This window comes from Nicotiana sylvestris, chromosome 7, assembly GCF_000393655.2.
Source record: "Nicotiana sylvestris chromosome 7, ASM39365v2, whole genome shotgun sequence".
Lineage (NCBI taxonomy): Eukaryota > Viridiplantae > Streptophyta > Magnoliopsida > Solanales > Solanaceae > Nicotiana > Nicotiana sylvestris.
Window position 1 is genome coordinate 80,010,276 of NC_091063.1, and position 72,089 is coordinate 80,082,364.

The 72,089-nt window shown below is 38.4% G+C and overlaps 2 protein-coding genes across 2 annotated transcripts; both read left to right on the plus strand.

Annotated features, from left to right (window-relative positions):
• Positions 1-11,016: 11,016 nt before the first annotated feature.
• LOC104218115 (glycine-rich cell wall structural protein-like) lies at positions 11,017-12,529 on the plus strand. The gene is made up of 4 exons (XM_009768519.2): positions 11,017-11,040; positions 11,131-11,210; positions 11,823-12,019; positions 12,267-12,529. The coding sequence occupies exons 1-4, from the start codon at positions 11,017-11,019 to the stop codon at positions 12,527-12,529; spliced, it is 564 nt and encodes a 187-aa protein (XP_009766821.2).
• A 20,460-nt stretch (positions 12,530-32,989) lies between these two features.
• LOC104218123 (dihydrolipoyllysine-residue succinyltransferase component of 2-oxoglutarate dehydrogenase complex 2, mitochondrial-like) lies at positions 32,990-40,742 on the plus strand. Its single transcript, XM_009768525.2, has 15 exons — positions 32,990-33,133; positions 33,284-33,356; positions 33,460-33,534; positions 34,481-34,541; positions 34,627-34,654; positions 36,052-36,122; positions 38,188-38,262; positions 38,359-38,414; positions 38,516-38,560; positions 38,671-38,946; positions 39,053-39,147; positions 39,513-39,603; positions 39,685-39,795; positions 39,932-40,126; positions 40,214-40,742. The coding sequence occupies exons 2-15, from the start codon at positions 33,306-33,308 to the stop codon at positions 40,403-40,405; spliced, it is 1,422 nt and encodes a 473-aa protein (XP_009766827.1). The 5' UTR covers positions 32,990-33,133; positions 33,284-33,305; the 3' UTR covers positions 40,406-40,742.
• Positions 40,743-72,089: the final 31,347 nt, after the last annotated feature.

Consider the following 72,089-nt stretch of genomic DNA (forward strand, 5'->3'; position numbering starts at 1 on the left):
GGCCATTTTTATCACTTTTTGAGTTAGAGGCCCCGAATTTGAGCGATTTTTGAGGGGTTCTTCACGTGCTGGATTGGGCTGAGCGTTTTTTATTCGGAATTGATTATATTTCATGATTTTATAATTTTATCATTATATTAGTCAATTGAATGAAAAACAAAAATGGGAATTTTTGTAAAGTCTTTCAAAAATGTAAAATGAGGATTTGAAGGACAATTTGATATCGGAATTTGATTATTTTTGTATGGTTGGACTCGTATTGGAATGGGTGTTCGGATTTTGTGAATTATGTCAGTTTCCGAGGTGCGGCCCAAGATTGATTTTTTGGGTTGACTTTTTAGTTTTCATTAAAGATCGAAGCTTTATTATCCGAATTTTTTTCCTATGGGTTTTATTTATGATATGAAGTTATTTTGGATAGATTTGAGTCGTTCAGAGGTTGTTTCACATGAGAAGGTCATTTTAGAGTATCGGTTTAGCTTCTTTGAGATAAGTATCTTGCCTAACTTTGTATGGGAGAACTACCTCTCAGGATTTGAGTCGTTTGTGCTATTTGTGTCATGTGAAGGCCATATACATGAGGTGACGAGTACGTACTCGAGTTTATATGTGGAAATTTATCGGTTTAGACCCTTAGGCATCTTTTATGTACTTATTTGGAATTGTGAGCACATGTTATATCTTTTATTAGTCATGTCTACTGTCACATGCTTTATTTGAAGTTGTCGTTACATGTCACATTCTTTACTGGTTGAGTTTGCTCTTATATGCTTTACTTGGAGTTATTACCACCTTTACTATTACGTGATTTCTTTTATTGTTGAGTTGCTCTTCTTTGTGATTATTATTACATGATATCCCTTGTTGCCGGTTTATTCTCATGCCTTTAGACGTAGTACTAGCTCGTGTCATCTCTTTCATTGTTATCTTAATTCGTACACTAGAATCCGGAGTTGCCATTTCATGGAGACACTTTCATATTGAGTTTATCCTTAAACAGCTAATTGGAATTAAAGTTATCGAGGGTAATTAATCTATTTTAATTGAAGTTGTGTTTAAAGGAGGTGGTGTTCCTTATTGAGTTACTTTTCCATTCATTTTGTTGTTATTGAGATTCTATATATGTTATGCTGAGTCGTGGGCTATTTGTTGTGAAATTATTGATATCGTTGAATTTTTGGAAAGGTTGTGGCTTATGGGCACTTGTGATACGAGTGATATGTTGTGATGTTGTGATGATAGCATGTGTGAATTGTTGTGTGGTTTGGTTGTTGTTATGCGGAGTATAAGGGTGGCACTTCACCATTATTGTTATACGGGGCATAAGGGTGGCATCTCACAGTTGTTGAATGTACGGAGTGATACGGGTGGCTATTATGATATTGTCCTGGTGGAGTGATAAGAGTGTCTATTACACGGAGTGATACGGGTGGCTATTATATGGAGTGATACAGGTGGCTATTAGAGAGATAAGGTTGGCAATGCCAGGGATGATGTGTGATATCTTGGGGATATTATGTTGGTGATTTTCGTGTGATGGTATGTTTTTCCTTGTGTATGACCTACACCTTGCATGACTTGTTTTATTGCTTCGTTGAACTACTTGATGTCTTGATGTTATTTGTTGACTTGGGCTGCAGTAGAACACCCGCACAAGCATGCCACTTGTACTAGCTCAAGAGTATGAAACTTAGCATTTATTGATCATGCCCATGTGTTCTTGTATTATTAGTTTTCATGTTGCTATTGAGCATATGATCATGCTGGGGGGTTGTGATTGTAAGCTTGTGACCTTGCTAGGCGGATTGTGATTGTGAATCTGTGACCATGCCGGGGTAATTGTGATTGTGAGCCTATGACCTTGCCGAGCGGATTGTGATTGTGAGCCTGTGACTATGCCGGGAGGATTGTGATTGTGAGCCTGTGACTATGCCATGTGGAATGTGATTTTTTGGCACGTGAGTTGTCTGTGCGGTTGTGATTCGAGATGTGGGCACGAGGTGTCATTAGTATGTGATTGTGCGTTGAGACCCGTGACTTGTGACTATGAGATGAGGTATCACATAGTGATTTTGTTGTGAAACTTGTGAAGAACAGCCTGATTAATTGGTTGTCCTTTGTTTTACTTATTTGGTTTGAACGATACTTTACGATGTTCTTATTGCTTTACTGTTTATACCACTTATTGATTCTTGTTTCCATTTACTGATTTCTACTTTCCATTATTAGCTTTATACTTCTATACTGCACAGGTTATTTTGTCTAGTGAGTGTCTTGACTGTACTTTGTCACTAATCCACCGAAGTTAGTCTTGATACTTACTGGGTACTGACCGTGGTGTACTCATACTACACTTCTACACATTTTTGTGCAGAGCCAGGTATTAGAGATATCGGATCCGGTAGAGTTAGCTTGTTAACCGCGAGGATTCAAAATAGAGCTTTTTGGTCGTCGCAGTCCCTTGGAGTCTCTTCTTTACATTATACTGTCAGTTTGCCCTTTGAACAGTATTGTATTTCGATCCTTGAGATCATTCCATGTATTCAGCATTTCGATTAGATTTCATGACTCTGTACTACCAGTCTTGGGAAGTTATTATGATTATTCCTGCATAGGCTTATTTTGCTTTTGTCTCGGCACTTATATTAAACTATGTTTCAAATTATCATTGTTAAGAACTAGCTTAATTGTTGGTAGTAATCGGCTTACCTAGTCTTAGAGATTATGTGCCATCACGACATCTTACGGAGGGAAATTGGGGTCGTGATAACAATACTTAAACGAAAAAGTACTTATATTCACCGCAAACGAGCCAAGTAGCACAAATAAAAAAGTATGAAAATAAAAGAAAGAAAAAACTAGGCTACTGCATCTCCGGAACCCGGAGGAAGAGAAGCATCTGCACCCCCGGGAGAAGTGGGTGGATCAGCCGTCGGTATTATATCTTGGCTTTCATCATTTTGGCCTTTTATATCATCACCTTCCAGTTCTTCTTCAATTCCCGAGAACTCAGAACTGGAACCAGAAGAGTCGGTAGTATCAGGCCGAATTGGAAGGCCCCTTCGGGAAGTTATATCCAGCTCACAGGCCTTAGCGATTTCGGCATCAAAGTCAATGACATCCGTTTTGGCCTCTTCCAAGGTTTTTCTCCTCATGCTATACATAGCATATGTTTTTCAACAACGCGGGAAGCCGCTTGTTGCTGTAGTTCTTCTTTAAGTTGGTTGACCTGGGCAAAAAGTTTATCCTACGCGGATCTGGTGGACCGGAAGCTGATATCAAGCTCGCGAATAGTGGATCTGAAAACTCTATTATGCTCGATGGTCCTCTTATGTTTCTCCTCTAACTGGGCATACTTCGCCTCGATAGTATTAACCTTGTTAGTTTTGGAGTTTAAGGTTGCCTCACAATTATTCAATCTATCTGCAATTACAGCCTCACGATCGGATGGAACAAGAATGGCATTATGGATCTCAACTGATTTGGCCTTAGTTTCTTCAAATTTTGCCCTTAACGGGGCAACCTCCTGGCTAAGAGTCATACTTCTTGCTCACTATTGCTACAACCGAGCCTCCGGCTCAACGGCCTTAGCAGCTTGTGCTTCCAATTCTAAGAGGCGAGTAGTAGTTTAGTCTCGAGGCGGCTAAAAGTCAATCTCGCTTGGAGGTAAGTTCCTCCTTATCACAAATTGGCCTTTGAAGGCCCTCGGAAGCAAGGAAGTTGGCATGCAAAACAAAAATATAAATTCAAAGCCATGCCATAACAAAGATAGAAGAAATGACAAAAAAACAAAGAATGTACTGCCGCTGCATTGTGTATGGCATTGTTCAACAAACACTCTCCCGAGAGGGTTTGTATCTTATCTCTATCTTTTTTTGAAGCCAAAGGCTTCAAATAGTTAGCAAGCTCCACCTGCCGAGATAACATATGGCATCCGGTAGAGACCGAGAGGGTGACACTCCTCTTCCTTTGGGGATCTTCGGAGGGGGCATCATAACTTTGCCTCAAATTCACATGAACTGGGGACTGGGGAATAAGGACATCCACCTCTCGGGCAACTGCCGCCGGTGGAGATGATGTGGCAGTTGCTGGTGGCGAAGGCAAAGTTTGAGAAGAGGAAGATAAAGCATATGGCGTTGTAGGATGAGAAAAAGCTGCGGCAAATGCGGTGCTGGTTGTTGGTTGCTCTTCAACCGAAGATGAAAGAGACCCGGTACTCAACTTCACTGTACCGGGCGAGGCAACTGGGACTCGGAAGTGCGAGTTAGCATCTTCCACCAAATTGAACTCCCCCTAGAGTGTCGAGGCATCGTCCTCGGTTGTTGTAACTAGCTCAACAAATTGAACATTCTGTTGAGCTGATAAAGGTCGGCGTCTTCTATGTAGAGAAGCCTCTTCATCACTGGCTCCTCCATCATCATCGATCACCATAGTTTTTGGGACCGGCTCGGGCGCGGCTCTCATCTCCATGACATTCGCGGATGGCTCAGGCACTGCATTCATTGCCTTTTTATTTTTTCCTCTGTTCATGGAGGAACATCTCCTTTTTGGTTGCTTGTTGTCCTGTCAGGAACTCCAAGAAGAAGCACTTGCACCAGAAGCAGGCCCAGAGACACCTATTCGGGAAAAAGCCTCCTGCAAAAACCTCGTTGCGTTAGGAGGATTAGCCAAAACGTCTTCCTCGAGGATGACAACTAAGCCCTGGGATAGACCTGAATTCAACAGAAGAGAGAGGTTAATCAACTTCCTAATATGAAAGGTAAAAATAATACGAGTTTGACTTACCATAATTTTTGGCCTTCCATCCATATTTAAGGGCCAAATCTTTCCAAGTGCGGGTCTCGGGCTTAGTGACATCCAAAATTTCTGGACCCACTGATCCAAGCCTTCAACCCTAGGTGGTGTCCATTGAGTTGCTGAAATAAGTGAAAGAAGAGCAATCAGTAATAGCATGGGGTGATCTTTAACTAGAAGAAGAGATAAATGATGAACTTATGAATACGGTTCCCCAATTCCGAAAAGGATGGAGTTGTGGCCGGAGTGATGTCCTTGGTGGAAACTACAACAAACCATTCGATCCACCCATGGTTGTTGTCATCATCCATGTTGGTTAGTAGATCATGGTAGCCACGTTTGCTAAATTTATCATTCCGCTGCGGAAAATCTTGGGGGAATAAATATTCATTAATCGAGCTAGGGTTAGCTCCTCTCCTACCTCCTAGCATAGACACCAAAGACAAACAACAGTCCTCTACACAGAAGGACTTACTTGTGCCAGGCATACCTGTTAACGGATGCATAACTCTACGATAACGGAGTCAAGCTCTACGCTCAAAGAAAATGGCCCCAAAGTGAAGGGATACGTATAAAAATACATGAAACCCTTCTTTGGTAAGGTTATTCGCTCCGCCAGATCAGGAGAGATAATGTCTAAATCTTGGTAATGCCAATTTTCCTTCACAACAAGAATACTGGAAGGACAGATAGAATAAGGGTACACGCCAACGGCCCACATACAAGGGTTGGCGGAAGGATACTTCACTTTGAAGTCTTTAGTTATGACAAGACTTCTTGGGATGATGGTACTCATTGTAGGAGGAGGAGCATCATCAACTTTACCTTTATTTTTTGAAGAACTAGGGTTTCTGAAAGAAGAAGCCATTTTTATCAGAAAGGAAGGAAGGGTTTCTCTGGAAAAAAAGGTTAAAGAAAGATTGAAGACAGAGTATGAGTTGAGTAAAGAGAGTTTGAGAAAGTTTGGAGAATTATAAAGTATAAATGAAGAAGTTTGATGTGTATAAGTAAAGGAATATGCGGCTAAAATTGTGGCCATAATTACCTCGATAACCGACAAAAGTGATGCTAAATCGTGGGATAACGCGTGTTCAGGGTATTAAATACGGAGAGACGTGCATATAATCAGCCGTCAAAAACTTCTCAGATGGGGTCAAAGAATTTCTCGTCAAAAAAGGTATCTTTACTAACTTTCCGGTGACAAAGTTATACCATCGGAAAGCAGGGGAACTATCTGTGTAGGGTAAAATATGTTCATATTGTATGATCATATGAGAAAGCGACACGTGGAGCCAAAGACAGAAGATAGTCGGGTCCGAAAGCAACGATCTCGTTTGTTGGAGAAAATGACATTCTTAACGACGAAATAAATGTCTGTTACCCGGTAGCATTTAATGAAAAATATTCTATAGCATTAAGTGCATGGTCCGTTACAAAGAATATGGCTTTCACTGCCTACTATTACACATTCTTCAATGGCTCTCATAAATGTTATTTAAGAGGGGCTTGATCCTAGGACCTTGTTCCCTAGATGCAAATATAAATAATGAGCTCTACCATCATTATAAGGGGACGAATTTTCTGACAAGCATATACCAGACTTTGTTCAAAGCTCAATAACATTTTGCTTTCTTGCTCATTTATATTATTTTTACTGCCTCCGGAAGCCCTGTTCCCAGGCTCAATATCTCTATCTTCTTATCTCGATTTTAACGTTAAGCCTTACATTTTTGTCTAATTCATTTATCATGTAGGATCAAATTGATTCACTTATCTATAAAACACGTATAAATTTAATTGTACCGTTTTACGAATAAATATACATATGCTTTCATCTGGCGAATCCTTATCATAAAATCTAATTTATTATATAAAGAACATAGAAATGGTCAGGGGCAGCTCGACATAAGTGGGGACCTAAAGCGTAACTACAATTAGAGGCTTAAATTTTTTATAATCGATTTTTTTAGTAATTATTTTTAATTGATAGTATAGCTAACTGATTTAATCAGTCTTGAGACGTTGATCGTATGTATTTTTATTTTGAAAAGCTTTTTTCCGTTGCAACAATTGTTAGGTATTTGGAAAAAAGTCAAGTCTTTTTATGTAATTAAGTATATCGATTAGAGTACTATATTCAATTTGTATTATTTTCCTTAACACTAACTCAATATAAGTCTAAGTCATCAATATTAGAGTGACTATTATGCTTTAAGGATCATCAAAGATTAATACAATATTTGTTTTCCCTTTAAATTATCATCATTTAGCAATCTCAATTTATTAAAATAATACTTATAGGTTTTAGTGGTTAGAATGTAAAAAATGCAAAATAAAAGTTACATCAAGTATAAGAAAATTATAAAGATGTGTTTACTTTACCTAAGAGGACTTTTTCATCCATCAACAGTCAAATAACTTCATAACGGCAAACCTCTAATATAAGCTTAAATTTTTCTAAGAAAAAATTAACATATAACCTATTCCTTTTAAAACTAGGGCCCCTTGAAAATTGGGGGCCTAAGGCATATGCCTAGCTTACTTGCCAAGCGTGTGCGTCGGCTCTGGAAATGGCTAATTGGTTATATTTACATGAAATTATATACATGATTAGCTTACCTGGTCACTTTATTATGTTTTTAGCTTAATTACGATTAAGAGTATGTACAGTCAAATCTCTCTATAACAGCCTCGTTTGTTTTGATATTTTTTGGCTGCTATAGTGAAATGTTATTATAGAGAACATATATCGGTTTCGAAAAAACTTGGCTCCTTGTTTGTTCTGATATTTTTTGGTTACTATAGTGAAGTATTGTTATAAAAAACATATATTATAACATAACGTTAAAATCGATTTCGAAAGAACTTGACTTTTGTAGTAAATAATTATTATATAGGAATGTTGTTATACAGAGGTCTGACTGTACGTCAAACTTGGTGAAGTCAGAAACTTAAAATTGACAATATCAATTGTAATTTGGAAGTGTACTTAAAATAAATTGCCAATTTCCTCGACATCTTCAGTGTCTACATGTGTTAAAACGTTAAAAGTTAGATTTTATGTAGTTAGCTTTATTATTCTAGTTGTTCTAGATTAAGTTAAAAGGATAGGAAAATTCAGAACAATTATAACGAATACTCTATGTTATACTAATATGCTAAGTGAACCGAAAAGTAATTTTGAAATTCAGGTCATCATTTGCATGTAGTAGATAAATATTTTTAAAACCGAATTAAGAAATTATTGTTCAAGCCATTATTCTTGATGTGTATTTTTATATTATAAAAATACAATATAGATTATTCTAGAATTCTAGCAATTATGTTCGTCTCAGAGTTTACATCAAGTATTAACGTAAAATGCGTAAAGAAATATTAAAAGGCAAATTTAGTCATTATAGAGTTGTAGGTTTGGTCAACTGTTAGATATTTAATTAGTCAAGAGGAAAAAGAATGTACGTTATTCAAATTTTAGGAAGTTTAAATATTAAGCAGGGCTCATGGGTGCATAATTTTCACCCATTAATTAAATATTACTGTTACAAAAGCGAGTCATAACCTTTGTTTAAGATTTTCAGTTTTTTGTTCTCGCATTAATTAGCGAGAATTTAACTTATGACATATCTTAAGCTATCTCTAGCTAGTATTTAAACTACTGGCGATGTGTATAATTCTATCTTGCATAACCAACTATCTCTTCCACAGAAGAATTACAGACACGAAGAATGAAAAGTAAGGAATTCCTAAACCCTTTTTTTCATATATTAATTAATGACGCTTATGTCTATATTGAAATTGTAGTATTTGATTTATTGTATTTCTCTTTATTTTTTGTTTTCTAAACCATATAACATGAGTTCCTCATATTTCTCTAAAATTGATTTTTTAAAATAGTTTGTTTTTACTCTTGTGTTTCAGATTGGTACTGTATACTACTGGTGAATAGTTAAATTTGCGATGACGGTGTCCTATTTGGCATATTATCTTAGAACACAAAAGTGTCATGTGTATTTGTACACCTATAGAAAAGAATAATTAACCCAAATAGTCGTTCACCCAACTGCTTAAATTAAAAATAACTGGTAGAGATATAATATATGCATAGTTTATATATTATATGTGTATAATTATGTATAATTTATATATATAGCTAGAAAAAGTAATAATGAATATGACGGAGCAATTTTCATATTGTAGCACATAATTTATATTATTTTACATGTTACTAATCTCATTATTTTTAAAAGCTTCGAAAACAAAAACTTATGATGGATGTTATTTGCGTGCAGTGACACTACATTCAAAGGCATTCATTATTCTCATTGTTGTGGGAGTATTTGCACGTGACACCTCAGCAAGGAAGCTCCTGGGAGATGCAGTAGCTACAATCTTTGACTACAAGATCCCTGCAGCAGATGGCTTCGGACTAGGTGCTCAAATTATAGGAGGATCTGGTGGAGGAGGAAGCGGTGGTGGCGGTGGAGGAGGTGGAGGTTTTAGTAGCGGATTTGGTTCAGGATTTGGATTTGGCTTCGGTAGCGGTCAGGGTTCAGGTTTAGATGGTAGCGGCGGTGGCGGAGGAGGCGGCGGTGGTGGTGGTGGCGGCGGTTATGGGTTTGGAATAGGAGAAGGTTTCGGTGGAGGTGGTATCTGATCCAATAAATTTGCCATATTGAAGAATAATTGGAAGTCAGAAAACAAAACAAAAAAAAAATAACAATTTGAAGTTGGCCGAGGCTTTAATTTTATGTTTTATGCTTATTATGTGAGAATATTCACCATTTGAAGCTAGACACTGTCCCATCTGATTAATGTAGAAAGTGAAGATTGAAGAATAAAGGCATGGTTATGTTGACAATTCATGAACTTTTTTGTTTTAATTGATCGTTGTTTCCTTCCTGTAATTCACATTTCTTGGCGTTGAACAATTTGCTCAATGAAAAAAAAAAATCAAAATGAGAGATTTAATGCACACGAAAATATAAAAGAAAGAAGGAAGAATCTATCAAATTTTTAATGTGAATTTAAACATCAATTTTTTATCTTTTGAAATAAATTACTCCACTTATGTTAAAATTGCATAAAGTGTAATCACAATTTTTATAGTTACTTTTGTTTAAAAATTCAAATAGTAATATTGTTTAAGAAAGAGGAAACAAAAAGAAATAGGAGTACAAATTAAGGGAGAGTAATTTATTTTTAAACCTCACTATCTCATATTTTCCTTTAGAATTTTTACTTATCTATACTAATTTTCAAACTTATTTACCCTCATTATTGAGGTTTTAACTTAATTACAAATTTATAGATAAATTACCAATTGTATACATTTTTAATATTAATTAAGTGTTCCCCAATTAATTCTTGCTTACATTCCTCAGATATCTTCTCCAAATCGAATCTTTGTACAATTAATTCAGTAGATTTTTCAAGTTAATCCAATAGTAGTCGTTGTTTGGATGATAAAGGAGGGAGTCTAACTTAAACATTGGGGTCCAAGAAGAAACTAAATTCCGAGAAAAGTTTTCATTTTTGCTTCTCCAGTTAAAGAAATGCCAATTTCATATCTTTGTGCGAAGCTTAAAAAATTCTTGAACAATAAGGTGGCAGTTATTAGGCGAATCTGTTGGGTTAGGTATTTTGAAACAGTGAAAAAAGTACATATATTTAAACGTTGACGGTTTTGAAACTTTGAATTCAAAAATCTATTTTTGTGAAATTGTTATTTGTTTGGATTGGTATATTGTTGCAAATGAACAAAAATATATATCAATTTTGAGAGATTTTCGTGAATATTCAAGGTGGTTTAGGTTAGAGTTTCATATTGAAACTCAAAGAAGACATACAAAAATTGTATATATATTTAATATATCGGGTGTAGAAACGCCATACACAAAATATACAATTAACATAATTGTATAAAAATTATATGTAAATTGTAGTTTTTGACCGAATTTTGTGCAAAAAAAAAATTATATTTAAGTTATAGATAAATTGTAGACTTTGACCGAATTGTATATATTTTGTAAAAGGAATTTCAGTTACTTTCCGTAAATAAAAACTTAAATAAACTGGGTAAATAAGTTTTAATTTTCGTATACATAAAATTCCTTTTCGACAAAGAATACGTTTAATCTCAACTAAATCTTGCATTTCCTAGTTTTCATGACCCGAGGCCCCAGCCCAGTAAAAATTGAACTCAACGCATTGACAACGAGAAACATGAATGGCGTAAATGTTACTCCTGTATCCTAGTTTTCATATCCCAATTCATTCGTTTAAGAGACTGAATGTCTGTTTGGTTTAGTGACTTCTGAATTGTTATATGATTTTCAGCTACTTATAGAATTCAAGAAATTCATTGCCAGTATTTCGTCGGAACTTGGATTAGACAGTGGACGCACTTGGTTTAAGAGGTTATAAATTATATTACACTGATAGTAGCAGAATATATTTATAATTTTCAATGTGTATATATAATACATTATCTGAAATATAATGATTTTTTATACTATTAGTGTATACATACACTTTATTTGAAGTTAACAATTAATCTAATTATTGTAATATACAATTTATTATCTTTTAAATGACAAAATTATGTAAATATATTCTGTACCGTCAATGGATTTGATCATAAAGAAATTTGGGATTCTAGCTGTAGGTTATTAGCATACGAAAATCATCCAAAACCTTTTGTCTGTACTATTGGCTGATGTGTCAAAATCCTTATCCTGTCCGAATTAAGTAGTGTTCATCATGTTTATGAGGAGCCTATTCTCTTTTTCATGTAATACAGTTGCAGAGTTCTTTAAGTTGTAATCATAACACTGTATTTCTACGTGCATGGTTTCCAGATGTCCACATAAAATTCATGCACTTATTTACAATGAATGGTAATAATTATACAGAAAACGGTTGGTGTTTGGATTTTCTTCGGGCCCAAACTTCCTATAAAATCCCTTTTACAATCCTTCACTTGTCACAAAACTCTCGTATAATTAATATTATCCCTTTTGAATTTTAAGCCTCTTGCTCGTGAAAATGTTCATTAAATTTCTACCACTTGTATCTGTCCTCTTACTAGGAGCTTTTGTTGGTGCCAGGAAATTGTCAAACGAAAATGTTTCTCTTGTTGCGGCAAATGTGACTACGTCTGATTATCAAGGCGGGATAGATGACACTGGTAATATTGGAGGATTTGCTGCAGATAATGGAACTACAGGTGGTGTTTAAGCAATTCGAAGGCTTTTCAAAAATAAAAATAAAAAGTTTAAAGGCTTTATATATAAATGCACTTCAGTTTCTAAATAGAAAAAGTGGTTTGTGGCAATATATTTTGTTGCATCTTGAAGGAACTTGTCTGTATTTTTCTCGAACATTACATGGAAATATATATCTAAAGAAAAGTTATTTTCACGCTTCGAATTGAGCTTTTGTTTTTACTTACTAATATTCTGTTTATATAACAGGTGGCACTGGGCTTGGTATAGGAGGATCCATTAGTGGGGGAGCTGGAGCTGGAATAGGAGGGAGGTTAGGTATTGGGGTGGGGCCCATTGGTGCCGGAGTTGAAGGTGGTGTTGGGGTTGGGATTGGTGCTGGTATTAGAGCAGGTGTTGGTGCTGGCGGCATGGGTGGGGCCGGCGGCAGTGGCGGCGGCCTTAGCGGAGGAGTAGGCACCGGCCTTGGTGGTGGATCAACTGGTGGAGGATTTGGCGGCGGATGGCCATGATTCTTGATGGAAAATTAGTAAACCAGTTAATTAGCAGTGGCGTTAAAGCTATTGTACTTGCGTTTTGATTTCATGTTATGCTGCTAAGGTTTAGGAGATCTATGAGTACGTAGAATGTAATGTCGTGTTGGTTAATAAATTGAAGGGAAAAAAAGTTTGGTTCGAAGTTGTTTGTGACCATATAAAGTTCAAGCTAAAAGAATGCATTTAAAGTTCGAATATAAGTTTTGTGCACTGCAGAGTTTTTTATCCAATTATACCATTTTTAAGGTAATATATATATATATAGAGTAAATATCATAATCGATAACCTGATAAAAACAATAACTAACCTATTATATATTACATGTTAAATTATACTGATAGCGTGTATAACATCCTCAAATTACTGAATCTTTTTACTTTAAGTGCAAGCTAAAAAACAATACTTTCAATTATTTAATTTTATTGAGTTTCAATAAATAAATACTTTTTGATTTTTGAGGATGACAATGATATTGGAACACTGAACCTCTGTTTACACTAATTTCATGATGAATTGAATTAGTGTCTCGTAAAGAAAAGACTATCTATTTTTTTTAATAATAGAAATATATATTTTAGAACTTTAAATTAAGATACTCAAATTTTCATATTGATAAATAATGGTTTTTTATAATAAGATCCAAGGTAACGAATTGTAAATACGTGGCTAACATCTTATTAACTTGAATTTCTTACCAATGTGAATATTAATATTATATTTTATAAGATAACTACACTATAGACAAAAAGAAAGAAAGAAAGAAATAAATAAATAAAGAAAGAAAGAAAGAAAGAAAGAAAGAAAGAAAGGAAAAAAAGGAACCAATGTAATATTAATACTATATTTTACAAGATAACTATACTATAGACAAAATAAAATAAAATTTAAGCCCCTTATTAAAATTTGGTTGTAGACTATGATTTTTATTGAGCCACCTTTGCTAATACAATATATATTTTTTATTTAATACATATTCAATTACTTAATTACTTTATATCTCGATTTTATTAATTGAAATTCTAGCATGGAGTTATCTCGAGATGCCAAAGAATAGAAACGATAGACAACAATACTCAATTAATTTTGGTAATGAGAATAAAAAACTATCCTTATGTTGAACAGTAAATACAACTAAATAATGTAGCAGTCAGCAATATGCTAGTGTATAAAATAAAACACCCACTTCAAACTATTTTTTCTTTTGGTGCAAAGGATAACATTTTATTAAAACAAAGTAGTAGTAGTAGTACAAGTAGGTGTAGTCAACCTATTCATTGTCCTAAGGAGGCGACCTCACGATGAGTCGTAACAAAAAGGGGCATCTGGGGAAAAACTACTTCTAGTAGGGCCTATATTAGTAATATTACATAAAAGGTGTACAAGAAGTTGCAAACGACCTAAAGGTGGAAGAGTTGGTAGAGCAACTCTTCTGACAAAAAGTTTGCCTATGCGATCATCTTCCAGTGTTGTTGTAAAAAAACATGGTGGTTGTGTATATACAATGATTCCTGCGTTGCTCTCCATTTGGCTACCAGATTTTACAAGTCGATCATCAACTTGGTTTTGTTCCATGTAGGTATAAAGTATAGCCGGATTATCCAATTGTATTTGCTCGAAGCAGTGACCATTTGGCTACATGCCTCTATCACATCTTCTATATTGGCTGATTCAAAATTAGTAAAGTAAGATATTGAATTTAGTCATGGAGAAAAAATTAAATTTAAGATTAGCTAATCAGAGGCAATAATAAATTTTTGAAAGCTTCGCTTTGTTTTAAATTTCGATCTTATTAAATTTTAGAAGCTACCAATTTATGTCAAGTGTTATACATTTCTCAAGTAATCAAACATAAAATTACAAAAAAAAAAATGCTTCTATATATTTTGTTTTATAATACCATTTATTCGTATTGTTTGTGATATATGTGATTATTATTTTGGGAAAAGTTGTGTTTAGAACCAACAACAATAACAAATCCAGTATATTCTCACAAGTGGAGTATGAGAAGGGTAGTGTGTGCGCAAACCTTACCCCTACCTAGTGAAGGTAGAGAGGATGTTTCTAATAGATCCTCGACTGAGAAGAAGAAGAAGAAGAAAGAAGAAGAAAGAAGAAGAAGAAGAAGAAGAAGAAGAAGAAGAAGAAGAAGAAGAAAGATAGAAAGAAAGAAGAAGAAGAAGTAGTACCAAACAGTAATAATAGGGAAATAAGATAACTAAGGGGAACTGGTATGGTATAGATATAAGAATATGAAGGTACATGAGTGCTATTAATACTACTAGTAAGAAAAGAGGAAACTTTCAACTGCCTACTAACTTTCTACCCCAATTCTCGACCTCATCACCATTCTATCAAGGGTCATGTACTCAGTAAGCTGAAGCAGCACCATGTGATACCTAATCACCTCTCCCCAGTACTTCTTTGGCCTACCTCGATCTCTTCTCATACCCACCATGTCCAACTTCTCACACCTCCTAACAGTCACATCAATATTTTCCTCTTAATGTGTCCCAACCATCTCAACCTCAACCCTCGCATCTTGTCCTCCACGGAGGTCACTCCTATTTTGTTCTGAATAACTTCATTCCTAATCTTATCTCTCCTGGTACACTCACTCATCCATCTTAACATCCTCATTTTTACTACTTTCATCTTCTAAATATTGGGAGTTCTGGACTAACCCACATTCGGCCCTATGTCCGCTTTATGAGTCCTGTTACTGAATTTGCACTTCAAGTATTATGTATTTGTCCTACTCAACTTGAAACCTTTAGACTCTAAGGTCTGTCTCCAAACCTCCATACTTGTATTAACCCCGCTTCGCATTTCGTCAATCAATATTATGTCATTGGCAAATAACACCATGGCACCTCCTTTTGCATATGCCACATCAACACATCAATCGCTAAGGCAAATAAAAACGGGCTAAGAGTGAAAGTACAATAGGGGTGTGAATATTTTTATATTTTAATCACTACAAGTTGACTAGTTTTCTAATTAGTCGACTAGATGTAATATCGAGATAATAGTAAGAGAAGAATTTAAGGTGCAGAAATAAAGTGTAGGAATTAAAGACACCGAAAATTTTATACTGGTTCGGATTCAATGTGAATCCTAGTCCAGCCCTCTTAGTTGCAAGGGAGTTCTCTTTCAGTGAATGAGTTTCTCGAGTACAATGTGAATGGTGTGGTTTACACCAATGGCTCAGTTTCTATGTCAGTCGTTTCTTTTTTATACAATGCTCACCAGTATTTTTCTCTCTTTTTTCTGTAACTTGTTACACAGCAGATCTAATAGAGCTACAATGTTTGTTTGCATTAGAACAAAGAGAGGGTATTTGTTTCGATAAAAGTATGTTTGTCTAATGCTTAGGGAAGTGTATAAATACTATGTAGGAGGTCGTTGTTGAAGAGATTTGACAACCCAAGAATAAGGTTATATGTCGTTGCTCTTCCTTGTTGAGAGGACTTTAATAGCTTTCCTTCTACAGGTCTTGATAGCACCGGGTTTACTCCTTATTTTTGGTCCTTCCAAAAATAGCAGCTTGATTGATCATCTTGCAAGATCTTCGATGCTTCTTTCTGCTTCAATCAATCTCTGATTGATTTCCTTGTCGGATCTTTAGTTGGTTGATTAATTCCTTCCTTTTGGTTTCTTTGATCTTGGATGCTTTCCTTGAGTCCCTATACCAAAAGCAACTATATTATTTTTTATCATTAAAACTAAAACCTAACAATCTCCTCCTTTTTGGTGATGACAAAATAGTATATGTAAACATCAGTTGACTTCCCTGTATTTTGCTCCCCTCAATGAGTGCAGTTGACTCCCCCTCAATAGGTGTTTCCTTTAGTTGACTGCTTCTGCAGGATCCTTGACTCCCCCTCAATAGGTGTCATTGGGACTTCTTTTAGTCACCTTCTCCTGTAGTATCAACTTCCCCTGCAATGGATGTACCTGCACGAATATACATATCCTTTCTCTCCCTTTTTGGCATCAGCAAAGAGGGGATAATATAACCACACACTATATACTAAAACACGATTTATAGCACGATATGCTTGCATAGTTATGGTAAAACAAAACATATTGTCTAAGCAACACAAACAAAAGCAAACAAAATAAATTACTCAACGACGGGTTATCTAGTCCAAAACAGCACCGCAAAAAATATTGTCTTAAACATCCACATTAACGACACAAGAAATAGGTAAGAGTGTTGCAAATAGCCTCTTTTAGTTGATCAAAGCTGGCATTGGATGAGATAGTCACTCCATCAAGCCTATCGTGTACCTCCTTGAATGTCTTGACTGTGTTTTCCCTAACTCTAAGAACTGCAACTCTTATCTTTGAAACATCATACCCTGTCTCTTTTGAGATTGCATAAATATCTCCAACAGTGGACTGAGTAGCAGTAAGAAGATCTTTGATGGCGGACAACTGATTGTCAATGGCAACTAGTTTCTCAGCAAGATTAGAAACACTAGGACTATTATGGGAAACATAGGGTTTGGATATTAGATCAGGTTGAGCATGTTTGACCTCACTTGTTTCTTAACCCATGATCCCTTCACACACATATACCCCATACTTGCAAACGCTCTAGAATTGTAAGATTTTGAAACAGAGATGAAGGGATATTCAGAGATGAAAATATTATGAGCTTCTAGAATGTGAGTGATGGACATGCCATAAGGCAGACTGATGGGATCATCAGCACTCTCAATCATAAAAATAATGACCCAGGAGGACAATTTGATATTGAGTTTTGTCACAAGGCAATAGACAAGAAAGGTATCTCTTTGAGAGAAGATGGAGAAAGAGCCAGTACGAGGAAGCAGAGTAGTTACAACAATGTGGGCTAGAACACGAGTTTCAAAGCTAACATCACTTGGACCTAACTGGTTTGGGAGAGATTCAGATGGACACTCAGCAATACACCGTCTTTCTTGATCAAAAGTGATTTCAAATTCATCAGGCCAGGAATTTTTGAAAAGCATGGAAAAACTAGAACACTTACACTGGAAAATTGAATCAAACATGGCACAATTAAGAACAATGCGATTTTCTAACACTAAGGATTCCAACTTATCAGGCTTACTGGAGCGAAAATTTGCTTAAAACATTTTTCACTAGGGGTTCATAGACTTTAGGAGGGGGAATAGAAAAGAATTTAGACCAGCCCTAATGAACAAACATATCTTTTACCTTACAATTTAGGGCTTCCACGTCATCAAGGTCGACTACCCTCTCATGAGCAATTGGCTTGTCTTTCACAGCAATGAAAAACTCCCTATTTGAAGAATCCCAGAAATTTAGGTCAGACTCTAAAGTACTAAAGAGATCTATTTTTGACTTCTTTGGAGTAAAGGATTCAGGGGGTTCTTCCATAGGTCTTTTCCCCAGGGCTTTTTCTCCTAAAGTATGAGAATGATTTGAGAGGTTCGCCTGAGAGGAGGAAATACCTTCTGAATGGTCGGACCCTAGGTCTACTTGTTCTGGAGTTTGAGATGGGGGTTTTGCTCTGGAGCGAGTACTCTTCCTGGTGGAAGTAGAAGGATTTTTTGAGTGTTTGGCCATGGAAGAGCTTTTGGTGAGAGAAAGTTTCGGAGAGGGTTTCTAGGCGATGGGGACGATGGAGACTGAAAAGGGTTTTCAAGTATTAAAGGTGGGGTTTCTGACGGTTGAGTACAAAAAAGGAAGGGGTGTCAGTTGAATAGACGTGATGATTGGTTTTCCTTCTTTGAACTCTGCAACTGATGTGAAAAGAGAGGAAAAGAGAGGGAATTCGGAGGCGCAACTAATGATCAGAAAAAAAAAATAAAGTTTGAACATAGGCATACAAAAAGTAATAGTAACACATGGGTCCTAATATTAATGATTAATGCAAACAATACCAAGTAATTCTCTTAAAAAGCAAAATATGTCCTCTAGTAATGCCTTAGTAAAGATATCCGCTAATTGATTCATAGTTCCAACAAAATAGTTCTATATTTCCCTTAAAAACATGGTCTCTAATAAAATGATGCTTGATGTCTATATGTTTTGCCCTAGAATGATGCACGGGATTTTTAGAGAGACATATAGCACTAGATTTATCACCGAAAATTGGAATGGGTTTAAAGAATAATTCATAGTCACCCAATTAATGAGACATCCATAGTAATTGTGCAAAACATTGTCCAATGGCGATATACTCAACCTCAATTGTGGATAGTGCGACTGATCCTTGTTTTTTACTATTCCAAGATATTAGTGCCTTTTCAAGTAATTGGCATGTTCCACTGGTGCTTTTTCTATCTTTCTTATCACCTGCAAGATCAGCATCTCAAAACCCTTCTAATTTAAAATTGTTAGATCGTGGAGATCATAATCTGTAATAGATAGTTCTAGTGAGATATCGAATAATTCTTTTTACTGTAGTCAGATGCGATTCCTTAGGAGTTGACTGAAACTTGGCATATTTATAAACAGTAAACATAATATTCGGTCGACTAGCAGTTAGATAAATAAGTGATCCAATCATTCCATGATACTTAATTTCATCAACAAGAATTCCCTATTCATCTTTGTCGAGACTTGTGGAGGGACTCATTAGTGTGCCAATAGCTTTAGCATTGCTCATACCGAAATTTTGAATCAACTCCTTTTTATATTTTGTCTGACATATGAACGTTCCTTCTTCAGATTGTTGAATTTGAAGTTCAAGAAAGAACATTAGCTCTCCCATCATACTCATTTCGAACTCACATTGCATAAGATTTAAAAATTCCTTGCACAAAAGAGGATTAGCACTACCAAAAACAATATCATCAACGTAAATTTGAATAATGAGATTACCTTCTGATGATCTTTTAATAAACAGGGTAGTGTCTACTTTACCTCTTGTAAATCCGTGATCAATAAGAAATGAGCTAAGTCTTTTGTACTATGCCTGTGGAGCTTGTTTCAGTCCATACAGCGCTTTGGTCAGTTTATACACATGGTAGGGAAACTTTGAATCTACAAATCCAGGAGGTTGTTTTATGTATATTTCCTCTTCAATGAAACCATTCAAAAAGACACTCTTAACATCTATATGGAATAGCCTGAATCTTTTAAAGGATGCATATGCAAGAAGAATTCTTATAGATTCCAGTCGAGCTACTGGAGCAAAGGTTTCGTTATAGTTGACTCCTTCTTGTTGTGAGTATCCTTGAGCAAATAATCTGGCCTTATTTCTCAGCACTTTTCCATTCTCATTCAGCTTATTTTTGAAGACCCATTTTGTTCCAATTACAGGAGCATTTTCAGGCTTGGGCATCAGTTTTCGTACTTAATTTTTTTCGAATTGGTCTAGCTCTTCTTGCATTGCTTGCAACCAGCTTGAGTCTTTCAGAGCTTCCTCTATTTTCTTTGGCTCAATCTAAGAGATCAGTGCTATGTTTGCTTTCTTCTTAAGAGCTCCCCTGGTTTTCATTCCTTCGTTTGGATCTCCTATGATGAATTTTTTAGGATATTCAGGTTCACTTCTCCATTCATTTGGACGAACTGTATGAGTAGTTGACTCCTTCGGAGATTCTGGTTGACTGTTGTTGATCTCATTAGTTGACTCTATCACACCATCAGATTTATTAGTCAACTCTTGCGATTTACTTGTCTCCTAAATTTCTTGAGTTTGATTTTCATCACCTGTAATAATTCCTTTCTCGGCTGAAGTGTTATTCTCATCAAATATAACATGTACTGATTCTTCCACATATAATATGCATTTATTATAGACTCTAAAAGATTTACTATTAATGAATAACCCAGAAAAATACCTTTGTCACTTCTTGGATCAAATTTTCCAAGATTGTCCTTACCATTATTGTGAATGAAACACTTGCTTCCAAACGGATGAAAGTAACTAATATTGGGTCTTTTATCTTTCCACAATTCATAAGGTGTTTTCTTCAAAATTGGTCATATGAGACATCGATTGAGAATATGACATGCAATACTTACTCTTTCTGCCCAGAAGTGATTTGGCAATAAATATTCTAGTATCATTGTTCTTGCCATATCTTGCAAGGTCCTATTTTTCCGCTCAATGACTCCATTCTGTTGGGGTGATCTTGGGGCAGAGAAGTTGTGGCTGTATCCTTCATCATTACAGAAATCTTCAAATGCTCTGCTTTCAAATTCTCCTCCATGATTACTTTGGATTGTTGTAATCAGATAACCATTTTCTCTTTCAACCTTCTTACAGAAAATCTCAAAAAATTTCAAAGCTTCATCTTTATGATATAAGAAAATCACCCAAGTAAAACATGAGTAATCATCAACAATAACAAAAGTACATTGTTTCCCTCATATGCTAGCAGTTCTAGTAGGTCCAAATAAGTCTATATGAAGCAACTGCAAAGGCCTAGAAGCAGATACAATATCTTTGTTTTTTAAAGAGTTTCTAGTTTGTTTTCCAATTTGACAAGCATCACATATATGATTTCTAGAGAAATTTAGTTTAGGCAAACCAATAACTAAATCATGCTTGGAAAGATTTTCTATCTGTGAGAAGGCACGGGAGAAAATATGATATATTGATATTGTGTGTCTAATGCAATACAAGATGTGCTAATTTATAGCTACTCTATACAAAGGGCATACTATACCTATTCCAATGTGGGACAACTACATATCTAAATCTAACACTCCTCCTCAAGCCGAAGCATACAAATCATATGTACCGAGCTTGTTACATATATAACCAATGCAAGGACCGGTGAGGGACTTAGTGAAAATATCTGCAAGTTGATCATTCGACCTCACAAACTTCGTAGTAATATCTCCTGAAAGCATTTTCTCTCTTATGAAGTGACAATCAATCTCAATGTGTTTAGTTCTCTCATGAAACACCGGATTTGATGCAATATGAAGGGCAACTTGATTATTGCACACAAGTTCCATCTGACTAATTTCACCAAATTTCAACTCCTTGAGCAATTGTTAGGTCCAGACTAGTTCATATGTTGCCATAGCCATTGCTCGATATTCTGCTTCTGCACTAGACCGAGCAACTACATTCTGTTACTTGCTTTTCCAGGACACCAAATTTCCTCCTACTAAAACACAATATCCAGACGTAAAACATCTATCAGAAGGTGATCCTGCCTAATCAGCATCTGAGTACCTAACGATCTGCTCATGACCTCGATCCTCAAATCGTAATCCTTTGTCTGGAGCCGATTTTATATACCAGATAATGCGGACGACTGCATCCCAATGACTATCATAGGGAGAATTCATAAACTAACTTACAACACTCACATGATAAGAAATATCGGATCTAGTCACTGTGAGATAATTTAATTTACCAACCAGCCGCTTATAGCCTTCAGGATCGCTAAGCGTCTCCCCCTGTCCTAGCAGAAGTTTAGAATTCAAATCCATCGGAGTGTTAACAGATCTGCAACCTATCATCCCTGTCTCCTCAAGAATTTCTAAAGCATATTTCCTTTGAGAAATAACAATACCTGAGCTAGATTGAGCAACCTCAATACCTAGAAAGTACTTCAATCTGCCTAGATCCTTAATTTGAAAATGCTGGAAGAGATGCTTCTTCAGATTAGTAATACCATCCTGATCCAGTAATAACAATATCATTAACATAGACTACCAGATAAATACATAGACTTGAAGCAGAGTGCCAATAAAACACAAAGTGATTAGCTTCACTACGAGTCATGCCAAACTCCTGAATAACCATGCTGAACTTACCAAACCAGGCTCGAGGAGACTGCTTAAGACCATAAAGTGACCGACGCAAGCGACATACAAGGCCACGAGACTCCCCTTGAGCAACAAAACCAGGTGGTTGCTCCATATAAACCTCATCCTCAAGATCATCGTGAAGAAAGGCATTCTTAATGTCCAGTTGATAAAGGGGCCAATGACGAACCGTAACCATGGATAGAAAAAGGCGGACTGATGCCACTTTAGCCATAGGAGAGAAGGTATCACTATAATCGATCCCAAATATCTGAGTATATCCCTTGGCAACAAGACGTGCCTTAAGACGATCAACCTTCTCATCAAGACCAACCTTGACTGCATACACCCAACGACAACCAATAATAGATTTACCTGAAGGAAGAGGAACAAGCTCTCAAGTACCACTTGTATGTAAAGCAGACATCTTGTCACTCATAGCCTGTCGCTATCCTGGATGAGACAACGCTTCACCTGTAGACTTAGGGATGGAAACCGAGGACAAAGAAGATATAAAAGCATAATGGGAAGATGACAGACGATGATAACTCAAACCAACATAATGAGGATTAGGGTTAAGTGTGGTCCGTATATCTTTTCGAAGTGCAATCAGTGTACTAGGAGCAGGGTCCGCAGTAGGAGCAGGGTCAGGTGCAGGACGAGAACCAGTTGGGCCTGATGTAGGGCGCAGACGACGATGGTAAGTCAAGAGTGGTGTTCCTGTGACGGGGGAACTAGGAGGAACAACACTAGACTCCTCAATGGTTAGTATGGGTGAAACCTTTGTGTTCGAAGGTAGAGGAGAAGCTATAGGAAACTCCTCAAAGGTTGGTATAGGTAAGACCTTAGATATATCATGGTGGTCAGCAGAAGCAAAGAAAGGTTTAGACTCAAAAAATGTGATGTCAGCTGACATAAGGTACCTACGAAGATCAGGTGAATAACAACGATATCCCTTCTGAACACGAGAATAGCCAAGGAAGACATACTTGAGAGCACGAGGAGCTAACTTATCTTTCCCAGGGGCTAAGTTATGAACAAAACATGTGCTCCCAAACACGAGGTGGAAGAGGGTATAAGGCTGACTGGGGAAAAAATACTAAATGCGGAATCTAATCCTTGATGGGAGATGAAGGCATTCTATTAATCAAATAACAAGTTGTGAGAACTACATCGCCCCAAAAATGCAACGGAACACGAGATTCCATCAGAAGTGTGTGAGTAGTCTCAATAAGGTGCCTATTCTTTCTCTCTGCAACCCCATTTTGCTGAGGGGTATAAGGACAAGATGTCTGATGAATAATTCCATGAGAAGTCATAAACTGCTAAAATTGAGAAGATACATATTCTAAGGCATTATCACTGTGAAATATGTGAATAGAGACACCAAATTGATTTTTTATTTCAGCACAAAAACTCTAGAATATAGAGAATAACTCGGAACAATTTTTCATTAAGAAAAACCGAGTACATCTTGAGTAATCATCAATGAAACTAACAAAATAATGAAATCCCAAGGTTGAACTGACTCTACTAGGACCCCATATATCAGAATAAACCAAGGAGAAAACAGACTCTGCATGACTCTCATCACTGCACGAAAAAGAAGCTCGGGTATGTTTCCCAAGCTGACACGACTCACAATCTAATGTAGAAAAACTGGATAAACTAGGCACCATCTTCTGAAGTTTGGATAAACTTGGATGTCCTAACGATAGTGGATTAGGTCCAGAGGATCGGTAACTAGACATGTTGTGGAAGGACTGAGTGAATTAAGGTAGTAAAGGCCTTTTGATTCAAGTCCTGTACGAATTGTCTGTCCCGTACTGCGGTCCTGCATAATAAAAGAATCATCAGTAAAATATATACCACAATAGAGGGCACGAGTCAAACGACTAACAGATGCAAGACTAAAAGGACAACCAGGGACATAAAGAACGGAATCTAGGGTGATAGAAAACAATCGGTTAGCTTGTCCAACTCCTTGTGCCTTAGTTTGACATTCATTGGCTAAAGTAACAGTGGGAAGAGATTGTGAATATACAATATTCGACAAAAGTAATTTATTACCATAGATGTGATCAGAAGCGCCTGAGTTTATGACCCATAGTCCAAGAGTACTAGACTGGGAAACACAAGCAAAAGAATTACCAGCAACAGGAGTATTAGTCTGGGCAACTGAGGCTACTTGTGGAGATGTCTGCTTACTTGCTCGATACTGAAGAAGCTCATTATATTCTTCTTTAGATATAGAAAAAACCTTGGTTACCTGTAGTCTCGGTCTGAGCAACGTAAGCATTTTTGGGTGGACGACCATGTAAGGAATAACACATTTCACGAGTATGTCCAAGTTTGTGACAATAAGAACACTTGGGTCTAGATCTCCCAAAATGACCTCGTCCTCCTCTGTTCTCCATAGTTTGAGACGCCCGAACATCCACTGTCTGCGATGCGAGAATAGAGGAATCAAGTATTTGTGATGAGATCACTGGGTGACTTGGTGCTGCAACAACGCGGAGTAATCGAGAGAATAATTCATTAACTGTGGGAACAGTCGGACTAGCCAAAATCTGGTCTCGTACTGAATCAAGATCATTAGGAAGTCCAGCGAGTGTAAGAACTAGAAACATCTTTTGTCGTTGCTCTTTTTGTTTTGCCACACTAGCAGAAACTGGCATTAATGTCTCAAATTCCTCCATGACTGCTTGTACTTGACCCAAGTAAGTAGACATATCTAATTCTTGCTTCTTTAAGTTTGTCATCCGTGATATCACATCATAGAAGCGAGATATGTCATAGTGTATAAGGTACGAGCCTTTGCCCAAACCAAATAGCATGTCTGGAATGGACGAAACAAAGGCATCAACTTGGAATCAATAGAACGCCACAAGATGCTACATAATTAAGCATCAATCTTTGCCCAAAGGGCTATCACCTTTTCATCTCCTTCGCTAGACTGTTTAATTAGATGATCTTGAACACCTTGACCTTTACACCACAACTCGACAGATAAAGCCCAAGCTAAGTAGTTTGAACCTCCTATTAAAGGTTCCGAAGTAATCATAACACTAGAGCTTCCAGAACTCGTGTTTTTAGACCCAAAAGCATCAATTCCCAACGACATCGACCAAATTAGAGAAATAATCAAATGTAATCCACTGAAACAGAGTAAGGAATAGTGAAATAGAATAAGGAAATACTATAGCTGTCGGAATATTACTGTAGCAGTCGGAATAGTACTGTAGTTGCCGGAAAAATTCAAAGTGGTCGGAATGAAATAAAAATAGTAGGGGTAGGATCAAAATTACCAACGACCCAACTGTTCTGAAGAAATGTTTTCAAAAAATGGCCGGAAATCCACTTTTGAAATCACTATTCACGCCAAAAAAATATAAAAGTTGTCGGAATTTAGTGTAACCTGGATGGATAGGCTCGGAAATGCAAGGGGAACAATTTGTCCTGAAGAGTCATCGCCAAAAAATGGGCGGAAGGTGGCCCACACGACGGAGGGTATTCTGACGGAGATTTTTTTATGGGTTGGTCGCCGGAGCCCGATCTACTCCGTGGTAGTGTTGGTTTTGGCACAACACTAACGAAAAGTGACTTTTTTTACTTGCGGCAGACCTGCTGGAAAAAGGCTTCCGGTCAACTGATTTTCCTTCTCGAAGTTGCTGGAATTTATGCACAACGATAAATCTCTCATGATTGCTCTGATACCATGTGAGAAGGAATGAGAGAAAATATGATATATTGATATTGTGTGTATAATGCAATACAAGATGTGCTAATTTATAGTTACTCTATACAAAGGGCATACTACACCTATTCCAATGTGGGACAACTACATATCTATATCTAACACTATCAAATGCATGCTTGCATGACCAAGTTTCTTATGCCATAACCATGGATCATCAGATATGGATGTTAAATAGATATGACCATCTATATTTTCAAAGCCATCAAGAATATAAACATTTCCATACCTTTTATCTGGGAGGATTATTTTACATGTTTCATCTTCAATAGCACAACCTGTTTTCTTGAACTTTACTTCATAACCTGAGTCGCATAGCTGACTTATACTCAGAAGATTGTAGTTAAGTCCGTCAACAAGATAAACCTCAGTGATATCACAATTATTATTGAAAGGAACTGTTCCGGTGCCGACTATTTTTCCTTTTGAGTCATCACCGAACTTGACACCTCCTTCGTCTATTTTTGTAACTTCCTTAAATAGGTTTTTGTCACCTATCATGTGACTGGAACACGCACTATCTAAGTACCATTTTCCTTTGCGACTCTTCCTGTAGTGTTCCTGCAAAATATGGTAATTACTTTCTTTTAGGTACCCAAGTTTGCTTGCGTCCCGGTTGGTTAGTATTACTCAACTCAGGATTATTTTTGGGTTTCCAAATCCATCCTGAAACATTTGATTTACGAAATCGATTAAAGGAATATTTATGTCCACTTTTGTTATAGTAGTGACACATAACTCCTGATCCATTTTTGGATCTTTCATTAGTGTTAGTATTAATGGACTCTATTCTGGATAGTCCTTCTCTAGTTGACTTGTAAATCGCTTGGTTTGACCTGACAGAACTATGACTGGTGGATTTGTGAATGCCATTAAGTTGCATTTGCAATTCCTCAAACTCTTCTTGAAGTACTTCTTTTTCAATTTTACATACTTCATGCTTGAGTTTCCAGTCTTTTACTTCTTTGTTGAGTCTCTTTAATTCATTTATCATTTTCTGAGACTCTTTCAAAGTAAGGTCAAGAATATCCTGCAATTCATTACACCTTTCACAGTTATAAGATCTTACCTCGCTTGTTTCACCTCGTGCCATGAAACAGTTCTCATTGTCATCATTGCATTCATCATTTGAAGTGTCCTCATCTGTCCAGCACCCTGAAAGTTTGTTCATTTCATTTTCTAGAATTGTCATGAAACAAAGGTTTGCTATCTTTTTGTGTTCTGAACTATCTTCATTACTCCAGCTTCCAAATGATTTGTTCTTGTTGAAGCCTCTGAAAATTTCCTTTTTAGATCAGGGCATTCGGCTTGAACATGCCCAAATCTTCCACACTCGTAGGTTTGCCATCATTTTTGTCTTGTTCATTATATTGTCTGGTTCGCCTGGGTGGCATCCTTCCGCTTCTAGAATTCCTGTATCTCCTCATTAAACCATCCATATTCCTAGACACCATGACAATTTCTTCTTGAAAAGCTTCAAGGTCATCATCAATATCATTTTCTGCCTTTTCAATTGCGACCTTGAATGCAACTGTTTTCTTCTTTTCTTCCTGGTTTGTTTTCTTGAGATGAGTTTTCTCAAAAGCTATGAGTTCTCCTCGAAGTTCATCGTATGATAGTTTGCTCAGATCCTGTGATTCAAATGTAACCACTTTTGTCTGTCAAGTAGTGGGTAGACTTCTAAGAATCTTCCTAACTTGATCACCACTTGAGTATGGTTTGCCAAAAGCCTTTAGATCGCTAATGATTTTGCTATATCTGGCAAATATCTCTTCAATAGATTCTCCTTCTTTTATCTGGAAGAGTTCATAGTCATGAACCAACATGTTGATATGATTTTCCTTTTCTTTATTGGTTCCTTCATACGTAACTTCAAGTTTATCCCACATCTCTTTGGTTGTATCACAACTAGAGATTTTCTTATACTCCTCTCCACTTATAGCATTATAAAGCAGATTCCTTGATTTATTGTTAACTTGCACAACTACCATTTTCTTAGCTGTATATGAATCTATATCTTCAGGATTAGCAAGTTGTTGAGCGGCGGCTGGCAGAGGGTAGTTCCCCTTTTTGATAAGTCTCCAGAAATTGACACATAGGCCTTTGCGTATATTTTCATATGCACTTTCCGGTGAGAGAAATATTGTCCATTGAAATACGGTGGCCTCACTTGCGATGTTCCTTCTTGGAAGATCGCTCCGATAATAACTTAATTTGCCATGATTTTTTCTCACAAGCTGTTAAGCAAAAGAAAAATGTGAGCCTAGCTCTAATACCAATTGAAAGTACAAGGGGGGAGGGGGTGAATTGTTTATTTTTATATTTTAATTGCTACAAGTTGACTAGTTTTCTAATTAGTCGACTAGATGTAATATCGAGATAATAGTAAGAGCAGAATTTAAGGTGCAGAAATAAAGTGCAGGAATTAAAGACACAGAAATTTTTATACTGGTCCGAATTCAATGTGAATCCTAGTCCAGTCCCCTTGGGTTGCAAGGGAGTTCTCTTTCAGTGAATGAGTTTCTCGAGTACAACGTGAATGGTGTGGTTTACACCAATGGCTCAATTTCTATGTCACTCATTTCTTTTTGATACAACACTCACCAGTATTTTTCTCTCTTTCTTCTCTAACTTGTTACACAATAGATCTAGTAGGGTTAAAATATTTGTTTGTAGTAGAATAAAGAGAGGGTATTTGGTTCGATCAAAGTATGTTTGTCTAAGGCTTAGGGAAGTGTATAAATACTATGTAGGAGGCCGTTGCTAAAGAGATTTGACAACCCAAGAGATTTGATCCTTGGAAGAAATTGATTCTTTCCAAGAATAAGATTATATGTCGTTGCTCTTCCTTGCTGAGAGGACTTTAATAGCTTTCCTTCTACAGGTCTTGATAGCGCTGGGTTTACTTCTTGATTTTTGGTCCTTCCAGAAATAACAGGCTGATTGATCATTTTGCAAGATCTTCGATGCTTCTTTTCCGCTTCAATCAATCTCTGATTGATTTCCTTGCTGGATATTTGGTTTGTTGATTGATTCCTTCCTTTTGGTTTCTTTGATCTTGGATGCTTTCCTTGAGTCCCTATACCAAAAACAACTATATTATTTTTCATCATTAAAACTAAAACCTAACAAAGAGTTGATTCCTGGTGCAACTCCATCACAAAAAGGAAAGTGTTCCGAATTACCTCTCACAGTCCTCATCCGAGTATTAGTACCATCATACATATCTTTAATCACACTAGTATACGCTACTGGAACACTGCTAACCTCCACATAACCTCTCGCAGGACTTTATCGTATGTTTTTTCAAGGTCAATGAACGATATATACAAGTCCTTCTTCCTTTTCCTAAAATGCTCCACTAATCTCTTCACCAAATGAATATATTATGTAGTCAAGCTTCCGGACATGAATTCGTACTGGTTCTCAAAGATAGACACACTCCTCCTTACTCTGACTTCCACCACCCTCTCTCAAACCTTCATAGTGCGACTCATAAGCTTTATACCTTATAGTTATTGCAATTTTGGATATCACCCTTGCTTTTGTACAATAGAATCGTCGTACTCAACCTTCATTTTTAGGGCATATTTTTCGTCTTAAAAATGCCATTAATAACTCAATAAGTCACTTCAAGCCTACTCGACCCGCGTTTTTCCAAATTACCGAAATTTTGGCTGGTCTGGTTGTTCTATCCATGCTCATCTTATGTATCGCCCCTCAACCTCTTCTACATTAATACGCTTACAATACCAAAAATCACGCTGACTCTTGGAGTGCTCCAACTCACCTAGCACAATGCTTCTGTCCCCGTCCTCGTTCAACAGTTTATGGAAGTATGTCTGTCATCTTTGTCCAATATGTGTCTCTTCCATCAATACTTTGTCGTCCTCGTCTTTAATGCACTTCACTTGGTCCAAGTCATGGGTCTTCCTCTCTCTCACCTTGGCCAATCGGTACAATATCTTGTCATTGTTTTCCCTCGAGTTCCTTGTACAAACGTCCAAATATAGCAGTCTTAGCTGTCATAGCCGCTAACTTTGCCTCTTTCTTTGCCTTCTTAAACCAATCGTGCTATGTATTATTTTTCACATCAACTCTCCACTAGTTTTAAATAAGCCATTTTTTTACTTTTACTTTACTTAGACCTCTATATTCTATCACCAGTCCCCTTTGTGTCCCCCAAATAACCCTTTGTGATCTCTAAGACCTCTCTAGAAGCTTCCATAATGCAATTTGCTGTCGTGGTCCACATCATTGTCGCGTCCCCCTACTCCTCCCGGTCCTCATAGCCAGCAACTTCTCCCCGAACTCCTGAGTTTTGTCCTTAGTCAAGTTACCCCACTTGATCTTAGTTTGTCTGTACATTGCCCTCTTCCTTCTATTCATCTTGATCTCCTGTACCATTACCAGGAACCTATGATAGGTCGTGAGGTACTCATTCGGGATGACCTTGAAATCAGTGCATAAACCTCTATCACACTTTCTACAGAGAAGGTAATCAATCTGAGTCCTGGCCGTGGTACTCTGGAAGGTGACCATGTGCTCATCCCTCTTCAGAAAACTTGAGTTAGCTATTACTAAATCAAAAGCTTTAGCGGAATCTAATAGTGGGGTACCTCCCTCGTTCCTATCCCCAATATCGAACCTGCTATGCACATTATCATAACCTATAGTAGTAGCCCCAATACGGCCATTGAAATCAACAAAAAGCTTCCCGGTGTGCTAGATACACGCATCACCTCATCCAAATCCTCCCAGAATTGCCTCTTGACCTCTTGGTCCAAGCCTATTCGAGGAGCATATGCACTAATCATGTTTATAGTAAGCCCTCCAACTACAAGTTTAATACTCATCCTCCTACATTTACCCTTTTAACCTTGACCTCTAGCTCCCTGAGGTCTCTGTCAACTAAAATACTTACCATGTTCTTGCCTTTGTTGCCTCTTGAGTACTATAATTTAAGTTCGTCTACATCCCATGCCTTCGTCACCACTCATCTAGTCTCCTGGACATATATTATGTTGATCTTAGAATCTTGCTTAATAATTTCCCTTTGATATTTTTGTTTCGATGAGTATGCTTTTCTTCGTCTTTCTTCTTTTCTTTCAAATCTTGCTTGAAGAGTATGGTTTTCATTTCGTGATTCATTCAAACATTATATTTATTTAGGCTGCAAAAACAACAATTATGAATCTACAAATTTTGAGAAATTGCGAACTTTTTGATAATGTAAATCTTTTGCAAGTTAGGACCGGTGTGAAATTAATTAATTAAAGCCTAGTGAGGTATTTGGATAAGGTTTTAAGAAAATAATGTATTTTTAAATAGTAGCAGAAGTTATTTTCAAAATTTGCAAAACCAGCTTTTCACCAAGCATTTTGTAACCTTGGCCAGATATAAATTGATACTCTAATATTGGTAAACGTACTTTTTCCAAATTGAATAACAAATCCCTCGTCATCACGCAAGATGAGTCTGTGGTTGGATTCTAAAAAAAGGCTAACCAAATAAAACTATTACTTTTTAAAATACATTTTGAAAAGCACTTATATGACCGATTTTTTTTTCTCAAAATAGGCAGATATCGAAAGCTTGACTAAACAAGCTATAGGATTTTCTTAAAATTTGTTTACGATAGCAGTACTCAACCGACCTGCTTTCAATTCTTTTTTTCCATTTAAAATTTTGAAGGTATCTATCTCTTTGCGAACACATCATTAATGTGTTCCTATGAATTGAATAATAATTGGAAGGAGAGATAGTAGTGGTCAAGCAAAGTTGTAATCACAATAATAGCAATAAATAATAATATTGCTATTATTATTATTATTATTATTATTATTATTTATTTATTTATTTATTTATTTATTTTCCAATCGCTATGGCCCGATCCAACTCGCTTAGAATTGAAATATTGTTATTATTTTATATTTTCTACATTTCAATTTGTGTTTTGTATAATGTATCTTGTCATGAAGTATAAGGCAAATTTCTAAAACCTATAATTTTAAATATATCTTAATATTTACGTGTCTATAAAATTTGAAATTTATAATAAAAGTAAAAAATTTATCATTTTTTTCTATCAAAATTGACAAATAAGAAAATAACGTCAATAAATTGGAAGGGGCAATATTGCTATTCTAAGGTCGTAAGTAGGAGAGACAGACGGACAGGTCGGGTTGGATATGAGCGGGTCGAAAACGAGTAATGTAAAAAATGGATAAATTATCCGACCTGACCCATATTTAATGCGGATAAAACGGGTGAACCGTCGGATTATATGGGTAACCATATTATCCATGGCTTTTTGAATATTATTATCATTTTTGGGAGAATTTCTAATTTCCAAGGCTTGAGGAACCCCCAATTTGAGTTTTTATAAATGTAAAAATTAAACTCATTAGTTATTCATTTTCTAAGTGAATAATATAATTCTCATCCATATTTGATCAATTTTTAAAAATTTATTATCCAACCAGGGAATAATATGAGCGATAACTGTTCTGTTTTGCCACCATAACTAGGGGGTCGCAAAATGGTTAAAAGAAAACACTTAACCTCTTATATCATCCACTAAAAAATGGGTTGGATAATGAACTTTTTAAAAATGGATCAAATATGGATAAGAACCATATTATACATTTATAAAATGGATGACTAATAAGTTTAACTTTTATATTTGTAAAGCCTCAAATTGGGGTTCCTCAAGTTTGAAAGATTAGGAATTCTCCCAAAGTTGTCATATTCAAGAAAACATAGATAATACTCATATTATTCCGTCTTCTATCCGTATTAAATATGGATAAGGTCGAATAATTTATCCATTTTTTCATTACATATTTTTTACCCGGACTATATCCAATCGGACCCACCCATTTGACACAAACAATTTGACTCTTTTGCGGGACAAGCTGACAGGTCCATCGAGTCGCTCTTTCTCGAAGTAAAAAGGAAAAAGTTCCCGATAAAGAAAGGTAAGCAGTAAGCAGCTTCAGAACAAGTTCATCGTGGGCGAATTCTCAATCGGCGCCTTCTTCTCGAACCCTACCTTTCTCTTTGAATTTTGATCTTCTCTCATTTACATCATCAGGTCAAATCTTCACTTTCCTCCTTTTCATATTACGCAAGATCTGCTTTAGTGCCATATTCCGTACGCATATGGTCATTCAACGTGTGCTTTTGGAGCCTTTGTGTCAATCGACTTTTAAAAAATATATATTTTGTGCTATTGATTAAACAGTTCTAAGAGATCAAAAGCTGCGATGTTGGGCGTTTTAAGGCGCAAAGTCGTTTCTAGCGCCTCTTCTACTTCGGTAAGAGTCCTGATTTGGCTTTTGTTTTGATATATAATGCTTTCTGTACAATAAGTTGGTGAAGTTATTTGATGTGACGAAAATTTTTCTTTTGCTGGGACAGTGTGTAAGGAAATCTCTGCATACGGTTCGACCTGCAGTAACTACATCTAGAATTCCATCTGCGGCAGCAGTAGAGGTAGTAATGCCTATTTATGATTTATTCTTTTTTACTTGTATTTTTCAGCGGATTTTTCCTGTCTTCCGGTAAATATTGATTTCCAGTTCTTATTAAGATACAAAGTCGAACTGTAGTTTTAGGGAGGTGAAATTTTCGTTAGGTTGATTTTGAAATATCTTTTGCACCCCCCCCCCCCCCCAAGAAAAAAGAATAAGAAAAAGAAGAGCTATTTTCCTAAAGCTCAAGTCAACTTCTTGGTAAGTTGTTAAAATGTTGTTATTTTTAAGACAAGCACATAGTTTAGCCACAATTTTACAATCCTTGATCTTCATCAATCGGTAGTTAATACTATTGGTTAATGAAATGAAACAACAACAACTATGCCTCAGTCCCAAACAAAGTTGGGTCGCAGATATGAATCCTCACTTCTTTCTTTAAGCTCAACTCATATCATAATCAATTGGCAGTTCATACTATGGGTTAATAAAAGTATCATTTTTATTTAGGTACAAGTTATCAAGTTGTTTTTCACATTGTTTTCTTTAGTGCTGTAGTAAATCTATTTTGGATTTTTGATGCACTGGTTTCAAAAATTGTGTAAATTTCAGGAATCTAATTCAAATTTTACGATGTCAGTACTCTAGTCATATCTATTATTGAGATTGCCTGTGGTTTATCCTTACCCTCTCCTTATACAATCTGTTAGTACTAGCCCTTCTCGCTATGATTGCTTCTAAAACATTATGCTTTGACTTAGTATGCTTTTCAGATTCCATGATGTACTGTCTATGGAAACCCTACTGAGACTTAACCATTCATCAGACATTTATCTCCTCCCCCCCCCCCCCCCCAAAAAAAAAAAAATTATGTTTGAACGCGAAACTTTATGCTATTAGTCTTCCTGCTATTCTATTTCTAATCCCGCTTAGAATGTTGTTGTAACTTATTTTGAATACGAGAACAGACATCACCTCTTACTAGACAATGTGGTCATGCGCGGAATTTCAGTCAGCTTGTGCTACCTGGTACGTGTAGTTAATCTATGATAACTTAATACATTCATACTGGCATCATGCTGCTGTTATAATTAACTCCTACTTCCTAATACAGGGTGCTCATCGAATTTGAGGCCAGAAAGGTTAGTGTCTATTACTGCTAATACACCTTGCATTTATTATTTGAAGGCTTAGAGCATGAACAAATGCACAATGTCCTTCTGAATTAGCCATTCTACATTTCTCTGCATAGGTCAAACTTGGTAAAATTCACCATGCCGCTGCGTTTAAATTTGTTATTTGCATTTCTTAGGACCTAGCTCAGTATTTTGGAGCTGCTTTTGTGTTTTCATTTGCTCGTTTGAGCAACTTAAAACTCAGGCGCTCTAAATAATTACTGTGTTATCCACAAGGGAGATGGAGATGGGTAGACCTCTGTTACTGAATGTGCCTATATTAGAACGACAGTGTGTGCATATCACATAGCTTGATTTTCCAAAAAGAATAACAAATTAAATGACTTACACTATTCTTTATCGCTAACTAAAGACTTGCACTATCATACACATTTATAGTCAGAAGACAATATTATAATTGTTGAAGTTTGTGTGACTAATTTCTTTGTTGTCGACAAGATCATATTTAACATCATGTGGTTTTGAAATTGTCTCAAGCATTTGGGATGTACTAAAATGATATAATCAATAGTGTCATACATATTGGGGTTAGTATTCACCTGTTTCTATCTGTCTTTCAAATCTCAAACAAGCTGGGGTTGGCTATATGAATCTTCTATATCCATTCTTCTATATCCATTCCGCTCCAACTCATTTCATTCCATTACTCAATAAATATGAAGTATACTGAATATCATATTTTTTCCTATAACCAACTAAATATACTCCTACCAAACAACTAGGCTAATGCAAATTAGATGGCTTGCTTATAAGCACTTGAAGTCTTAACATGAATTAAATTATATCCAGATCTCCTTTCAAGATAGAAAAAGGAATAGTATTCGCAGATAATTAAATATGTTACCAATTTTAGTTGGTTTGTACTAAATCAAGCCTGGATGCTTCATTTTCAGTTCAACCAAAGACCATATGCATTTACCAAATTCAAATTGTATGGGTTTCGGGAATGTTCGGATGTCATAATTTTTCGTAAGGGTACCTTGTTGTGATGCTTGAAGTTTCTTTCTTTCATGTTAATTAGCAAAAATACAAGACTTGGTGATTGTTAACTCTCTCACTATATATATACACACACAGTGGCGAAGCCACATGGTAACTGACCACCCTTCGTCGGAAAATTGCACTGTGTATATATGTAAAATATTACGTTTTAGAGGTATATAACATATTGAACACCCTTTGCCGTAATTTTTTTTTAATTCTTTCAAATTTGAATACCCTTGGAAAATTCCTAGTTTTGCCATTATGTGTGTGTGTGCGCGCGCGCGTGCGCGTGTGGATATATACATGTGTGTGTGTGTCTGTGTCCAGTTGGTTTATATGAATTAGTACATTGCTTGCAGGGGAGCTGTTATCAATCTTTGGTCAAGTCCAACGCTACCGAATTGGAGCAGGCCATTCTGTGCAAATAGTGGTATATTTCTATAGTAATTAAGCTTTGCTGGAATCTCGATACAAATGAAATTAGTCATGCATATGCTTACAATGTATATGATATCGTCCAAAAATGTTATATCGTCTCTTGGTATTGTTCCTACAATTGATCATGGTTCCATCTCCTCTGTTCTTTAGTGTTTTTAAGCATTTTCAGTTATCAGTTGGATACCTTGAAGTCAGTTGTACCTTCTCTCCTGAATGAATATCATCTCCACAACTTCTAGTGAAGATATCAAACTTATCAGTTGGATACCTTTCCTTTTCTTTTCTTTTGGGATTGAGGTCTTATATAGATATTAAACAGCGGTACAGGTATTTTATTATTTCCTAGTATTGTGCCGAATGTTTGGCTGTTAGTTATAGACTTATAGTATTTGTATATTTCAATATGGGAGTTAAAGAAGTATTTGCATTATCTATCCAAAGGTACATAGCTTGTAAGCAGTTCCAACTCCATGTCAAGTTCTATATCATCTCCAGCAACAAGAATATAATTTCTTTTATCAAAGCAACATATCGTCATTATGATCGACATCAATATCATTAAGAAGAACTGACCCCATCATCTGGAAACTATGTAATCCCCCCAAGGTCTGCTTCGCAACCAGGGGCAGACGACAATAGAAGCCTATTGAATAATTAGAATGCATAAGCTGTGAAAGAATATGTCATGAGAATCAGGTTTTGGGAAGATGGGTTTTATTGAGGTCTTATATAGATATTAAACAGCTGTCAAACATGGGTTTATTTTTTGCAATGAAAGGAAAATCAGGTTTTGGGAAGATACATGGCTGGTTCATACACCACTAAAAGACCAATTTTCAGATTTTTATAATCTATCGTTGTGTCACAATGGGGCAATTGCAGATTTCTGTACATCGCAAGGCTGGAATTTGAGTCTTAGAAGGAATATTAGTGATTTGGGAAATGGAGAGGATAGGTCTCTTGCTACAAATGCTAAGCAACACTGTTTTGGACCACGCCAAAATGGACTCTATCAGTTGGAAGGGTCAGTCCAAGGGCATTTTCAGTTAAAAACTGTTATAGTATGTTGGGTTTTAGCAACAATGAGTTATGGCCTTGGAAAAAAATATGGTACAACATGGCACCTTTAAAGGTCTCTTGCTTCTCTTGGATTGTGGCTAAGGAGGCATGCCTCACAAAAAACAATCTCCAGAAGTGAGGTTTCAAGCTGTGCAGCAGATGTCCTTTATGTGAAGAACAATATGAAGAAGTTACCCACCTTTTCTTGCATTTCAGGGTTAGAAGCCAGTTATGGAACATGTTTTTTTCAATATTTGGTATGCCTTGGACCATGCCTAACTCCATTACAGAAATGCTGAAGTACTGGACCAGGGAGGGTCTATGCAAGCAAGCTCAAAAGACCTGGAACACTGTTCCTCAAGTTATCCGGTGGTCTGTCTGGCTTGAAAGAAACAGTAGAATTTTTGAAGGCAAAAGAAGAAATATACAGTGCCTTAAACTTCAATTGCATTTTGTTGATTGCTTTTTGGTGCAAACTAGTTTTTGTACCAGATGTAGATGATATTTTAGACGCAATTGCTGATTTGCACAACCTGTAATTACGCCTGTTGCACTAGCTTAGTGCAAATATATATATAATATATTATTTACCCATAAAAAAAAAAGAATATGTCATGAGAAGTTAATTCATTAAGTTTATTGACCCTTTCTTATAACTTAGAATCTGGTGGAATAGAAATAAGAACTGGTAGGAAATTTGTACTTGGTTTATAGTTTGAACGATGGGGGAATATCTAAGGTGCATTATGAAATCTGCTGGATGCTTCTTCATTAAGTTTATTGACCCTTTCTTATAACTTAGAATCTGGTGGAGTAGAATTATGAACTGGTAGGAAATTTGTACTTGGTTTATAGTTTGAACGATGGGGGAATATCTAAGGTGCATTCTGAAATCTGCTGGATGCTTCCATCTTTTAAATTGTTTTTTCATTTGCTTTCTCCTCTTGTATGTCAAACCTTATCCCTTCTCATATTGCTTCTCTATAATTGTATTGAAGGTGACCAGGTTGATGCTGTTGTTCCTTTTATGGGTGAATCCATAAGTGATGGGACACTGGCCAAGTTCCTGAAGAGTATGTGTTTGTTGATATTGTCCGTGATCTATCTTCAGTCCGGTGGTATTCGTTAATTCTCTGAACTGTCTTTCCTCTTTCCTTTTCTTTGAGCAGATCCTGGTGATAGAGTAGAAGTTGATGAGCCAATTGCTCAGATTGAAACAGATAAGGTACATAGCTTGAAATGCCATCTAGTTGATTTTAGTCTCACCTTTTTCTTAGGTCTCTGTGGAGATTAATGGCTTATATATGAATGATTTTTACTTGGCAGGTAACCATCGATGTCACCAGTCCTGAAGCTGGTGTAATCCAAAAGGTAGAACATCCTTAGCATTGGAACTCTGCCCCCCCCCCCCCCATTCCTAAGTTTATTTTGCTTGTATGTTTGGGTCAATGGCTTCTGAATCTGTTTTTGAATATTTGTAGTTTGTAGCCAAGGAAGGGGACACTGTCGAACCAGGCTATAAAGTTGCTATCATTTCAAAATCTGGTGAGGGTGTGGAACATGTTCCTGCATCTGAGAAGCCATCTGAAAAAGCAGCTCCTCAGCCATCCCCCCCAGCTGAAGATAAGAAAGAGGAGAAGGCAAAACCTCAAGTTGAGACTACTCCTGTTAAGGAAAAGCCGAAGGAGAGTTCACCTCCACCCCCTAAACGCTCTCCTACAGAACTCCAACTTCCCCCCAGAGAACGGGAAAGACGAGTGAGTCAACAATTGATGCTGTTGTAATCTCATTTTCATGGCAATACTTGTTTATGCATCATTCGCAATTACTACGTGTAACTTTAGAATTCTGTTTTGATGACAGGTTCCCATGACTAGGCTCAGAAAAAGAGTTGCCACACGTTTGAAAGATTCTCAGAACACATTTGCAATGCTGACGACGTTCAATGAAGTTGATATGTAAGTTTGAACAGTGATTTGGTATTAAACAGATCATCTTTTCTGTGCTAATATTTCTGCATCTTTATTTAACCAATATTAAACCTGAATATTAACAGACGTGCCAAGTCAGCAGAAAATTGATCAAGTTTGGTTTGGAAGATTTAGATCTTGATGTTAATATTTTCTTGAATTTTATATACAGCACTTCTACCAATAAAAAAGAAGTTTTTAAAACGGCAACTGAAATTTGTAAGTTTATAACTTCCGTTTCTATTTTTTGCTCTTCTGATATAGGAGAGGTGTAGTGGGCATTTATCATAGGTATTGAAATGTTTGTTTTGCATCTGTGATGAGCTTACTTTCTTCATTGGTTCTCTTTTCAGGACAAATTTAATGCAGCTCCGCACTGATTACAAAGACGCCTTTGTTGAAAAGCATGGAGTGAAGTTAGGATTCATGTCTGGATTTGTGAAAGTACGAATAGGAAAGGCTGTTTTCTATTAATTTGTATACTTCTTGTGAAACTCTGGCGTAAAATGCTTATACATATTTCAGGCAGCAGTTAGCGCACTCCAGAGTCAGCCAATAGTTAATGCAGTTATTGATGGCGATGACATCATATATAGGGATTATATAGACATCAGTATTGCTGTTGGTACCCCAAAGGCAAGCTAAACCTTTCGTTGCCTCAAAGTTTTAGATTACATGGAAACTTCCTAATCAGTCTCATTTTGTCCTTCAAACTTCTCTCTTTTTGGTTCTACTTTTGAGTGTTCTGGCCACTGTTTTTCTCCATGCTCAGGGTCTTGTCGTACCAGTTCTCCGCAATGCTGAGCAGATGAATTTTGCTGAGATAGAGAAGACAATAAACGGGCTTGCTAAGAAGGCAAATGATGGAAGTCTATCCATTGATGAGATGGCTGGAGGTTCGTTCACAATATCAAATGGTGGAGTCTATGGAAGTCTTCTCAGTACCCCTATCATAAATCCTCCTCAGGTATGTGTCTTTGTGCAACATAGGAAGTGGTTGCAATTGCCCTGTCAACCTATCTCACAATCGAAAATTTGCTGGTTGATTTTGTAGTCTGCTATCTTGGGAATGCATTCAATAGTCAGTCGCCCAATGGTTGTTGGAGGCAACATTGTTCCAAGACCAATGATGTACATTGCTCTGACATATGATCATAGACTGATTGACGGAAGAGAGGCAGTGTTCTTTCTGAGAAGAATTAAGGATGTGGTGGAAGATCCCCGTCGTTTGCTCCTTGATGTTTGAATAGGCAACATCCTCTGGCTTTTTATTTTACATGAGAGTACACTCAAGCTAAGAACCAGAATAAATGGCGATGGCAAAGTTTTGTAGGCCTTGGATGTTGCTCTAGTCCTGATTATTTACTTAGTTGCAGCAAGCTATACTTGAGATTTGCAGAGCCGTAAAGATCTTGCGTTCCCCTGAGGTTCACCAACTATGCTTATTTTTTGTTTATATATATTATTATACCAACTGTAATTGTATTCGAATTGGGTCTTTTTGCATTTCTGCCCTACAGCTCTTTGGCTTCAGTATTTTCTTCTGCATTGGAATTAATACACGTTTGAAAATTCATCCTTGAGTTGCATATTTTCATGCCAGAAGGCACTTATAGTATTCTAAGCAACTAGTATTCATATCTGTGCGTTGCGTGGAAAATATTAAATATAAGTTTTCACAAGAAAATATTACATATAAGTTTTCACAAGAAAATATTACATACGCACAAAGAAGCATGTAAGTGATATTATTATTTTATGAACATGTAAATGCACTGGATATTCATACATTCAAGTCTACTCAAATTTTACTATTTTTTCTTGAATTACAATTTAATTATTTAAGTACTAGGAAGAAATTGAAAAAAAAATCAGGATAAAGTTTGCATTTAAATATTTAAAAATATTTGTATCTTTTTTATTTTTTTCATGAAATAGTAGATAATATAATATATATAAACCCTTCAACTGATAAATATTGGTGCAACAATGTTAAAACATATCAATATTAATATAATTAATAGGTTGAAAAGTTGCCTTTTTTTTAATAGATATCCCTTGGAGAACATTTTGGCCATCCAAGAAACCTAGCTATGGTGCACAATTTCATTTGTATATTGTTCGTATTGATTATCACCGCTTGTGAGAATACTAAAATGTGCTGGCCATCCTGGCATAGTTTGGATCAGATTGAGAGTAATAGATTTTTAATTAAGAAGACGTTGTGATGGAGTTAAGGGAAATAATTTTTTTTTTAAAGATGCGGGTTTCGGGGTTAGGTATTTTCTAGGAATAAGATTAATTACTTATCTTTTTAAATTTAAATGTTAAATTAATTTTTTGGTCATTTTGCCGCTTGGATAATTTTGCAGATTTTCCGGTTGATAGTTACAACATTGCATCTAACTTTCACATAAATTAGTAACAAAAATCATATAAAAACCGTCCTTATTTGAAAAGATTTTACATTGAAATAAAGCTAATTCGCCTTTATTTCCCTTTAAAATAGAGTTTATATTGGACAAAAAAATTATTTGATTATTTGCCTAATTATTAAGAATTTGAGATCAACTAAAATTTATTTCTGAAGTCTTTCTTATTTGAAGTAGATAGAAAGTCTTAATATTTAGAACTTTAAATTCTATTAGGACTTTGAATTTGATCATTAAATCTTTTTTTATTTGAACTAGGTAAAAACTCCTAATATTAAGGAATGCAAAATCAAAATTTTATTTTATATAATTCCCTTCCCTAATATTTTGGACGTTAAAATCTTTCTAAATGCATGTTCCTCTCATCCCGATTTGATTGAATTAGATTTTTACATATTCTTTTTAACTTGTATAATAACAAAGGACTCCCCATATAATTTGCATTATTGCCTTCAATTAGAATAAAGATATAAAATTGAACGTTAACCAAATATTGGCACTTTTACACAAGTTAACCTAATTACGCAGATAAAACCAAATGAAATGTAGAATAATCATTAAATGATACATAATACTTATACAATTACATGATATATATATATATATATATATATATATATATATATATATATATATATATATATATATTAAAAATAGGAAAATAACACATATATAGGAAACACCGAAAGATTATTATTTTCAAAAACTTGTGCTTCTTTCTTTAAGTTTTTAATGAATACTCAAACATGATTTTCAATTTAAAATTTTGTAATTCTTTTAAAGTTTTGTACTCATTAACCTGGTAAAAATAGCACGGGCTAGCCAGTTTTCGGACTGGTCATTCAAAAATAGCCAGCGTTTGTAAAGTCATTGAAAAATAACCACTATTTTGCTGCAACACGGAAAGTTCTAGCATAATATACTGGAGATCGGTGCACCTGTGTATGAACTTCCAGCATATTATGTTGGAACTCCAACATACGAAAAGTTCCAGTATAATATACTGGAGATTGAAGCACCGATGTTCGAGGTAACTCCTACACTGGAAGAGATAGCAGGCTACGCCGGTTTCGATGAGAATCTTAGAAATCAATACCCGGTAGTACCGAGAACAATAACCCCTCACAAATTTTTGGACTTTTAAGCATCAGTCGAGACATCCGAGACAAAAATTTGGCCAAAGGATTCTGTACCTTCTACTTTTTGTACCGACGTTACGGGAATCCCCGTGGCTTCGAGACGCCAGATACCGGTCTTACTCATGCGGGAAACCAAGACAAGTGGGAAGCTCGGAGAGGATTAGCTTTTATAATGGCGTTCCTGGGTACTTTGATTTGCCCCAGAAAAGAAGGGAACATAGATTTAGGACTCGTGGGGATAGCCGACTTTATGATGAAAAAGGCAAATGGGACCATAGTGCCGATGATTTTGGCAGAAATTTACTGAGCTCTGACCCTTTGTCGAGAAGGGGGAAAGTTCTTTGAAGGGTGCAATATGCTGGTACAATTATGGATGGAGGAACACCTTTGCCACCGCCCCGGATACTTGAATTGTGGTATGACTGGCCTCAAGTGCATTGAAAAACATGAAAAGCGAGTAGAGGGTTATGAGTTCCCGGATGGTACGGAAGCATGGCATGCTCGTTTGAGATCTTTGACTGCAAATAAGGTCGAATGGACATTCGGGTGGCTCTCTGCCAGTGAAGTAATTTATATGTCGGCTGAGGTATGTTTTTTGCTGTTGATGGGTCTTCGAAGTATCCAGCCTTATGCTCCGCACCGAGTTCTACGTCAATTAGGCCGATACCAGACCATCCCACATGATGAGGATTTGAGTCGGCAGGTTATTGAGTTGGAACCAAAAGCCGCTTTTCCAGAAGAAAAAGTGCATCGAATTTGGCATCAGTGCAGATTCTTATAGCCTAGAACTCAAGTACGAGATCTATCCAGAGGCGAGGTGGAGCCTAGTTACACTGCTTGGTATGGTAAAAGATCCCGAGTTCATCATGAGCCCGAAAGGCCCGCAAAGAAACCCCATGTCCAACAATTTACCAACGGAGCATAGGTGCAATGGGACTGGTTGACCAAAGAAAATGAGTACCGAGCCACCATAAGCAGGCTGGAAAAGCAAGTCATGGACATTCAGTTTGAGAATGGGTTGCAAGCCGCCGCAGATGAAGGCGAAAAGAAGAAGTTAAACCTAGGAAAATGAAGCCCTCAAAGCTCAAATCCGGAAGTTGAAAATAGCTGCTAGAAACCCGGAAAGAAGTCGAGCGGATGAAAGGCTCATAAGAAGTCTGAAAAAGAAAGCCCTTGAGTGTCAGGATGACCTAGAAAAGTCTGAGTCCAGTCTGGCGAAAGTTCGGGCTCAATTGGCGGAAAATACGGAAGAGCGGGCATAGTTTGTGCGACAAATGAAAAGAAAGTATGAAGGGACAATCACCAGCCTGAAGAGAAAAATGACTACCCTCGAGAATGAGGCAGTCAAGTAGGCCAAGGACTTTAAAGCTGATAGGGAACACTGTTATGATTTGATGGCTCAGATGGAGGAAGAAATGCAACGGTTGCAAAATCAACATCTCCATGACACTCAGGTGTTAGAAGCCCAGAATCAACAGGTCGGGCGTTTGCTTCAGGAAAAGGGTAGAATCCGAGAGCGGGTCAGAGCCATTGCCGACTACATTGTTGTGAAATGCCAAGCATGTGAGGATATGACTCGCACCACTTTCTTCGCGGCAGTAATGAAATTTGTCTGCCAGATAATGAGTGTCTTGGAGAGGCTTCAAAAGGATCTTGCCTATAGGCCCGTGGCGAGACCGAATGATGTCCCGCGGGCCCCAGGAGCATTTGAGGCATTAATGTATTCATGATTTTCATTAGGGTCTGTTAGTCTGTTTGCGAGTCTGTATTTTCTTTTATTGGAGTCTGTTAGTTGGTTTTCGAGTTTGTTGTTTTCACCTTTCTGTCAGAGTCTGTTGGTCTTGTTTTGAGTCAGAGTCTATTAATTTCCCTTTTCGAGTCTGCTAATTTTATAATTTGGTAGAATGAGTGGTTGTAATCAAAACTGTTTTATTTTATGGAAAAAATTTGAAAATCCCAAAAATGTTTTATTATTTATTTTCTGCACTTATCTCCAAGAACTACGCTTGGTCTGATTCATGCGGGGCCATGATACATAGGCAATCTCCATAGGATTCGACCATAACCAAAAGAAAGAAAAAGAGTGATAAAAAAAGGGAGGAGAGGAAGAATAAGAGAGAAAGGAAAAAGAAAAGAGAGAGAAAATAAGAAACAGTGAGAAGGAAACAATGGCAAAGCAAGAAAGAGTCATGAGAGAATAAAAACAAAGAGAGATCAAGCAAGGAAAGGCAAGAATAAAAAAGAAAAAAAAGGGAGAGAAAAGAGAAGTTGCAAATGAAAATAAGGAAAAGCCGGGATGACGCAAGCAACCGATCAAATGCATAATAGAAACGGTTAACTACTTAGGTGCATTCATTCCCCAAATGTGTGGTTGCCTATCTGTTAAACCCTGATCGTTAACAAGTTTGCGGTTGTCGTCAAGTAACAGGCAGGTGGTTAGTTTGATTGGCATTCTGGCAACTCACTCCTACAACACCCGGTCCAAAAACAAGCTGAACATGGCCAACCAAGAACTTGAGGCAAGTATTGTCGATCCATCAAAAGAGGTGGAAGAATCGAAGGTTAATCTGAAAGATGAGTTGTATAAGCTGAAACAACAGATGGCTGAAATGTACCAAACATGGGCAAAAGGGAACCCACCGCCAGTTTACCCCACCAACCCTGTTTTATCCCGCCATTGGCTCAGCCCCAGGAACCTCCCACTATGAACTCATCTCCGGCCTTTCCCCTCTACCAACAATGCCACGGCACCACTTCCCATACATCACAAGCTCTACCACCCAAACAAATCTCGTACCCTCCTCCACCAGTCACTCCTGTTTTTGTGGCACCCCCACCTGCTGCATTACACCGATCCGCTAGTAAGCCTCTGTTTTAGAATCACAACAACCAGTATTACCCCCCGGAGCCCACTTTCAAGGTTCTAGAACCCTATTCCTACACTCCTCATTTTGACCTCCTTGCAGAAACCGAAAAACCATCTAAAAATCCCGAATAGGAGGAGATGTTAAGGAAAGTTAAAAGCCTGGAACAGTCATTCAGAGACATGCGGGGGTTGGGAGGTCAAGTAAGTGTGTCTTACAAAGATCTATGTCTATTTCCAGATGTGCAATTGCCGGCAGGGTTTAAGATGCCCAAGTTTGATTTGTATGATGGGCACGGTGATCCAGTGGCGCATTTGAGAGGTTTCTGTAGCAAAATGAGGGGAGCTGGCGGGAAAGATGAGCTGCTAATGGCGTATTTCAGTCAGATTCTGAGTGATTCGGCGCTGGAATGGTATACTCGGTAGGATCACGGAAGATGGTACATATGGGATGATCTAGCCCAGGCATTTGCTTGCCACTTCCAGTATAATCTCGAGATTATTCCGGATCGTCTGTCTTTGGCGAAACATGAGAAAAAGCACAATGAGAGTTTCATGGAGTATGGTTTTAGGTAAAGAGAACAGGCAGCAAGGGTCGACCCTCCAATGAAAGAAAGTGAAATGGTGGATTATTTTCTATAGGCTTTAGAACCTACGTATTATGGTCATCTGGTATCAGCTATAGGTAAGTCCTTCAATGAAGTGGTAAAGATGGGCGGCATGGTAGAAGAAGGGCTCAAGACAAACAAAATCATGAGTTATTTGGCTATTAAGGCAACCACCCAGGCTATTCAAAGTGGAACTGGGGGAGTAATTGGAAAGAAGAAGAAAGAGGATATAGCAACGCTTGATTCAGGAGCTTGGTTCGGACCCAGAGGTACATCACATTACTATAACCAGCTTCGACCCCACCACCAAACCTACCCTCGTACCCCATATAGCCCACCACAATACTACTACCCATCACCAGACCCTCATTTTTCTGTCCACCATGCCCAAACATACAGCCAACCTTCGGCCCACGCACAATGGCGTGCACCAGTCCCATAAAATACATACTCAGCTCCACAAAATGCCTATCTATCCCCAAGAGCCTACCGAAACCCTCTTGGATCAGGTTTTCGGCCCAACCAAGCATTTAAGAACGAGAGGTTGCAAAAGAAGAAAACTTTCACTCCATTGGGAGAATCCTATACCAGTTTGTTCCACAGGTTGCGACAATTGGGTATGTTGAGTCTGATCGAGCCAAAACTGCCAAATCCTCCCCCGAGGAACCTTGATCACTCTGTGAGTTGCGAATATTATTCTGGTGCTCTGGGGCAGGACACAGAGAAGTTCTGGCAATTGAAAAAAACTATTCAAGAGCTCATTGATACTAATCGGATTAAGGTCCAAGCTCCAGAGGCGCCCAATATCAACCAGAATCCGTTGTCGGCCCATCCTGAGACAAATATGATCGAGATAGTGCATAGGGGAGGGGAGCCCAAGAAACCTTCACAGACTGTCATAATGATTCGGTCTAGTGAAGTCAGGCCGGTTGAAAAGCCAACAAGTGAGAAATCACTGATCAGGTTGAGCGGGGCAAACAGTGAACCATCTGCAATAATCAAGAAGGGGACCCCAAGTGATATGGTAGTAAAACAAGAAAGAGCAAAAGTGGTTGTGCCAGGAGTGGCGAACAAGCCTGTTGTAATTGTGGAGGGTGCCCGCACAGACCCTATCATTATCAAGCCGGTAACTCAATTACCGATAGTCAAAAGCAAGGCGGTCCCATGGAATTATGAACGAGTGACAGTGACTTACAAGGGGAAAGAGGTTAAAGAACAAGTTTGTGAGACCCATGGTTTGACTCGATCGGGGAGATGCTTTGCCCCCGAAGAGTTGAGAAAACCTAAGATCTCCAAAGATAACTCGGTGCTAGTGAAGAAAGCTGTGACCGAGGAAGAAGTAGAGGAATTCTTGAGAAAGATGAAAGTGCAGGACTATTCCATTGTGGAGTAGTTGAGGAAGACACCGGCTCGGATTTCACTATTGTCATTATTGATCCATTCAGACGAGCACCGTTGGGCTTTGATGAAGATCCTAAATGAGGCCCATGTTCCTAACAAAATCTTAGTAAACCATTTGGAAAAGATAGCTAACAAGATATTTGAGGTAAACAGAGTCACTTTTTCTGATAATGAGTTGCTCGTGGAGGGTACTGAGCATAATAGAGCCCTCTATCTTATGGTGAAATGTAAAGATTCCATGGTTACTCGGGTACTGGTTGACAATGGTTTTAGTGCGAACATTTTCCCTCTCTCCCTTCTGAACAAGTTAAAGGTGGATGACGAAAGAATTCACAACAACAATATCTGTGTTCGGGGATTCGATGGTGGAGGGAAATATTCAGTCGGGGACATAATGCTTGAGCTTACAATAGGGCCAGTTGAATTTACCATAGAGTTCCAGGTGCTCGATGTGGCTATTTCTTACAATCTGCTGTTAGGTCGACCCTGTATTCATGCTGCCAAAGCGGCCCCGTCTACTCTGCATCAAATGGTCAAGTTTGAATGGGATAGACAGGAAATTGTTGTGCACGACGAAGATAATTTGTATGTTCTTAGTGATGCCATTGTTTCGTTCATAGAGTTTGAAGACAACAATGGGCCATGAGTTTATCAAGTTTTTGACACGGTATCGATAAAGAAAATTCCAGAAGGGAAGTGCGTTCCAACTCCGAGGGTAGCTGTTGCATCAGTCATTGTAGCCGTTGAAATGTTGAAAAAATAGTTTTGTACCGGGCAAGGGTTTGAGTGCATCTCTGCAAGGTATCGTACAACCGGTGTCTCTCCCCAAAAACTTGGATACATTTGGTTTGGGGTTCAAGCCCACAACTGCGGACGTGAAAAGAGCTAAAAAGTTGAAACAGAGGGCCTGGGTCCTCCTAAAGCCCATCCCATGGCTCTCCAGATCATTTGTCAGGCCTGGCACCAAGAAACGCCCAGTAACAACAGTTCTCAGTTCTGTGGTTGGTCCTGATAAGGAGTTGCTTGAAAGGTTTGAGAAGTTATTCGACGAGGTGAACATGGTGGAAGCTGGAGTGGGTTTTAGCAAGGCGGATGTGCAACATGTTGGGCCCAGTGCAAAAATTAACAATTGGGAAGCTACTCCTCTCCCAACCAGGAATGAGTTTTGGTAGTTTGCTTTGATTTTCTTTCAGTTTATCTGGATTATTCCAGGGTTGTAATTCAGATTCTATGTTCCGTCCGTTTGGATGTATAAACCTTGTTATCTTTTAATTTCAATGAAATGCAACTTCCCTTTTTCCTCATTCCTACAGTTTTATTTTTATTTTATTTTCTTCCTTGTACAGTTCTTTTTATGTTGGTTTCAATAACATGACATGCATGAGGAATCTTCGGCCCAATTTTAAAAGTCAATCTAATTCTGAAATAGTAATTCAAGAAATAGAGTGTGATGATGAATCGGAATATGATGAGGATGAGGCCTTTGAAGAGATTAGTAAAGGATTAAGCCATTTTGAAGAAAAACCCAAGCCTAACCTGAGTGATACAAAAGCAATCAATTTAGGGGATCCAGATAATATCAGAGAAACTAAGATAAGTGTCCCTATTGAACCTCAACTCAGTAAGGATATAATTAAAGCATTACTTGAGTACAAAGACGTCTTTGCATGGTCATATGACGACATGCCGGGTTTAAGCACTGACTTGGTGGTTCACAAATTGCCCATTGACCCGACATTCCCTCCTGTCAAGCAGAAGCTGAGGAAATTTAAAATTGATATGAGTGTGAAGATCAAAGAAGAGGTCACCAAAGAGTTCGATGCAAAGGTCATTCGGGTCACTCGGTATCCCACTTGGTTAGCCAACATAGTACCTGTGCCAAAGAAGGATGGCAAGACCAGGGTATGTGTTGATTATCATGATATCAACAAAGCGAGTCCCAAGGACAACTTCCCACTGCCAAATATCCACATTCTGATTGACAATTGTGCCAAACATGATTTTGGGTCTTTTGTGGACTGTTATGCGGGCTATCATCAGATCTTAATGGATGAGGAAGATGCGGAGAAGATGGCATTCATCACACCATGGGGAACATACTGCTACAGCGTCATGCCTTTCGGTTTGAAAAATGCTGGGGCAACTTACATGAGGGCAATGACAACCATATTCCACGATATGACACACAAGGAGATCGAGGTTTATATGGATGATGTAATTATAAAGTCTAGAAAGTAGTCTGATCATGTCAGAGATTTGAGAAAATTCTTCCAAAGGCTTCACAGGTACAATCTTAAGCTCAATCCTGCAAAATGCGCATTTAGTGTGCTATCTGGAGAATTGTTGGGATTCATAGTCAGCCGTCGAGGTATTGAATTGGACCCGTCAACGATCAAAGCTATCCAAGAGTTGCCACCCCCAAGGAACAAAACTGAGGTGATGAGTTTATTAGGGAGGTTGAATTACATCAGCAGGTTTATTGCTCAGTTTACGACAACTTGCGAGCCTATCTTCAAACTGTTGAAGAAGGATGCTGCGATCAAGTGGACAAACGAGTGTCAAGAAGCATTTGATAAGATAAAGGGGTACTTGTCAATCCCACCTGTGTTGGTCCCACCAGAACCAGAGAGACCTTTGATTCTGTATTTGACGATTTTGGACAATTCGTTTGGTTGTGTGTTGGGTCAGCATGACATCACCAGCAGGAAGGAGCAGGCCATCTATTATCTCAGCAAGAAGTTCACATCTTACGAGGTTAAGTACACTCACCTGGAAAGGACATGTTGCGCCCTAACTTGGGTGACACAAAAGTTGAAGCATTATTTGTCATCTTACACTACTTACCTCATCTCTCGTTTGGATCCATTAAAGTATATCTTTCATAAGCCTATGCCCACAGGAAGGCTCGCAAAGTGGTAAATTTTGCTCATAGAACTTGACATCATCTATATGACCCGGACTACAATGAAAGCCCAGGCATTGGCCGACCATTTGGCTGAGAATCCGATGGATGAAGATTATGAGTCGTTGAAGACTTACTTCCCTGATGAAGAGGTGATGCACATTGATGAGTTGGAACCAGTTGGAGAGCCAAGTTGAAAACTTTTCTTTGATGGAGCTGCTAACATGAAAGGTGTTGGTATAAGAGTTGTATTGATTTCTGAAACAGGACATCACTACCCTATTACGGCTCAGCTTCGGTTCTACTGTACTAACAATATGGCTGAGTACGAGGCATGCATTTTGGGCTTGAGGTTAGCTGCAGACATGGGTGTCCAGGAAGTTTTGGTCTTGGGGGACTCGGACCTTCTGGTGCACCAGATTCAAGGAGAATAGGAAACACGGGATTTAAAACTCATATTGTACTGGCAATGTTTGCATGATCTTTGTCAGCGGTTTCGATCAGTAGAGTTCAGGCATATTCCAAGGATCCATAATGAGGTTGCCGATGCTTTGGCTACTCTAGAATTAATGTTACATCACCCAGACAAGGCTTATGTTGACCTTTTGCATATTTAGGTCCATGATCGGCATGCTTACTGTAATGTGGTAGAAGAAGAACTTGATGGTGAGCTTTGGTTTCATGATATCAAGGAATATATCAGGATGGGGGTGTATCCAATACAAGCCACATGTGATCAAAAGAGAACAATTCGTCGTTTGGCAAGTGGATTTTTCTTCAGTGGAGGAGTGTTGTACAAAAGAACCCCAGATTTGGGATTGTTAAGATGCATAGATGCTAGACAGGCCACTGCTATCATGACTGAAATACATTCTGGAGTCTGTGGGCCGCATATGAGTGGGTACGTTCTGGCAAAGAAGATTCTCCGAGCAGATTATTATTGACTCACTATGGAGCGGGAATGTATCAGTTTTGTGCGCAAGTGTCATCAATGCCAAATACACGGAGACTTGATCCATTCTCCGCCATCTGAATTACATACAATGTCCGCACCATGGCCCTTTGTTGCTTGGGGTATGGATGTCATTGGACCAATTGAACCAGCAGTACCTAATGGGCACAGGTTCATTCTGGTGGCCATTGATTATTTCACCAAGTGGGTTGAAGCTAAAACTTTTCAAGTCCGTGACCATGAAAACAGTGGTCGATTTTGTGCACTCAAATATCATTTGCCGGTTTGGGATCCCGAAGGTAATCATCACAGATAATGGTGCTAATCTCAACAGTCATTTGATGAAAGAGGTATGTCAATATTTTAAGATTACGCATCGCAATTCCACCCCATAACGCCCCAAGGAGAATGGAGCAGTCGAGGCAACCTACAAAAATATAAAGAAGATACTTCGAAAAATGGTAGAGGGTTCTAGACAGTGGCATGAAAGGTTGCCTTTTGCATTGCTGGGTTATCGCACTACTGTTCGTACTTCAGTAGGGGCGACGCTTTATTCGTTGGTGTATGGCACTGAAGCAGTAATACCCGCGGAAGTTGAAATCCCGTCTCTTAGGATTGTCGCTGAGGCCGGAATTGACGATGATGAATGGGTCAAAACCCGCTTGGAACAATTGAGTTTGATCGATGAGAAAAGATTGGCAGTGGTGTGTCATGGTCAGTTGTATCAACAGAGGATGGCAAGAGCATATAATAAGAAGGTGCGTCACGGAAGTTTGAAGTGGGTCAACAAGTGTTGAAACGTATCCTTCCATATCAGGGTGAGGCAAAAGGCAAGTTCGCACCAAATTGACAGGGACCATTCATCGTAACGAGAGTGTTGTCCAATGGTGCTCTGTATTTAACAGATATAGAAGGCAAGTGTGTGGAAATGGCTATCAATTCAGAAGCAGTCAAGAGATATTATGTACGATTTCCTTTGGTTAAGTTGTGTTTGTTTATACTTGGCATGTTTTGAAGATTGGAATGACGAAGGCATTTTGTTCTGCTATCTAAACACTTTATCCTTTGCTATCCCTTTGAGCCTTGTTTATTTCCTTTCATACCCCTCTTTTGGAATCAGTAGCAAAGATTAGAAATGCAAGCATAAAAGATAAATAAAGGAAAACAGAGAAAGGAAAAGAATGAAAGAAAAAGAAAAGGAAGAAAAGAAAAAAGAGAAAAAAGAAAAAAAAAATAGAAAAACAAGAAGAAAAGAAGATAACAAAACAACAAGAAGAGAAAAAGAAAGCAAAAAGAGAAAGAAAAGAAAGAGAAAATCACAACAGCAAAGCTGTTTCTATGACATGAACTACGTTCGACCTGATTCCTTTAAAGGATACATAGGCAGCCTCATGGTTCGATCCCATCAAAATAAAAATCCAAAAGTCCCCAAGCAAGAAACTGGGCAGAAGTTGTGGTTGTTGCAAGAAATCTGATTCTAAAAGTTGTAATTTTGAACCCATTTGAATTATTTTGAGCCTTTGATACCCTTTCTTTCTAACCCTATCCAAAAGCCCACATTACGGTCCAAAGAAAGACCTTTCGATCAGTCTTCGAGAGATTCCAAGTCGAGCAAGTAAAGGTAATTCATATCAAGGGCAACACTCTGGTTCAAGCAGAAAAATGAAAAATGAGAGAGTCTTATTGGTGAAAATTTTTGCGGGCACCGTAAGGCGACGGGAGCTGAGCGAAATAAAAAATGAGAGAGTCTTATTGGTGAAAACCCTCACGGGCACCGTAAGGCGAAAGTGAGTTAAGAGATGAACAAATGAGAGAGACTTGTTGGTGAAAACCCTTCAGGGCACCGCAAGCCGAACAAGGTCAAGGTTTTGGTGAAGAAATCATGTTATGGAAACTCCGGGGTAACAAAGTATGACAACTGAAAGTTGATTGGTTGGACAGATTGGGCCGATTAATCCGAAATGCATGTCATGATCATTGGTGCCAGCTGCTCCACTCAGATAAGTCTCTTTTCTTTTTCCCCTTCAGATAGTCTTCCAGTTTTTGATTTTTCTTATCCTTAACTCTGAAAGTCATTGCATTTCATTTCTTTTGGGTTTATTTCTCTAAGATGTTCCCAATGAGTTCTATTTAAGCAAATAAGAAGAAATTTCAAAGCTTACTCCCAACTTCCAAAGTTGCACAAGGCACAGGGCGGCCAAGGCATTGCTAGAGATAGTATCATTTGAAATGGGGTATAAAAGGTCAGAGGAAGTTCCATCGGTGAAATGGTTTGGTAATTTCATGGGAAATGCAGAGGTTCAAACAGATGGGCAGAGATGTAACACAACATTTTGGGTATAGAACACTCGGGTCATCCAATGTCAAGGGGTTTGAAAGTCAGTCGGGAAGTCAAGCGGTTCTTAGCCAGTTTAGGAGAAGTCAGTTAAATCAAAGCACGACAGCGGGGAGGTCATTTTCAGCAAGAATGCCACAAACTAACCACCACATTTTAAACTGACAAGATTTTTCTTTGATTGAAACAGGGGCAGGAAATTTTGATTGTTTCGGAGAAACCTACCGTAAGGAAAGGCAAGCACCAAACAGGTTTGACTGTAAATTTTCAGGATCCTCCTGGAAAATGGGACCTAGTTTAAAATTCAAAACAATCATGAGTAGCATAATCTAGCATAAATGTAACCCTAAGGAATATAAATTGGCTTCAAAGTTTGCATGTTTGAGATAGTATTCAATTAAGAGCTGTCAGGACCCTCCTGAATAATGGGACCTAGCTTTAAAATTTCTATTGGGTAACAAAATTTAGCGTAAGTTCTGGTGTAGGGTAATATAATTTAGCCGTAAAATAGTCACTCTTAAGATAAAACTTGACTTTTGATTTTCAGGACCCTCCTGGATAATGGGGTGTAGTCTAAAGATCGTCTTAGATAACAAGATATAGCAAAAGTAATACCTTTAGGAGATATAATTTAGATTTAAAACTCTCGTTTAACTAAGAGCTATCAGGACCCTCCTGGATAACAGGACCTAGCTTTCAAATTCTTAGTAATATTTGGTAATATGAGTCAGTTTAACACTAACATATGTACCCAGCTACCAAACTGGGGCAGAAAAATTTTCTTTGTTTTGTCTATTTTTGTTGAAATCAGGTACCCACTTAGAGAACAGGGAGAAACAGTTCAAGTTTAGCAGTCAGGCACCCACCTGGAGAGCACGGGAATATGATTCAAGTCAGCAGTCAGGCGCTCACCTGGAGAGCACGGGAATACAATTCAACTTCAGCAATCAGGAGCCCACCTAGAGAGCACAGGAATACAATTCAACTTCAGCAGTCAGGAGCCCACCTGGAGAGTACGGGAATACATTTCAAGTTCAGCAATCAGGTGCCCACCTGGAGAGCACGAGAATACAATTCAAGTTCAGCAGTCAGACGCCCACCTGGAGAGCACGGGAATACATTTCAAGTTCAGCAGTCAGGCGCCCACCTGGAGAGCACGGGAATACAATTCAAGTTCAGCAGTCAGGCACCCACCTGGAGAGCACGAGAATACAATTTAAAGTTCAGCAATCAGGCGTCCACCTGGAGAAAAGGGAAAGCATATCAGATTACAATTCAAGTCGGCAAGATCAAGTTTGAACATATAGTTAGGATTCTTGTAATTCATAGATCCTAGTCTATCCTAGCTTCTTTTATCATGGTGTAATAAGGAGTTCAGTAAGCAGCAGCAACAACAACAGTGAAATCACAGCGCATGGTAGTCCCAGCTACCAAAACTTTCCGAACTACACTGACCTGATTCCTTTATAGCCAAGGATATGTAGGCAACCTCGGAAGTAGGGTGCGGTCAAATCTTTCAGAAAATGCTTTCCACGGAGTATTCAAACGGGCAAAAATCGCTCGTATTCGCTCACTTTATCATTGCACAAAAACTCTTCATGTTTCCGAGAAAAGAGGGGCAGCTATGAGCACGTGATTTTTGCCCTATATGAATTACTCCCACAAATTCAAAACAAAATAATTTTTCCCATTGTTTGCAATTTTGTGGATTTTTGTGGCATTTTCTGTCAATTGTTTGCATTTGTCTGTACACGTTTATTTTATTTAATTAATAAAAAATACAAAAAAGATGTTGCATGTGCATTTAGGATTTAACTTTGCATTTTTAAGAATTAATTAGTAATTAGTTATTTTATAAAAAAAAAGGAAAATCCCAAAAATAGTTTAATTTGCACTCTTTAATTTTAATTCTGAATTTGAGAAGTCCTATTTTAATTTATTTTTAATTAATTGTGATAATTTTTATTTAGGTTTAATTAGTATTTTTCAGGTTAATTAGGTTCTAGGTTTAATTTAGATTTTAATTTAATTTTGAAAAAAAGAAGAAAAAGAATTATTATGAAAAAAAAAAGAAATGGGAATTGAAAAGTTAGAAAGTTGGGCTGTTTTGTATTAATTTGTCCAAGCCCAATGTGAATTCCCTCACCCCAGCCCAACTACGCCCAGACCCACGCCCCAAACCCGCCTACAGCCCAAAAAGACCCGTCTCGATCTGGCCCGAACCCAGCCAATACACATTCCAGCCCCACTTTCCAACCAAACGACGCCGTTTCGGAATTCCTTCATCTCAACCGTTGATCTCATTCGATCCAACGGACCGGAACTCGACCCCTTCCCCGTATAAAACTGTCCAAACCTAGCCCTACTCCCCTCAGACGCTCTTCCTCCCATCCTCGTCTCTGAACTCTGAAACCCTAGAAACGTCGCCTTGAAACCCTACGCTGGCGGCGCCGCTGCAAACCACTCCAATCAGCACCATCTTAACACCATAGAACCCTCACAACCCCCTTTTCCCCAATCTTTACTCCTTCTCCTTCGAATCACCCTAGATTCCGTCGAATCTTGATTCGAAACTATGAACCCTAAAACCCCGAATCGCTTTACCCTCAATCTGCGGCATGCATCAGTCTATGCTTTTGATTTTCACGTTTTGAAGCTTGATTCAATGCAAAATCGATGTTGTTCATTTGTTCTTGACAAAGAACAAGTGGTTAGCATCAATTTCGTTAAATCGAGGGTTCCAGTGCTAGTTTCGAGTTTTACTTGGTGAGTTTTCTTTCATTTTATGTCCGTTATCGTTCGTTTCATCTCTTGTTCTTCTTCTTTTCTTGTACGTCTGTTTGAGTGGCCTGTCCTCCATCTGAAATTGTTCAAGAGTTTCGAACCTAATCTTTCCCTTTAGATTAACTTGGGGTTCATTTTTGTTCCGTTGGATTTTCAATTTTCTTTTTAAGTTCTTAATTGTTGTTCTCCATTTTTTTATGACATTTTCTGATAATTAGCTTAAGTTAGATTTTGTTAATTTGGTAACTTAGCTCCGGCTCAGTATTTAGGTCTAAAAGAAATCAATAGCTTAGTTAGATTTTGATGCTTAAAGTCATTTAATTGTTTCTCTTTTCTGTTTCTCATAGGTTTAGCTAAATGAGTTTTTTTTTGGGCCTTAGGTTCAATTCTGGCCTATTCATTTGGGGCTTAAACCATTGGGTCAATTTGACCCATGGCCCGTTTGGTTGCTTGAAAGTAAAAAGCAGGGGTTTAAGGGGTATTCTAGGTAATTGGCTTAGGAAATCTTGATGTAACAGCCCAAGGAAGCTTCCTAGAAGCTGGGGTGGGGGATTGTGTGAAAATTTGAACTTAACACTATGGGTGTCTAAGCAAAAATGAGAATTCCAAAAGGATTTAAGTGCAAAAACTGATTCCTCTAGGCTGCCCTAGTAGCTTGCCTATAAAGGCATCATTACTTGAGTTTCAAGGGGGATGTGGAAGAAAAAAAATCCTGAAAAGCTGAAATGGCTGAATCTTTTTAGAGACTGAAAAATTCCTGCATTCCCTTATGGAAGAACTATCAAAATTCTGCTCGTTTGGATTTCTGATTTCTCTCTGTTATCTAAAACACTAAAATAATATTCCTAGCTATACATCTGGTTGAGAAATGGCTTGAGCTTTGGTTTGAAGTTGGTTTTGCATTTGTTATTCCTCTACTGTTCCATCAATTGTTCTTGAGCTGATTTCACTGTTTCATTGATTGAATCTGGGTTGTTTTTCTGCTATTGCTGTGACCTTTTTCCAACTCATTTCATTTGTTCTGTTTGATGTAACTAGGTACTCATCCAACCTCAAGTGGCATGTTTAAAGTGGGAATGAAATGAAGATGATATCATGTTTCATATCATTTTATTTTAGAGTTTTTGGTTTCATGTTCATTAAAGGCTTGTTATATGTCTATATGTCTATTTAATTTGTTATCATAGAGGTATCTATAAAGCTATTAAGTTCATATGGTAATTGTGTTTTGAGTTGTGGGTTGATATAGGTTGATGTCAAATATATTTGACCTTTACTTTGGTCCTGTTGGTCACATGAGGAGTGTGGTATTCAGAATCTGAGCATGAGGCTTTTGTTAAGTGAAATGATGGTTGTCTTCCTTCGTTGGATATTAAGTTTAGGCCTTTGAATAAACTCAGCATAAGGGATTGTATTTTGATATGTAGATTTGAATGGTTGTAGTATTCTGTTGAAACCACTAAAGATGTTGCTTCAAAATGATAGTTAATGTTAGAGATATCCATGCAGTAACTACATATTTTCTTTCAGCTTTCTCTTTCTGTCTTCATGTGTTAAAGGAACATGTCCATGTGATTAAGAATCTGAATGTGATTTTAAGCTCCAAGTAATTTGTATGCTAGTTTTCTGGGGGTTCTGATAGTACTGAAAAGATGCTTGTTTAAGTTTAAGTTTATTAAGTAGTAGATAGTGTAAGAAATGCATGTGAAAAGAAAAGGGAAAATGGTCGAGATTAATTTTTAAGGTTAAGGCACGCATTAATTTACTTTGGTTGGCCTATGAACATGTTTTAAATTAAAATTGGTATCCGAATTTTCGAATGCTTGGTCAGTCTATTTGGGATTCAATCAGTTAGAAATGCAGAAGTAAAATGTCATGCCCAGTAGCATGTTTCATATATTCTTGTTGGGTTTACATTCCAAGTGGCTTGGTATCATTGTTTGGTTCTGAACATTGGGCTTAGTGCTGACCCAATTGTTAAAAGTTCCACTTCAGGCACATGTGCCATTCCATGGGCGCCCCTTGCTTCTATAAAAAAATGGGTTCATTTGAGCCCAAACCTGAATGTATTTGCAAATGCATTATTTTACCTTTTGGACTTGTTTCGTTTCAACAAAAATGCAGTTCTTTCATTTATTTGGGCTTTGGCGTAAGTGCAATTAGAGTCTCTTTAGTTCTTTCTTTTCCTTAATTAACTAGTTTCTTAAAATGAATCTGAGGCGAGCCATATTAGATGAGTTATAATTTATGGCCCTCGAAAACTACGTTAGAAATACTTTGATAGAACAATTTGAGGTGTGTCATGCCAAATAAAACCTCAAAATTCATGGCCCTCATTTAATTATTTCTTTTAAATCCTTAGAATTCGAGGCGTGCCATTTAGCAAATTTTCCATGGCCCTCGCAAATTTGAAAGAGCGTAGTTGCTTTAGGCGCGTAATTTTAAATTAATTTTCTTAAACTTGGGTGTGCATTTCATGTGACCCAAATCCAAATCTCAACAACGTTAAATAAAATGTGTCGCGGACCGCGAGTGCATTTCATATGACGTGGTTCGAGGCATGTTTTAAATAATGTTGAATCTTCCTAATAATTAATTAAAGCGGTTATAAAGTTAAAATTGAACCATATGTTAAAACATGTATTAAAATTAGATAATAGGCCAATTATAACAGTTGAGCGACCGTGCTAGAACCACGGAACCCGAAAATGCCTAACACCTTCTCCCGGGTTAACAGAATTCCTTACCCAGATTTCTGTGTTCGCGGACTCTAAAACAGAGTCAATGGTTTCTCACGGCACTTCAGGGGGTCATGGTTCTCATATGCAGTATTCGGATAAGCATCCCTACAGTGCACCACCAGCTTCTATCAGTGCACCTCCGCTCCAGAGTTTTTGAGGTGGTCATTTAGGCCGCCAGGGTCAGTCTCAGTTTCCTCCGCCGTAGCATTCTGGTGGATGTTTTGAGTGCGGTGAGTATGGTTATATCCGAGATTGGTGGGTACTCAGTTGCAGCAGCAGATTTCCCGTGCTATGGTTCAGGCACTAGGTGTTCCATCACCCGCTCCGCTAGCCAGGGGTGGGGGTACATGTGCTAAAGGTGGAGGTAGAGGTGTTAGAGGTGGAGCTCAGACAGCTAGAGGTGGAGGCCAACCTGCTATAGGCTGTCCCAAAGATGTAGTCTAGGGTGGTGGGGCCTAGCCCCGATGTTATGCTCTTCTAGCCAGGCCTGAGGCTGAGTTTTCAGATGCAGTCATCACATGTATTGTTTTGGTTTGTGGCAGAGATGCTTCAGTTTTATTTGATCCAGGGTCTACCTACTTCTATGTGTCATCTTATTTTGCACCGTACCTGGTCATGCCTAGTGATTCCTTGAGTGCCCCTGTATATATGTCTACACCGGTGGGTGATTCTATTGTGGTAGATCGAGTCCATCGCTCTTGTATAGTTGTGATTGGGGGTCTTGAGACTCGTGTAGATATGTTGCTTTTGGACATGGTTGATTTCGATGTCATATTGGGGATGGACTGGTTATCACCTTACCACGCTGTCTTGGACTGTCATGCTAAGACTATAACATTAGCCTTGACGGGTTTACCTCATTTAGAGTGGAGAGGGACTCCTAATCATTCTACCGGTAGTGTTATCTCTTATGTGAAGGCTCGACGTATGGTCAAGAAGGGGTGTTTGGCCTATTTGGCATATGTTCGTAATTTTAGTGTCGAGGTTCCTTCTATTGATTCTGTGCCTGTTGTTTGTGTGTTCTCGGAGGTATTTCCTTCAAACTTGCCGGGTATGCCACCCTACAGGGATATTGACTTCTGCATTGATTTGGCTCCGGGCACTCAGCCCATTTCTATCTCACTGTATCGTATGGCCCTGCTTGAGTTAAAAGAGTTGAAGGATCAGTTGCAAGACTTTCTTGAAAAAGGTTTCATTAGAACTAGTATTTTGCCTTGGGGTGTGCCTGTGTTGTTTGTTAAGAAGAAGGATGGATCGATGTGAATGTGTATTGATTACAGGCAGTTGAACAAGGTTACAATTAAGAATAAGTATCCATTGCCGAGGATTGATGATTTGTTTGATCAGCTTCAAGGTGCCAAGGTCTTCTCGAAGATCTATTTAAGATTTGGATACCATCAGTTGAGGATTAGGGCATACGATGTCCCTAAGACAACTTTCTGCACTCGGTATGGACATTATGAGTTCTTGGTGATGTCATTTGGGTTGACAAATGCCCCAACAACTTTTATGGAGTTGATGAACCGAGTGTTTAGGCCTTACTTAGATTTGTTCGTGTTAGTCTTCATTGATGATATTTTGATCTATTCCCGTAGCTGGAGGAGCATGGACAGCATCTTAGAGTGGTTCTTCAGACCTTGAGGGATAGTTAGTTGTATGCCAAGTTTTCGAAATGTGAGTTCTGGTTGAGTTTAGTTGCATTCCTGGGTCATATTGTATCCGCATAGGGTATTTAGGTTGATCCGAAGAAGATTGAGGCAGTCAAGAACTGGCCTAGACCAGCATCAGCTACAGAGATCCGGAGTTTCTTGGGTTTGGCAGGCTACTATCATCGGTTCGTGGAGGGGCTTTTATCTATCGCAGCCCTGATGACCAGGTTGACCCAGAAGGGTGCCTAGTTCAGGTGGTCGGACGAGTGTGAGGTGAGCTTTCCGAAGCTCAAGACAGCTCTGACTACGGCACCGGTGTTGTTTTGCCCATAGGTTCAAGGCCATATACCGTTTATTGTGATGCGTCTCGTATTGGGCTTGGTGCGGTGTTGATGTAGGATGGCAAGGTCATTGTTTATGCTTTGGGGCAGGTGAATATTCATTAGAATAACTATCTGGTTCATGATTTGGAGTTAGAAGCCATTGTTCACGCGTTGAAGATTTGGAGGCATTATCTGTATGGCGTGGTATGTGAGGTGTTCATGGATCACAAGAGTCTGCAGTACCTGTTCAAGTAGAAAGAGTTGAATTTGAGGCAGAGAAGGTGGTTGGAGCTATTAAAGGAATATGATATCACCATCTTATATCATTCGGGAAAGGCCAATATGGTGGCCAATGCTTTGAGTAGGAAGTCAGCCAGTATGAGCAGTCTTGCTTATATTCCGGTCGGTGAGAGGCGTGCTTTGGATGTTCAGGCTTTGGCCAATCAATTCGTGAGGTTGGATGTTTCTGAGCCAAGTCGTGTATTAGCTTGCACGGTCGCTCGTTCTTCTTTATTGGAGCGTATCTGTGATCGGTAGTATGATGATCCCCATTTGTGTGTCCTTAGAGACACAGTGTAGCACGGAGGTGCCAAGTAGGTTACCTTAGGTGATGATGGAGTTTTGAGATTGCAGGGTCGAGTTTGTGTGCCTAATGTGGATGGACTCCGAGAGTTGATTTTAGAGGAGGCCCATAGCTCCCGGTACTCTATTCATCCGAGCGTCGCGGAGATGTATCAGGATTTGCGGCGGAATTATTGGTGGCGGAAAATGAAGAAGGATATCGTTGTATATGTGGCTCGGTGTTTAAATTGTCAGCAGGTTAAGCATGAGCATCAGAGGCCTGGTGGTTTGTTCCAAAAGATTGAGATTCCTGTATGGAAGTGGGAACGGTTGACTATGGACTTCTTTGTTGGACTCCCACGGACCCAGAGGAAGTTCGATGTAGTGTGGGTTATTGTTGATAGGTTGACCAAGTCAGCGCATTTCATTCATGTGGCAGTCTCCTATTCTTCCGAGAAGTTAGCCGAGATCAATATCCGGGAGATTGTTCGTCTTCATGGTGTGCCCGAGTCTATCATTTCGGACCGAGGTACGTAGTTAACTCGCATTTCTGGAGAGCAGTTCAGCGAGAGTTGGGCACACGGGTTGAGTTGAGCACAACATTTCATCCTCAGACGGACGGGCAGTTCGATCGGACTATTCAGATTTTGGAGGATATGCTCCGAGCTTGTGTCATTAACTTTGGAGGCTCGTGGGATAAGTTTTTGCCTTTAGCAGAGTTTGCCTACAACAATAGCTACCAGTCGAGTATTCATATGGCTTTTTATGAAGCTTTATATGGTAGGCAGTGTCAGTCTCCGGTTGGATGGTTTGAGCGGGGGGAGGCTCGGTTGTTGGGCACGGATCTGGTTCAGGATGTCTTGGACAAGGTCAGGATTATTCAGGATAGGCTTCGTATAGCTCAGTCCAGGCAAAAGAGTTATGCCGACCGCAAGGTTCGAGATTTGACTTTCATGGTCGGTGAACGGGTATTGCTTCGAGTGTCGCCTATGAAGGGCATGATGAGATTTGGGAAGAATGGCAAGCTTAGCCCTAGGTTCATTGGTCTGTTTGAGATTCTTGATCGAGTGGGAGAGGTGGCTTATAGACTTGCATTGCCACCGAGCTTATCAATCGTGCATCCAGTGTTTCATATGTCCATGCTACGGAAATATCACGACGATCCATCCCACGTGTTAGATTTCAGCACTGTCCAGTTGGACAAGGACTTGTCATATGAGGAGGAGCCGGTAGCTATTCTAGATCGGCAGGTTCGTCAGTTGAGATTGAAGAATTTTACTTCTGTTCATGTTCAGTGGATAGGTCAACCTGCTGAGGCATCGACCTAGGAGTCCGAGTCCAATATGCGAAGCCGTTATTCCCATCTTTTCCCCGACTCAGGTACTTCCTTCTTATGTCTGTTCGAGGACGAACGGTTGTTTTAGAAGTGGAGAATGTGATGACCCAAAAGGTCATCACTTGTTTTTAAAATGAATTTTGCGTCCTGAGGCCTTAAAGACCTCTTTTTGTCTCACCTCAATTTGCGTGCGCAATCTGGGCGCGTAACCGGAATGCCAATATGTGAAAATCTGTGAAAAATGATAAATTTTGACTATAAAATGAATTAAGTTGACTTTGGTCAACATTTTGGGTAAACGGACCCGGACCTATGATTTGACGGTCCCGGAGGGTCCGTAGGAAAATATGGGACTTGGGCGTATGCCCGGAATCGAATTCCGAGGTCCCAAGCCCGAGAAATGAATTTTTAAAGAAAATTGTTTTCTGAAATTGTTCATGAGTTTGGAAATGAATTGTAATTAAAACTTGATGGTATCGGGCCCGTATTTTGGTTCCATCACCCGGTACAGGTCTTATATGTGGTTTAAGGTAAGTCTGTGAAATTAGGTAAGAAACGGACTTGAAACGACGTGAATCGGATCATTTTTTAGAAAATTGGAAATTTAAAGTTCTTAAGAAAATTTTATGATTTTGAAGCTAAATTCATAGTTGTTGATGTTATTTTAGTGATTTGAATGCACGAGCGAGTCCGTATGATGTTTTTAAGTTGGTCTCCATGATTGGTTTGGAGCCCTGAGGGCTCGGGTGAGCTTTGGATAGGTCACGGGGTGGATTTTGGACTTGGGAAATTGCAGATTCTCAGCTGGTGTGATCAGGTCTGCAGGCTTCGCAAATGCGAAGCCTGGCTCGCAAATGCGAAGAGTGGACCTGGCAGCCTGAGTCGCAAATGCGACTGTATTCTCGCAAATGCGATGATGGCTGGAATGCTGAGTGTATCGCAAATGCGACATATGTTTCGCAAATGTGAAAGGTTCAATTTTCTGAAGGGTCGCAATTCCCATATCTACAACCTGCAATTTTTATACTTACCCAAAATCAACCATTTTTCACATCTTTTCAAAACATAAACTCTCTAGGGCGATTTTTCAAGAACAACTCTTCCTCCAAATCGATTGTAAGTCAATTTTAACTCGTTTTCTTCAATCATTAACATCTTCTAACATGATTTCAACTCAAAATCAATAGTTTTCATGGGGGAAACTGGGTGTTTTGGGTAGAACCTAAGTTTTTCCAAAATTGGGAATTTGGACCTCGATTTGAGTTCCGATTTCAAAACAAATTACATATTTGGGTTAGTGGGGGAATGGGTAATCGGGTTTTGGTTTGAACCTTGGGTTTTGACCATGTGGGCCCGGGGGCGATTTTTGACTTTTTGGGTAAAACTTTGGAAAACTCATTTTCATGCATTGGGGTTGATTCATTTAGCGTTTATTGATGTACTTAAGTAACTTGTGGCTAGATACGAGCGAATTGGTGGTGGAATCAAGGGATAAAGCGATAATTGAGATGTGAATTGTGTTCGTGGCATCGAGGTAAGTGTTTGGTCTAACCTTAGCTTGAGGGATTAGGAGTTGTGTCCTATTTGTTACTTGTTTCTTGTTGAGTACGACATATAGGCATGGTGACGAGTATCTATATGTTGGTGTCGAGCATGACCGTGAGTCTTAAATTGAACTTGTTGTGTTCTTAACAATTACTACGAATGCCTAAGTCATTGATTCTATGTGTTGAGCAAGGATTATGATTATCCTCGTGGAAATTACTTATGACTGAGTATTGGTGTTAGTGGAGGTAGTTAGATGTTGGAACAAGTCTGGCTATAGCTGTTGATTCCTTTGTCGGGACAGTGTAGTTCTTTATTAATCCCTTGCTGGGACTCTTGTTGTGATTGTTGTTGATTGTATATGTGGATCGGATTGCACGCCACAACAATGATATATTTGGATCGGGTTGCATGCCGCAACAATATTATATGTGGATTGGGTTGAATGTCGCAATAATGATATAATTGGATCAGGTTGCACGCCGCAACAATAATATATTTGGATCGGGTTGCACGCCGCAATAATATTATATGTGGATCGGGTTGCACGCCACAACAATGATATAATTCGATCGGGTTGCACACCGCAACAATAATATAACCAGATCAGGTTGCACGCCGCAACAATGATAAGCGATATGGATCGGGTTGCATGCCGCAACAATGTTGTTATAAGTTGGGATCGGGTTGCGCGGCGCAACAATTGATGATATAAAGTGTTTGTGGATTGGATACAAGTTCCTTATTGTTTTGTGTGAATTCCAAGTTGTCCTTATGCTTTTACTCTTGATTTACTGTTGATATTGATATACCCCCGCAGCATGTACCCCCCTCCCGTCTTTACTTGTTTATTCCTGTTTTATTTTTCGTTGTATATTATATAACTACACAGGTTTATTTGGTAGTCTGGTCCTAGCCTCGTCACTACTTCGCCCAGGTTAGGCTAGGCACGTACCAGCACATAGGGTTGGTTGTGTTGATGCTACACTCTGCAATATTTGCAGATCCCGGAGCAGCTCTTGGACCATAGCATTTGGGTGGCTGCCTTCAGTCCATCTAAAAATCCCGAGGTAGACCTGCAGGCATCCGCAGGCCCGGCGGTCTCGTCTATCTTATTATGTATTCTGTTTTTAGTTGTTTCCGAGACAGATTGTACTTTTTTTTTCAGACATTTGCTTGTAGTATTCATAGACAGTCCGTGATATTGTGACACTGGATTCTGGGTAGAGACATATGTTGGCATTATCGTACTGGTTTTAGTTATTTTATCAGATTAAGTCTTCCGCTTGATTTTATTTATCGTTAATATTTCAATGTTGATTACCTGTTAATTCAAATTGTTAAAAAGGGCTAAAAATGAAGGAGTTAGTGATTTTTTATTTTGCGGCTTGCCTAGATTCTACGAGTAGGCACCATCACGACTCCCGAGGGTGGAAAATCCGGGTCGGGAGTTAAGGTAATGGGGCCGATCCATTGTGAGATTGGTTGCTTGTGGGGAAATGGGGCACAAAATTGGGTCAGCTGATTTAGTATAGGTGGACTGTATTAGGGATGGATCCTTATCAGATAATATAGCCAAAAAAATTTATTATTTTTTTTTTTGGAGAATTTACATTACCACCCAGTTGAAAACCAGCGATATTGGATATATTGTGTGTAGGGTTAGAAGACATACCTGCTGGAGATAGCGGCGTCGATCTTTGAGTAATTTGCCTAAGTGATGAGTGTAATAGTGAGGGCTCTTTTGCATGCAAGATGTATTGTGTATGTTTGTGTTGTTTTTTGGGGAAAACAATTGTCTTCTATTCGTCTGGTTCACCTGGTGGTGGTGAGGAATACTGTTGGACATCAGTGGAAGGTGCGGCAGCACCAGTCGATGTGTGCGAGGTCGAGATTCATTTGGTGGAGTGGGGGCATCTGTTAGTGGGTTGGCCAATCCTGCCACAGTTAATACAAAGAAGTTCCAAGCTTTCATATTATTTGTTTATGCATTCCTATAGGTGTGTTTTAAGAGTGTAATCAAGAGGAACTTCCACACATAAACGGGCATATCTCCCTCATGATGTTCAGGAAGTGCAGTTGTCCATTTTTAGTAATTTTTTAATTTTGTTACCCACCCGTGTCAAGATATTCATATCATAAAATTCTGTTGGTAGTTCGAATAAACGCTCCCAAATGGTTGAGTAGGTTAGTGGGGTGTTTGATACTATAAATTTAGGTTCCCACCTGCGCACGGAAAGGAAATGGTTGAGCATAAACCAACGGCCATCATGAAGTGCTCTTAACATATTTTCCTCTCTTTGGAATTTGATGAGAAAATAATCTGATCCCAAGTCGATTAGTAGAAGATCTTCAGTGGATTTCCATTGAGCAAAAACCTTCTGCTTCAGTAGTTGGCGTCCAACCTTGATACCAACCACTTTGATGATAATGGAGTATCTCTAAGGTGAATAGAGACGAGTCTTTTCTTCATCAGTTAGTGGAATAAAATTTTTTGGATCCGTTACAGTAGTGAGTTCATCTGTTAGGTCTAGATTTTCGTGGGTGGACGATGGATAGCGTGTGTCAGTGGATATCTGAGTATGAGTGATTAGTTCTTGAAGAAAGGAGGGATTACCGGGATTTGGAGTAAAGCAATCAATTTGTATTAAGGAGGTGTCAGGCATAAAATTATTGGTCTTAACGGTGTTTGTCATTGGGTGAGCCATAAAGAAGGGGAAAAAGAAGGGAGTCCGGAACCCAATTGTTATTTTTTTGGACTCAAAGTACATTAATAAGTGTAAAAAAAAGTTACCTTTCTATATATAACATCAAAATACAAGACGCTATACCTTAACGGTAACTTTTACCGTTAAGGTATAACGTCTTGTATTTGGACGCTATATAGCCTGACGATTTAACTGACATATATAGTGTTCTAAATTTATACGCTATACATATAGCGTACAAAAAAACGCTATAACCAAGGAAGTTGACAAGAAAGTGTAAAATGAATAAATTGCTTTTTTTCCCCTTTTTTGCCACCCTTTATGATTGTTGACACAGCATGTGTCTGAATTTGCTTTTACGGATTCGTGAATATTCTCAAATTTTCTGTTTGTGAAAATTACAATAAAGTGAATGCGAACCCCCTCATAAACAAGGGGTGGTCGCAAATGCGATATATTTCTTCGCAAATGCGAAGGTCTCAGCATTCTTAAGGGTTCGCAATTACAAACTCTGGTCGCAATTGTGACATCAGAGACCTGTAAATTCATAACTTAGACGCATTTCAACCATTTTTCACACTCTTTTAAAGCCAAAATACTTTAGGGCAATTTTTCAAAGGCAATTTCTTCTCCAAATCAATTGTAAGTGATTTCTAACTAGTTTTCTTCAATCTTTAACATCTTTTCACATAATTTCAACTCAAAATCAATGATTTTCATGGGAAAAATTGGGTTTTGGGAAGAACCTAGGTTTTTCAAAAATTGGTGATTTGGATCTCGATTTGAGGTCCGATTTCAAAATAAATTATATATTTTGATTCATAGGGGAATGGGTAATCGGGTTTTGGTTCGAACCTCAGGTTTTGACCATGTGGGTCCCGGAGGCGATTTTTGACTTTTTGGGTAAAACTTTGGAAAAACTTATTTTCATGTATTGACATTGATTCATTTAGCGTTTATTGATGTAATTAAGTAACTTGTGGCTAGATACGAGCGAATTGGTAGTGGAATCGAGAGGTAAAGGATAGTTGAGGCTTGAATTTTGTTCGTGGCATCGAGGTAAGTTTTTGGTCTAACCTTAGCTTGAGGGATTAGAAGTCGTGTCTTATTTGCTACGTGTTAATTGTGGAGTACGACGTATGGGCATGGTGACGAGTATCTAGACGTCGGTGTCAAGCATGCCCGTAAGTCTTGTATTGTAATTGTTATGACTCCGTTGTGGTTTATTGTGCCGGGATGTTATTATCATTATTGTTCCCTTGCCGGGATGTTATTATCATTATTGTTCCCTTGCCGGGATATTGTCTTGATATTATTGTTCCCTTGCTGGAATGTTGTTGAAACAAAATTGTTCCCTTGCTGGAATTCTTTTGTGATTATTATTGATTTGTAAATGGGATCGGGTGGCATGCCGCCATGAAAAGATATGAAATGGGAGCGGGTTGCACGCCTACAACAAGATATATGAAATGGGAGCGGGTTGCATGCCTACAACGACAGATGTGAAATGGGAGCGGGTTGCACGCCTGCAACGATATCACGACCCTGGTTTGCCCTCCGTGAACCATCGTGACAGCACCTAGTCTCTACGACTAGGTAAGCCTAAATTGCGGAAGATAACCGAAACTTGCGGAAGTAAATAATTTAAAACAAAAATAAAGCAATAACAGTGTTTAAATGTGCCGCTCGGCATACACCATATATAAATCTCAAATCCAATATCCAAATCCAAGACTCGGAAACCCTCGAATCACAAGCTAAGATCAATACTATATGGCTCTAACTCCGGAATGCCTAATACGAATAGAAAAACACATAAGGGCTAAAATACTAAAAGTAGGAATAGAAAGTCACTTCTTGGTCTGCGGATGTGACAGATGTACCTCGAAGTCTCTAGAGCACTCTCCTCCTCAAGGATGATAGGCCTGAGTAGAAGTACCTGGATCTGCACATGAAAAACATGCGCAGAAGAGGCATGATACACCACAACGGTACTCAGTGTGCGCCAAGGCTAACCTCGGTTGGGTAGTGACGAGTAAGGTCAGGGCCCTACTGAGATAAAATAAAGAAGATGAGACATGATAGTATAAGATAAGCAGTACAGTTGAAAAACTACAGTAAGAATCTACACATGATAATAAGGAGTACAATAACGGAAATAGAAATAATGGCAAACACCAGGAAGTACCACTCATAACAAGGATGATAACCGGGGATCTCTCAGTATCCCGAGGATCACTTAGTAACCTCAATATATGCCAGGGATCTCTTGGTATCCCGAGGATCTCTCGGTATCCTCAATGTATGCTAGGGATCTCTTGGTATCCCGAGGATCTCTTGGTATCCTCAATATATGCTAGGGATCTCTTGGTATCCTCAATATATGCCAGGGATCTCTTGGTATCCCAAGGATCTCTTGGTATCCTCAATATATGCTAGGGATCTCTTGGTATCCCGAGGATCTCTCGGTATCCTCAATATATGCTAGGGATATCTTGATATCCCGAGGATCTCTTGGTATCCTCAATATACATGTCAGGTATCTCTTGGTATCCCGCATCTCAGTCCAGATCATAAATACATGCAGGGGATCTCCCTGGATGCCGTCCCGTAGTCCCAAAGTAAAAACACACAACAGCAACACAAGAATACCCAATTAAGCTAAATTTCATACCAAGTAAACAATTAATCCTAGCCTAACATACTTCACATAATGCAAGTAAGGCAGTTTAAGAAAATAGGCAATTAAGTCAACTAAACATGCTTTTCTAAACTAGCAACAGGCAAAATTCATAAGTAGAATAAAACAGGAAAAAGAACTCAATTGAAATACTTAAGGAAAAACCGGATTTTCAATAATTAGCTCAAGTATGTGCTCGTCACCTTACATACAAGTCATTTCAATTATCAAATATATCATATCTTAAGGGGAAGGTCCCCCACACAAGGTTAGACAAGCCACTTACCTCGAACCGACTCAAAATCAACCCAACACCACGTCTTTGCCACGAGAACTCGACTCCAAATGACCCAAATCTATTCAATTCAATTGCATAATGTAAATACACTTCAAGTAACTGATTCTAAAATTAAATTCTAACTAATACGCGAAATTATGTAAAATGACCAAAATGCCCCTCGGGCCCACATCTCGGAATCGGGTGAAATTTACATTTTTAGAAACCTCTTACTCTCATGAGTCTATACATAACAAGAACATTGAAATTGAAGTCCAAATGACCCCTCAAATCCTCAATTAAAGGCCTCTTAAACTCAAGCCCTAATTACCCATTTTTCCTAAATTTCTCACCACGAATTAGGTCTTTAATCACATAAAAATGAGTTATGAAGTCAAGGACGTTACCTCCGAGTGATCCCCCTTTGTTTTCCTCAAAAATCTCTTTTAAAAGCTTCAAACCCGGATTAAAATGGTGAAAAAATTCCTCAAATTCGCGAAGGCAACGATTTATATGTTCTGCCCAGCAAATTCCACATTTGAGACCCTGGGACTGCATCTGCGGTCCCGCTTTTGCGGAACAAGTGTCACATCTGCGACTTTCACTTAAGGACCCAGCTTTCGCGTCTGCGGAACTCTAACGGCAGGAGCGGTTCCGCTTCTGCGGACATTTCTCTGTATCTACGGTTGCTGAGGAAAATCCCAAATTCGCTTTTGCGGTCCTCTATGCCGCTTCTGCGGCTCCACATCTGCGGTCCCCAAACCGCAGATGCAAAAATACCAAAAGCAGCAAAAATACAACAACTGTAACAATTTCTCAAACTTCCCGTCAACCATCGGAAATCACCCCGAGGCCCCCGGGACCTCAATCAAAAGCACCAACATCACCTAATACCTCATTCAAACTTGTACCAATCCTTAAAACACCAAAAACAACATCGAAACCTCGAATTAATCAAGGATTTGAGACTAAGAACTCCAATTTTCCTCAAAATACACTTTCGATCAAAAAGTCTATCAAACCTCGTTCGAATGACCTGAAATTTTGCACACATATCCCAAATGACACAACTGAACTATTGCAACTCTCAGAATTCCATTCCGACCCTTGGATCAAAATCTTGCTATCAAACCGGAAACTTCAAAAAATTCAACCTTCGGCGTTTCAAGACTAATTAGCTACGGACCTATAAAACACAATCCGAACACGCTCCTTACCCCAAAATCACCCAACGGAGCTAACGGAACCATCGGATTTCCATTCCAAGGTCGTCTTTACACTATTCTAACTACGGTCTACTTTCCAACACTTAAGCTCTCATTTAGGGACTAAGTGTCCCAAATCTCCCCGAAACTCAAAAACGAACATCCTGGCAAATCACATTAGCAGAAATAAACTTGGGGAAAGCAGTTAATAGGGGATTGGGGCGTTAATTATTAAGATAACCGGTCGGGTCGTCACATCCTCCTACACTTAAACATTCGTTCGTCCTCGAACGAGCATAGAGACATACCTGAAGTAGTGAAAAGATGAGGGTAACGGCTGCGCATATCCTGCTCGGTCTCCCAGGTCGCCTTCTCAACCGGCTGATCCCGCCATTGGACCTTCACTGATGCAATGTTCTTTGACCTCAGTTTTCTAACTTGTCTATCCAATATTGCCACTAGCTCTTCAATATAAGATAGATCATTGTC

What these genes read in the sequence shown, in the direction of transcription:
- LOC104218115 (XM_009768519.2), top strand. Translation starts at nt 11,017, where the DNA reads ATGAATGGCGTAAATGTTACTCCT. An exon ending in ATGGCGTAAATGTTACTCCT is followed by an intron (nt 11,041 to 11,130) that starts GTATCCTAGTTT and finishes TATGATTTTCAG; the next exon opens with CTACTTATAGAATTCAAGAA. An exon ending in TGCAGATAATGGAACTACAG is followed by an intron (nt 12,020 to 12,266) that starts GTGGTGTTTAAG and finishes TTTATATAACAG; the next exon opens with GTGGCACTGGGCTTGGTATA.
- LOC104218123 (XM_009768525.2), top strand. Translation starts at nt 33,306, where the DNA reads ATGTTGGGCGTTTTAAGGCGCAAAGTCGTTTCTAGCGCCTCTTCTACT. An exon ending in TCGAATTTGAGGCCAGAAAG is followed by an intron (nt 34,655 to 36,051) that starts GTTAGTGTCTAT and finishes CATTGCTTGCAG; the next exon opens with GGGAGCTGTTATCAATCTTT. An exon ending in TCATGTCTGGATTTGTGAAA is followed by an intron (nt 39,604 to 39,684) that starts GTACGAATAGGA and finishes TACATATTTCAG; the next exon opens with GCAGCAGTTAGCGCACTCCA.